The sequence below is a fragment of the Squalius cephalus genome (genome assembly GCF_949319135.1).
Source record: "Squalius cephalus genome assembly, chromosome: 10".
In the NCBI taxonomy this organism is placed as follows: domain Eukaryota; kingdom Metazoa; phylum Chordata; class Actinopteri; order Cypriniformes; family Leuciscidae; genus Squalius; species Squalius cephalus.
Window position 1 is genome coordinate 20,293,030 of NC_137131.1, and position 53,653 is coordinate 20,346,682.

Consider the following 53,653-nt stretch of genomic DNA (forward strand, 5'->3'; position numbering starts at 1 on the left):
TTCATCCAGTTAAGTGTTACACTCATATAGCTTCTGTTGTTTGCTGTCCAGATGTCAGCAGTAGTAGAAACAAAGTCTACATCTTCCAATGCAGCCTTTAAATTAGCTTCCATCTTTGCATATTCTCTCTCCAGATAGGCAGCAAACATCTTTCTATGTGGTAGCCTTACATTGTTGTGAGTGGGTATTTACTCTATGATGCAGTGAAAGGAGGGTGAGTCCACAGTGGGAATAGGTAGCATATCCTGCACAATATATCCAGCGATGAGTTTGTTCAGACCTTCTCCACTTACGGTTGGTGTTGGACTCAAGAAATCCAGCTTCTGTTGTTTAGCTGGAGAAGGACATCCACTGGCACTCGATACTTTCTCGAGAAGTATTACCGTGCTGTGCTGCCTTTTCAGGTGTTTTAACAAATTGGATGTGGAGTTCTTGCAGTTGAAAAGGTTTTCTTGATTAATGATTGTATTTCCAACTACAGAATGCATACTTTTTCTCTTCATGCAGAGTTTGTTTTCGTTAGCTCCCGCCTTGCAGGCACTTACCAGTCAGAGTAGGTCTCAGGTAGGCATCTAAAAATGCTACTTCTCTTTTTACAATCCAGATGATAAAACACTGCATTCTGTCAGCAACGATATAACAAAGCTGTAACGTATAGTGACTTGGACTTGGAACTGCTTTCCTGTGGATCAAACAGTAGAGCCAGTGCTCGAAGTGGGGCGGTACTCACCGGTACGCAGCACTTCTACATTTTACTCTTAAGCGTACCTGCACTTTTTCTTGCGTACCACTACTTCTCGCATGTAGCCGATACTCTACCACTGACAGAAAAAGCGTCAGTGTCAAGCCCGTTTCACATACTCCGTTTACAGTGCATATGCGGTGCGTATTTTTTCCGCAGCCATGTTGACAGATTAGAAATTTCACACTGCACACGGATGCAGCCCGGCAATGCGTTCCAGGTGCGGTGCGTAGCCTATACAGCAGTGCAACGATCGTTTCCACACCGAGTCTATTTTTGCTGTGCTGCACGCGCTGAATTAAAGTGACACGAACCAAATCCCATGGTTCATGGTCAAAATGAACACAGATCTGTTTAATTTGTTTTAATTTAGACTTGTTTAAATACATTTATGTTGTTAATAAATAACAATAAATTGTTGTTGTACCAGCAATATCTCCAAGTTTTGTTTTTCACTGTAGAAATCTCACATGTCATGATTTGCCAGTGCAAGAGAGGCCGGCACCTTTTTTTCCCACTTCAAGCACAGAGTAGAGCGTTGGCGCTTGCAACGTCAAGGTCATGGGTTCGATTCTCAGGGAAAGCAAGAACTGAGAACTGATAATAATGTAAAATGTGTACCTTGAAATGCAATGTAAGTCGCTTTGGATAAAAGCGTCTGCCAAATGTAAATGTAAACTATACTCTAATTACTATTTTGGAAATTATAACACATTAAATAACTCAAATTACATGAACGCGTTACTGACCTACACTGGTCTCCCTTCAGTTCATTGTTCAGTGACATTAATGTGGTGTTTGCATCTGAGAGTTTTCTGTGGATATTTGGATTAAAGACTATTTTGTTTTAATCTCCCAAATGCTCTAGTCCAAGTCAGGTCAGAGTAAAAATGCATCTGAGCCTTGTCCGTGACAACCCTTACAAAAAATACTTCAAGGACATTTTATTAAGTATACTTAAGTAAAGGCTTTATTCTCCTCTCTGTGGCTGATTGCTGAATGTGACTCAGCTGCTTCAAATCAACTCATCTGCCTGCAGCATTTAAACCCTGGTTCTACAGCTATTCATCTCCAGATAGTTCAGTCTGCTTATGTGGTCCTACACTAAGGCCTCTCAGTATCTTTAGACCAGTTCAAGTTTGTGATTTGTTGGAATTCTAATCCTGTTTTTTCTGTGCTTCAGATTTCTCTCATTCTGTATTCAGCCTCCAGCCTACCACGCTGGGCCAACAAACCTCTCACTCAGCTCTACCAAAACCTCTGGCCTGTTTAGTCTCTAACTCGCATCAGCGACCTTCACCAGTTATGTGAGGTGGACTGTGTTATCTAATTTCTGCCAATAAATTGTATTTGCATTATATTTAGTAAACTGTGTTTTGGTTACAACACTTTGAAGTATGAAAAAAGTAAAAAGTTTTAAAAGTAAAAAATTATAATTCCACTAGATGGCTATAGAACTCCACTATATGCTATTTCCTATTTGACTAACTGAAAGATAGCTTTTCACAAGTTTTTCCAGTTGGATTCATATCTAAATATTATGAGTTCACAATTATAACAATAAAAATTACATTTTGTCAAATTTTAGCTTTTTTTTGTACTGAAAAAAAAAATCTGTTTTTCAATGTTACATTATGATTAGAATCAAACCTGAACAAGATGTTTCAAATGGAAAAGTTGGAGGTTTTAGAGTTAATCATTTATTTCAATCTTATTTTTTTTCTTCATATAATTGTACAAATTTAATCTACACTTCAGTTACTAACTGTAACAGAGCAGATATGAACAGTTATATTACATATTGAGTACAAATACATGACATGAACATCAAAATGCAAAATGCATCAAAATAAAGCAGTAACTTCTGTCTCTTTCTCTCTCCCTCCCTCTTTCTCTTTCTGTGTGTGTGAGTGTGAGTGTTCATATTGTTTGTGTCAGTGTCACCAATTTTTTTTTTTGAGGTGGTTCTGCATTTTGGACTCTTTTATTTGATAAATTATAAGAGAGCAGTTTTTATAGTCTCACAAATGTATTCCTGAGTGTGTGTGCGCATGATCATTTTGCATTGTGAGTGTTTTTAGCATTGTTAGAAGTGTGCCACTTCATTTCTGTCTATGTGTGTTCTGCGTTGTTTCTGATTTTGCTGATGAATTTTGTCCATTTTCTATGCGGGGGTCTCCAGATTTTTTTTTTTTTTTCACGCTAACATAAAACCAGAAATCATTACTTTATTTTTTTGTAGATCTAGAAAGTGTTTAGAGCCGTACAAAGTTTCATGCCATTTGGACAGAGAACATTTTTTTTTAAATCATTTTAGCAAAAGTCGTTATGGGTCAAAAAGACCCCGAAGAACGCACTGCGAGTATACTTCACTTTTCTTCAAGTAAACATAACATCAAACTTCTAGTTTACTATTTATATATTATTTTTTGCACTTTAAGTATGTCAGGGTTCTGTCACTTCTGTCTAATCAATTTCTTGGTTTTGTGACAGAGCCCGGACACTCCTGTTTTGTCATGTCTGTGTGCCTTGTTTCATGTGCTTTCATGTCATGTATTGTCTTGTGCTGTGTTGCATGCAGCTTGTGTTTATCACTGGCTGCCTGCTTTCATGTTATGGTGTTTTGTAGGTGGTCATGTCTTGTTTTGTTGGGGCACATGGCTGATGATTTGTGTTTGCTGGCCATGTGCTCTTCAATCTTCCTTTAGCCAACTTGTTTCTGCTTCACGTGTTTTTTTGATCCAGAGATTCTGTACTATTTCAGAAGATGCGTAATAGCGCCCCCTACCGTTTAACAGTGAAAACATGAATAGCCGAAAAATTCTGTCAACGGCAGGGAAAGAGTAAAGTAGATTTGAAGTAGGCTAAATTACACTACCAGTGGACTAGCCCTACACAAAAATTCAAATACTCAGAATTAGGAACACATCTGGTTGTTGTTTTTTTTATATATATACTTTTAAGTATATATAAAAAACCTTTTATTTTAACCTTTTATTTCTTATAGACCGTTTGTTTCAACTCTGAAAAATGTGGAGCAGGTGAACATTGGTCAGTGTAACTGTTCATAAAGTATTAAGCATTTTTCAGCACAGGGTCTTGTGATATATATGTATGTGTATTTGATGTGTTCTTTTATATATGTTGGAAATTGTTCTATGTTTTTTATGCTGCATCTTGGCCAGGTCTCTCTTGTAAAAGAGATTTTAATCTCAATGAGTTTTTACCTGGTTAAATAAAGGATAAAAAAAAAAAAAATAAGTAGCCTATATCTCTATCAAACGATTGAGTAGGCTACAAGTAGCCTATAGGCCAAATATACTTAGACTTTTCTGTCAGTGTAGGCTACTTAAGTGCAATTTTAAGTATATTTCTGAGAAGTATATCAAAAGTAGACTGAAAGTGTACTTATTTTTAGTTTAAATGTATAGGCTATAATAGCACACTTCAATAAAAATTTTCGTAAGTGAAATCTGAGTCCGTGAAAAGCTGTAGGAGTCAGAGTTTGAGTACCCAAGCAATTTATACTTTGTTTTATGACAATTGTTTCTTCACTGTTTTTATTTTGTGGGGGGATTGGTTTCTAAAAAAGAGAAAATCTCAACAACAAAAGAAAATATAGCCTAGGGCCGACCCGGCAATCTTCTATGATGTCTTCACCGTCCATCACTGTGTGTGTGTGTATTTTGATGTGTGGAGTGGCAGTTCATTTTTGCAGTCGATAAGGTTGTGGCAGAAATAACAATACGGTTCACAGTCACTTAAGTTTTCAAGGAAAATATGTTACTTTACTTGACAGTTACACCACGTGACATTTTCAAAGTCATTAAATTTAAACCTTTCTTGAAAATGGTATGAATGTTTTCAAATGTCAAAACCATTTTAAACATGAATACATAAAGTACAATTCTAAGAACGCTGTGCATTCTGAACTTGGCAAAAAAAATCTTTTCTTTATCATGGACATTCTTGTTTGTCACACTGACCCATGTACTTTATAATATGTTTCCTGTTATGGGTAAACTCTTAGTATAGAGTGCACCTGTCAGGGTTTATGGAGTGGAGTGTAATTATATGAATGAATGCATTTGCTTTCATGATAAAAGGCCACTCAGAACAGTGATAATGACTTTTACAGGATTGATTTAAATGAGTAATTGACATTTTAAAATTGCCATAGTGCCTTCCTCATTTTAGCAAGTTAAAAGCTACAAATGATCATAATGCAAAAAATGGTTATACCTTGTCTGATTAACCTGCTGTTGTATATGCCAGCAAATGTACAAACTTGTGAAGTGTCTGTTCATCTATGGGCTTCAACAGTTAATATTAGTTTGAAGACATCGGGCATATGAAGAGGCAATGTATGGAAAATAGATGCCTCTGTTACCACGAGACTGTATGTTGCTATGACAAAACATTAAGTATTCATATTTTGCACATTAAGCCTCTTTGAGTTCCTTTATGGCTCAAGGATTTTTCGATGCACTGCTTTTACTACATGAGCAACCTCCTACAGTATATCTATTAGTGGTTGTACAAAACCTGAAGAGCGCTTTAGAAAACCTTGAGCTCATCTTAGAGCTCAAACATGAATTGGGGCCAGGAAGCAGACAGACTGGCTAAACTGACCGTCTCCCAGCTGTCTCACATCACCAAGGTCAGATAAATCCTATCACATAGAGACTCTTTCACTTTCTCTTTCTGTTCCCCGAATTAGGACATACAAAAAACTTCCAAACCCCTCTAGGGTAAATTTTTTATTGATGTTCAACAAATAAAAAACAGATATAATACAAATGAGCAAATTATAAAGCTTGGTTTGCTAAATATTCGATCCCTTACTTCAAAAGCACTTATTGATAATGATATGATTACAGATTATAACCTAGATGTGCTGTGTTGACAGAAACCTGGCTAAAACCAAACGATTACATTACTTTAAATGAGTCCACCCCACAAGATTACTGTTATAAACATGAACCTCATCTGAAAGGCAAAGGGGAAGGTGTTGCTGTAATTTATAGTAATATTTTCAGAATTACTAAGAAGTCTAGTTTCAAATATAATTCTTTTGAAGTGTTGGTGCTTAAAGCTAGGGTAGGTAATCCTGTTCAGAAACACTTTTTTTTATACTGGGTGAAATGGTCCTTCCATCCTGAGAGTAGTCAATACATTATGTGTTCAGAAAAAGGAATGAAAAAAATCAGACCTCTGTAGCAGCTGCAGGACAGTAAAAACTCTGACCAATCACTGCCATTCGGTGCGAATGTAAAGAACCAATCAGATGCCTTCATGTCTCGTGCCCGAGCGCCACTGCGCGCGCTGCCCTGCGTGCACTCATCACATGTCACCGTTCCCGGAAACATTCAGCTCACTACACCGAGTAAGCAGGAGTTTGCGGCACAATGGAAGAGAAAATGCAGCAAAATCTACCAATGCCAGCTTTGCTGGTAACTGCTCGCCCTGATAAAAAGCCTAAAAAAAGAAAATCGGAGGCAGAAAAGGCTGCAACGAAACAGGCACTGGATAAAGCCAGAGGACAAACTCGCGTCATCATTGCAGCATTTGAACGGTGGAGACAACTGAGGGAGCTGAAAAGCGATGCCGAGGTTGCGTTCTTTCTGCTGAACAGGTAATTATTTGTTTTGCTTCGGGGGGATTTGTTATTTCCATGATATATGTTACGTTAGGCAACGTAGCTACTTTTGTAGCTAGTATTAGCCCAATGCTAACATTAGCTTCTCTGTCGGTGTAAGCCAGTTGCGTTACAGGTCTGCTTATCTGACTTTTAGGACATGACATTTTGAACATATTGCACAGCCATAGTCGCAAGTGTCTGCATTATAATTGTGATAAAATTACGTTAATATATTGCTTATAAACGGGACAACTGTGGTGATGTGGCATAACTGTTATGTGTTTTGTTAGCTACGAGAAGAAATGTTTGTTACTGTGTGAAATGGAAACAAAGTTGTGTTGTCATTCATTGTGTGTCTTTGAGATGCAGTAATTATTGTCAGATGTGTAATTGTGATATTCTTCCTAAAGGTAAATCACTGCCAAAGGAGTAGATCACCACAGCAGACGACGCCTCATGCAAAGCCTGACCTGTCAGTCATCCCTGGACACTCCTTTTCTTATATGTATATATTTCTTATTTATTATATGTAAATACAGATTGTTTATGACAATCAAAAGCAGGGAAAGTACAGATACTTGTGTAAAAAAGTATTTCTCTTAGGTCTCTCTTGTTCGTTTTTTTTTTTAAATAAAACAAAAAGTGTTATACCACATTCATTGTCATTATTCATTTAGCATGTAAGGAGGTAAGAAAAGTAATAGCTTGTTTATGCTGAAATGGTAAAGGAAAGGCATTTATCATTTCAAAATATTTATTCCAACATGACAAAAATACTCGGCTTTCCTGTGACCTGCAGCTGACTCCGACTGTGGATGCGCGTTCATGTTTGTGGGGGCGTAGCTTTGGACAGAGTACTGACGGGAGGGGGTGGAGCTTAGAAGAGGTGCCGCTTTCAAATCTTGCTAGCTCTCCAACATTACCTACTATAGCTTTAATGTAACAATATATAGTGTAAATGATAAATCACGTTTGAGATTTGTGCTGGCTACTGTATACAGGCCACCAGGGCACCATACAGACTTTATCAAAGAATTTGCTGATTTTCTTTCAGAGTTAGTAATGGCTGCAGATAAAGTCCTAATTGTTGGTGATTTTAATATACATGTAGATAACGAAAAAGATGCATTGGGATTGGTATATAAAGACATTCTTAACTCTATTGGAGTTAGACAACACGTGTCAAGACCTACTCATTGTCGTAATCATAATCTAGATCTAATAATTATCACACGGAATAAAATAATGTTGATGCCATTGAAATTCTGCAGCAGAGCGATGACATCTCAGATCATTACCTAGTCTCGTGTAAGCTTCATTTAGCCAAGGCTGCAAAGCCGACTCCATGTTACAAATATGTTAGACCTATCACTTCTGCCACTAAAGATTGCTTTGTTAATAATCTTCCCGATCAGTTTCATCATAGCTTAGAAGAACTCGATATTGTGACAGAAAATTGTAACTCTCTTTTCCAGCACTTTAGGCACAGTTGCTCCGTTGCGCTTAAAGAAGATTAAAGAAAATAGTCCAACGCCGTGGTACAACGGGCACTTAAGAGAGCAGCCAGAAAAATGGAGCGCAACTGGAAGAAAACAAAACTAGAGGTATTTCGCATTTCATGGAAGGAGAGCTCGATTGCATTCAGAGAGGCCTTAAAAGCTGCTAGATCTGCTTATTTTTCAACCATAGAAGAAAATAAACAAAACCTTAAGTATTTATTTGAAACAGTGGGTAAACTAACGAAAAATAAAGCAGCACAGCAGTAATGACTTCACTTATAAGATTGATAATATCAGGGAGAAAATTATAACTATGCAACCGTCTACAGTATCGCATCAGGGAGTGCATTGTAGTCTCCCTAAGGAAAAATTCGATTCATTCATTGCTATAGAAGAGGAAGAATTTGCTAAACTCGTTAAATCATCTTAATCGACAACATGTATGTTAAACCCTATACTGACTAAGCTACTGAAAGAGATGCTTCCAGAGGTCATAGATCCTCTTCTTAATATCATTAATTCATCTTTGTCATTAGGATACGTACCAAAAACTTTTAAGCTGGCTATGATTAAACCGCTTGTTAAAAAAACACAACTTGATCCTACAATGTCTATGGAGCTATACTTCCTGCTCAGCTACTGTTCGGACGCTCTTGCTTACTGCTCCGCGCTTTGCTCTATCGCTTTTACATTTTATCTCCTATATTTTTATATTTTATTTCCTTATCACCTAATTTTAACTTCAGCAAATCAGCACAGTGCTCAGACGACAAAGTTTGGATTACTACAGAAAAGCAGAATTCTTTTACCCGACCAGCTTACATTCCAGGGAAAGGAAAACACAAGGATAAGAGAGAAAATGCCTCTTCTGGTTCAAGAATCTACTTGCTGCACTAACTGCCACAGACTTTTACAAAGGATTGCAGTTCTTGAAACAAAGTTACTTACAGGACCACCAAACCAGACGGAACACACAACAGAGCTTCGTCATGGACACCCTCAGCATACAGCCGGTGAGTCCCATGAAACTAGTGCTCCTCGACAGGTAGAGAAACAAGCCGATCGACTTACAAATCGATGGCACAAACAGGGAGCGAAACCCAAAAGCACTCGAGAGTCGAGACATCAGATTGTCACGAGCCTCACATATTACCGCAATAGCATCCTCTACCCCAAACACAGCTCTGACAAGGATTGCAAACACTGGTTTCCTACCACCGCCTATACATCTTGAGAACAGATTTGAAGTACTAATGAATGTAAATGAGGAATCCCCAAATGTGATCAAACACAGACTGAATGGGCCAGTAGCTAACACTGATGCTAACTGGCGCTCAAGGTCGAGCAGACAGCGGCACTCAGCTCAGAGCGCAGCCGAGCCCAGGACTCTGATAGTGGGGGACTCCATAATCAGAAACATTAGCAGCAGGGATACAACTACGTGCTGCCTTCCACAAGCAACAACTTCTGATATAAACAGGGAACTTCAGAACATTCTGATGAAACATAAGACTGCAAATCGACTCATCATTCATGTGGGGAAGAATGATATTCATAAAGAGCAGTCAGAACTCCTTAAAGGTAGGGTAGGTAGGAATTTTATAAAAAACTTTTTTCCAAATTTGTTTAAACTTTCTATATATATCAATACATAATTAAAATGTAAGTACTCTGAAAAAAAGAGTATAAAAATCGAGTGACTCTAGACCATTTAATCTGCATTAAACACAGCTCATTATTTCCATTCTGGACGAAACAAAGGATTGGCTTAGGCAACTGTCACTCTCTCTCGCAACCATGGCAACCACCCTTTTGCCACGGGATCTGCCCACTTGCGCGCGCACGTTTGATTTGAGGAATTCAAGAGGCACGGAACCTAGGAATAGCAAAACAATGGCAGAGAAAGAGCAATCAAAATTCACATTACCGGCATATGCAGTTAGTGAAGGCAAACAAGGCAAAAAAAGGAAGACAGTACTAGAAAAGGTAATGAACAAAAAGTCTTTGGATAAACAAAGAAATAAAACGCGTGTCAATATCGGCGTGGCTTTCCAGCGACCACCCCGTCCTCGGCCTCTACTTCCTCGGACCCTAGTTGCACGGCCTCTTGCACGACCTCCTCTGCTTAGCCCTCGACCACGGACCTGTCCTCGAGCTGACGATACGGTACTTGTCTCTGGAGTGTAGTCCTGTTTTCATCATGTAAACTCTTACATGCAGATAGAGGTGGGAGATATATCGTTTAGACGATAATATCCAAATTGTTGTCTGGATTATATGCAAAATTGGGATATCGAATATTTCATGTACAATCTGACCCCCCAAACATGAAAAGAGCTGAAAGAAGTTAAAGAGAAAACAAATAACGTACACTATAACATTCTAAACAATTTATATGTAGCGATTTTTAATACTGTAGGGCAGTACTATTCCCTGAAGCAACCTCCGATGGTCCCGTGTCATCAAAAACGCACATTCATACGTAAATTCGAAATAGTGCGCGCAGAAGCACATGCACAAAACCGTTTTTAAAATGATATATGAATTATTTTTATTTTATCATTATGTAATTTTACAAAAGGACATTTTACAAACCTACGTTTTGCGCATGTGCTCCTGCACGCAGTTTTTCTGTCACAACACAGCAATCAGAGGAGGACGCGCTGAAAACTGTAATGCTGTTCTCTTCCTTCATAACTCGTACTGAGAAGGTTTGAGTTGCAAAGGAATTTGTGACTGTTTCACCTGTTCAACCACATCAAAGTTTCGTAATTAGTAAGTCCGTGCTTTTTCTCTTTTTGTTCTTATGTGCTGAAGGGCCGCTGTGCCTTGGTGAAATGGTGTTTGTAGCCTACGTGAAGAGCTCTTTTCCAAAACGCCATAAAAAAGCTGCCTCAAAGAACCAGCAAAAGTAATGATTATGAATATGTAAAATACTGCAATAAGACATTTTAATTGTTTATTAATTTCTGTGTCGGCTGCAAAGATGAAGTTGATAGGCTATTGACTCGCGATCTTCGCAGTAGGCTAGTGAATGCACCGGAGAAATGCACATTTATTAGGCTACATAGTTTTATTTTGTTTTGGATGGTTTTGTTTAGAACCAGCTTTCTGTAAATATATTTAACATTTTTTAGGCCTGTGAGGCGAGTAGGCTACGGTTCGGTTCATGATGATATAATCTCCAGTTCAAGCACCTTATGTTGTGATTGATAGCCTATATTTACTTTTATGTATTAAATCCAGGAAATTGGTTAATGAAAAAAATATTAAAATTAAGATACAATTAATACAAAACGAAATTCGTTCTAAAGAAAGGCTTTGTACTTTCTGTTTTGAGGTCTCTGTGAAAGTTTGAAAGTCTTAGTGCCGCTTTCAGAGCGCTTGTGTCCATAATGGAGAACTGTCACGTAATATTGTTTTTTCCTCATAAATGCAAACACGAAAAATAAAAGACAAAAGACTTTTTTAAAAAGACAAACCATACATTTTTGGAAAAAAAAAGATGGATTTATAGCGTTTTGGGGAAAAAATGGATGGATTTATAGCTTTTGAATTTTTTTTTTTTTTTACTTTGAATTGATCATCAACAATATTGTTGTTTGATTTAATAATAACTGTTGCAAGAAGTGCCTAGTTAAGTTTTTTTTTTTTTTTTTTTGTAAGTGGAAAAAGTAGGGGCTACCACAGATTCTGTTTAGTTAGCTCCTTTATTGTTTTTTCTATAGCCTACAATAATAGGTCAAATGCAGCAAGTCAAAAGACCAACTGGACCTTCTTTGTCAGTTTGCACACATTTCTTTGAAGGATGGCAAAAATATCGCCTGAATATCGATATCGAGATATTGGAAAAAAATATCGAGATATTCATTTTTGTCAATATCTCCCACCCATGCAGAACACCATATATGTTATGAATCTTACACGAAATTCATCTTCATCACAATGTAACTGATGGTAATGGAAAAACGTGTATCAATGTGTGATGAATGTGGGGATTTATCTTTATGTTCGGCTTTGATCCCGCCCATTTGAACCTTTCTGCAGCACTTTGTCGTATTGACTGAAGGCAGGGATAATTGATTTCACCTGGAGTAGAGGACATTTAAGAGAGGAGAGGTGAGAGAATGGGGGCTCGACAGTGGTGAACGTGACTGGCTTTTCCGCGCTCGGCAAATAAATGGGGACGCTTGGTGTTGCTCGAGACCGTTAGGGTTTGTCCGGCAACGAAGATAGCTAGTTAGATAGATTGTATTGGTGTAGTTAGATAATAGTGGGACGGGTGTAGGAGCGCTGGCCACATGTTCCCGGAGCGTTTTTAAGAGCTGTTGTTGCACAAAGAGACATTGTGATTCCCAAAGAGTAACGTGCTGTGCAAAGAGGACTAATTAATGCCAGTTCCATTGTGATTAATCGCTGCGATTGTGGGACGGGAATAACTTGAAGAAGAGCGCGTGCTGTCTCTGTGGACAAATTCGGCACGGCTGATTCCTTTCCCTAGACCCCGGGATGGGGTCTTGTTTCCTGGAAACGGGGAAGTGTTTTATGTTTTAATTGTTTAAGTGTGGTGTGAGTGTGACTGTTGTGGTTTCAGAGTTTTAGACGTTATATGGACATTATACTTCGGGTACGCTGGACTGGGGACGTGCTGATTTTTCCACTTGATAAACTGCTTGCTGTTTGATCACGATTTCTATTGTGCCGTGCGGGGCTGAGGATAACCACTGGAGTGCAGTGTAGTGACGTTTTGGAGTTTCACTTGTGTATCGCCGTTTGCCTTAGTGGGAGCATACTAAGTAAATGTTTGTTCAACTTCTTTAAATGCTGCTTTACATAATGAGTATATTTTTCTAAATTAACTTGTCAATAAAGTGATTATTTCCATAAAGTCTGGTGTGTGATGTACCCTCTGTCCTCCATAAAATTTGGTTAAATCTCTTTAAAATAGAAAGGTTTATTACAAATGCAACCTGTTTTTAGCTTTGCCTTAGATATCTAGCTCGTTAGCGAATCAAAAAATATATATTTTAAACTTTACCAATATCAATATGCTAGCTTGATGGCGAGTACTAAAATACATCTTATTTGTTTATATTCATAGTGATAAAGTTAGATTTTTTTATTACATGTGATTCTGACATGTCACTACATGCACTGTGCTCCTTCCTCTCCACTCGTCTCAGGTAAATAATGCGTCTTCAGCTCAGAGGTCGGAGTCGCGCGTTCATGTGTTTTGGGGGCGTGGCTTTGGAAGGAGCCCAGAAGGGAGGGGGTGGAGTGAATGGGAATAATGAGCTGTCTTTAAAACAGTCGTGAGAGGTCTACAGACACTTTCTTTTTCAGAGTACTTACATTTTAAAGGGATAGTTCAGGATTTTAGACCTGAATCTCTATAGCTTCCCCATAAGCAGTGTGGTGCATTGACCATGACTTACCCCCGACAGCGTCCTGTGAGCCGAGCTCCGGTCCAGTTTTGGTCAAGATGAAATTAGTCCGGCAAGTTTGCTGGGGTCACGGCAATAAAGCTTTTTTCTTCTCAAATCAATATGTGTTCAAAAGAGTGATATATTTGCAGCACAAAACCGCTGTCTATGGAGAGGTCAGACCTCGTAATGGCTTGGCACTATTTTCTTCCCCGTCATATCACTGCGCGCTGCCGCTACCTACAGCCAGCTGGGAGCCGCGCACGTGTCACTTTGTTTACAGCTCGTAAAGAGAACGATAACATGTCTGACTACAGCAGCGACGATGACAACATTGACTTCGACACACAGCCAAAAGGATATCTTTACGAACCTGAATACACAGATGACGAGTTACGCCAGATGGAGTTAGAAAGGACAGAAAGAGAGAGGATGGACAGAGAAGTTGAACAAGTTGAAGCTGGAGCTTGTACAAACTGATCGCTCTTGGTGAGTAGCTATGTTAGCTCGTTCGTGTAGCTGTTCTGAGCACGTAAACACTGCTGTAAACACTGCCGAACAACTGAAAAAGTGGTGTGCGCCTGCGCAGCTCGCAGCTGGCTGTAGGTAGCGGCAGCGCGCAGTGATATGACAGGGGAGAAAATAGTGCCAAGCCATTACGAGGTCTGACCTCTCCATAGACAACGTTTTAGTGACGCAAATATATCACTCTTTTGAACACATATTGATTTGAGAAGAAAAAAGCTTTATTGCCGTGACCCCAGCAAACTTGCCGGACTAATTTCATCTTGACCAAAACTGGACCGGAGCTCGGCTCACAGGACGCTGTCGGGGGTAAGCCATGGTCAATGCACCACACTGCTTATGGGGAAGCTATAGAGATTCATGTCTAAAATCCTGAACTATCCCTTTAATTATGTATTTATATGTAATTATGGAAAATAAGTTTTTTAGACAATTCCTACCCTACCCTACCTTTAAGGATGATTTCAATGAACTTTCTGAAACACTTAAAAGACTGAAAGTTCAAACGTTCATCAGTGGACCACTCCCAGCAAGAGGAACAAACAGGTTTTCACGGTTGCTTGGGCTTAATACATGGCTGCAAAAAACCTGCAATGTAAAAGGAGTAAACTTCATTGACAATTTCAATCTTTTCTGGAGTCAACGACAACTGTTTCATCGAGATGGCCATCACCCAAACAAACTTGGTTCAAGAGTGTTAAAGGACAATATCTACTTCTCCCTCAATCATCCTTCTGCAGTATGTGTCAATCTGAACGACACACACACACCTGGAAACAGTAAGAATGACCACAGGACTTCACTTCAGCAGCAAAATGGACATGCGGTTGACATATCACACAATGACAATGATAACACCACTCCGCCACAACAACCTCTGCTCACGGACACAATCCCAGCTGAGCCCTGCCCACAGAGTTCACCACAGACGCACATATTAGAAATGCTCCAAGATTCAGCACCCAAGGACGACTTCCTGGAAAACAGCCAGGGAAGCCAGGACAGCATATCACAGCCTCCGATAACACCAGAGCAACAGCCTCTTTCACTAGACACGTTATCCCTCTCTCCAGCATCTCCACTTCTGTGCTTCTCACAGAAAATGGAAGAACTGGTGCATGCTGGAACCAAACTATCCCACTCTTTTGCTGCAAGCCCCCAGATACCAACCAAAAAACGGCAGGCACCGCAACCACCGAGGCCTGCGGGCCCAGCTCGCCCTATCCCTCCTGTGAGAGCTCTTCGGCCTCTGCCACAACGCCAGGGCTCACACCCTCCTCCATCAGCTCGAGGTGAACCAAAAACAACTGATACCAGCTCTCAGTGATATGTGTCGGGTCCCCGCTCTGATAACAGTAACTTTCTCAAATGGGCAGATGACGTGACGCGTGTTTTTTCTGTAACTAAGTGTAAATGTTTACTGAACTGCATTTCTCAACTGAAACAACACATGCCAGTGGGGCATAGAACATCATTTTATTTTAATATTATGATTTTGGGATGTAAAATGTATTTGGTGGTGTTCATATTTCAAGGTGAATAGCAAAATGTCCTGCGGTGTGACTGTAACATTGATGACTCATCAAATGTAAATATCAGTAAAATAAAGCAGATATGTTTGGAGCAGCTAATAAATGCCTTGGCATTATTTTGTATGTATTTACTTAATTAACTTAAGTTTTCAAAATGCTAAAAGTACTAAAATAATATTTACAGTACATTTAGTTTTGTAACACAAATGCTGTCCTGCAGTGTGACATAGGATATTAGATTTTTGTACTGGCAGTTACATTGACAGCCATAGGGGTTCTTTAGTCAAGACCCCTACCAGGAAGTCCCCCAGATGTTTGAATGTGCTAAGGAGGTTAAAAGATGAGTGTTAATCTCTTATTAATTTGATATATTTAATCATTTCTGTCAGACCATGAACGTGTCCATTTTTGATAGTCCTGTGGTGTGACTGATCTAGACTGATCTAGTTCGAGAAAAAATAAAAATATATATATAAAAAAAGAATCATATTCAGGTTTAAAACAATGAACTTATTCAGTTATTGTAATGCCAAAGGTCAGTCTTGTATAGCAATGACTCAAAATGGCTGCAAAGGTGAAGGAGTCCTGTGGTGTGACAGCCCGTCCTGTAGTGTGACATAATTAAGTCAGATGTCTAGCTAGATTCTCGTCTGTTATGTTTGCAATATTAAACATACATATAAATATATCTCTGTCTCTCTATATATATATATATTAAACAAATATTGCAAATATTAAATATAATATACCTATATTATACATATATTAAACATAAATATATATCTGTCTTCATTATACATAATATACCTATATTATACATATATTAAACTTAAATATATATCTGTCTTCATTTGTTTGTTGTATGTGTATGTTAACAGTCACTGATCATTGTTTTTAAAGTCAGTTTTAGGCATGAGCAAAGAAAGGACAAGGAGGTACAGGGAAAGGTTAGCACAGGATGAAGTCAAATTTCTCTTGTTCACTGGAATCTTTGTTCAAAGAGCTGAACTGATGATTTTAACATGCTTTTAATTATTTTAGCATGATTTTAATGACTTTCTCCTGAGAAACAAGATATTTGTTTAGTCTTTTAAGTTAAAAATAGAAATTAATGGTCTTTATGACTGGGTCTGATTTGACGCCTCCAAAATGTTAATTATTCAGTATGTCTTGTTCACTATGTTTTTAGTTCAAATTCATACACTAAGTAATAAGATTGTACTGTTATGTTGCATTTTCATTCATGTTCAAATAGAGATGCAAATTAATTTGTTTGTTACAAAAGTATTCAATAAATTTCACCATAAATGTTTCATTTCGTCCTGTCGTGTGACGGGATGTCCTGTGGTGTGACATCACTTCAAACACAATTAAACGACTTTTACTATGTTAACTAGCTTAAATGATTATATGCATTTGAAAACATTGCATAATATAACTATATAAAAAAATAATAAACATTTTCAAATATTTTTTCTCATTTTACACAATATTTCCACTGGAGAGAGTGGTAACAGATGGCACAAGCAAAGAATATAATCGAAAAACAGCTGTGAAAAAAATATATATGCAGAATTTTAATGATCATTCTTTAAGAATACTTGTTAAACTTGAAACATACCTGGTTTGTATTTGAAATAGGGATGGGGCCGATCCGATCCAGTATCGGTATCGGGACCCGATACCAGCATAATTCACGTATCGGATTTTTCCGATCCAACCTGCGAAGATATCCGATATCCATGAATCATGTCTGCGCTTTAACGTTGTCTGCTGAAATAAGTGATTCCCGCCGGCTAGTCTGCTAGCTGGCTGCAAACTACGGAATGGATTTCCTGAACGGAGGCGCGGCTCAATGAGACCGAGTTATGAGACACGCTCCCGCTCAGGAAATCCATTCCGCAGTTTGCGACTAGCCAACAACGTCCGCTGTGTGTGGAAATACTTATAGAGTGAGCCTATTTTAATCATCATTTAAAAATAGTTATATATTCTAAGATATAATGTATTTTATTTATTTATTAGGGCTGGGAATCGAAACACCGCAGAGCAAGACAGCAAAATGCAATGTTTGCGAAGCCGTAATTCAGAGCTCTTTTAAGCTCCCTCGCGTCGTACAACACAACGAACGCAATCAAACATTTAAAAAAGCACCACGTTACTGTGCGTTCACACCAAAAGCGAATAGCGCGTCAAATTCTCGTCTACCGCGTCTAGTTGGACGCTTGAATATTTTGAATCCATTCGCGCGTCCAGAGAAAAATTGACGCGCATAAAAAGCAAACGTTTGAAGCGAAATTGACGCGCGTCTGAGGCGAAATCCGTTTGTCTGTTTGCAAGATGCTGATGTTGATCGAGCATTCATCGAGAGAGTTAACGTTACCGCATCGGAGCGAGGATCACCCTTCAGATAGTGTGTGTGTAAGATGTTGACACTTGCACTTTTCTTATATTTCAACACTCAAGTATTTGACTTTTTGGGAACGTAATAAATATTGACATGACAATAAATTTGAAACCCTTACAGTTGCATATTTGTTTTCAGAATGGGATTTTTCCTGTTAACAGGATTTCCTGTTTTTCTGACTTCCTTTTTTGACCTTATTCTTACCTCAAGTTGCCTTTTGGGACATACATACGTACTTTAAGTTACATATCATACTTGCCTGTTGAGAGAAGTTTATTTCAGCATCATATAAAATAAACAATAATGATAATAATATTAAAGCAAACACAGCTCTGGTATCGGAATAGTATCGGTATCGGCCGATATCCAAATTCAGGTATCGGGATCGGATCGGAAGTGAAAAAATGTGGATCGGTGCATCCCTAATTTGAAATTAATAATATTTCAATATTTGAATTTTATAGTAATGTCCTGTCACACCGCAGGACATATTTTGCCTGGAGCTGTGAGAAAAGCTCAATAAATTACATAATGAGAAAAAAAATCTGCTAACCTCTAACAGTTTCAAAAACAACAGTATTTGAACTTTACAAATTCATACAATTCTCAAGCAATTTAGAACTTTGTTTTAAAAAATGCTGTTTCACCCTTATTTGTCATCTACCCAAATGTTTACAGAACAAGCGGGAACCCAGTGTGCCTGTATCTTTCTCTATTGCTGTTCTATCACAAGAAAGAAAGCTTAAGGCCTTCAATAGCCGTACAGCAAACCCAACTCATCTGGTGCCTATTACATGTCAAACTAAGATTGCTGTGACAAAAAGTAAGACTGTCAAGTTAGCTCTTTTAAACATTCGTTCACTTAAAAATAAATCACTTCTAGTCAACGACTTAATAACCACAAACAACCTGGACTTTATGCTTCTAAATGAAACCTGGCTAGAAGGCAACTGCAGTGCTACAATCCTCAATGAAACAGCCCCTCCTAACTTTACTTTTATGAGTGTCTGCAGAGCTGTTAAGAGAGGTGGGGGTCTAGCTGCTCTTTTTAAAGATATCTATCAATGTAAGCAAATATCATTTGGGAATTATCTGTCTTTTGAATATCTGGGTATTGGGTTAAAAGGTGCTCCACGCATTTTACTTATCATTATTTACAGGCCTCCAAAATACTCTCCAGCCTTTGCTGAGGACTTTACAGAACTGTTATCAACCATTACCTCAGAGTTTGACTGTTTTGCCATTGCTGGAAACTTTAACATTCACATAGATAATGCAGAAGACAATATGGCAAAAGAAATCAAAACTGTTTTAAAAACTTTTGATCTGACTCAGCATGTACATGGACCCACACACAATCGTGGACACACTCTAGATTTACTTATCAGTAAGGGTCTAAACATTTCATCGATTGTTATTAAGGATGTAGCACTGTCTGATCATTTCTGTATTTTTTTTTTGATATATTGATCTCTCCTGCCACTGAAGCTAGATCTGTGTGTGTCAAGAAGAGATGCTTAAATGAAAACACTAGTGTACTATTTATGAAGGCTATATCCTTAACACCAAGCATATCTGCTGACTCTGTTGATTTTCTCCTTGATTCTTTTAACTCAAAAGTTAAAGGTGTAATTGATGATATTGCTCCTGTTAAAGTCAGGAAGAAGAGTAGCAGACAAAAAGCACCTTGGAGAAACTCAACAGCAGTGCAAAATATGAAAAGACAATGCAGAAAAGCAGAGCACATGTGGCGGAAGACAAAACTTGTAGTCCATTATAACATCTACAAAGACAGCCTTCATGTTTTCAATATGGAACTAGGCAAAGCTAGACAGACTTTCTTCTCAAATATTATAAACAGCAATTTAAACAACACACGCACTCTTTTTGCTACTGTAGAGAGACTGACAAACCCCCCAAGCCAGATTCCCAGTGAAATGCTCTCAGACAACAAGTGCAGTGAGTTTGCTTCTTTCTTCCCTGAGAAAATCAATAATATCAGAAAGGTGATCAGCACATCCTTGAGTTGCGCTGGGGTCAGTCAGATCAGACCACCTGAGAAAGTAGTTACTATGTCTGATTTCAAAGAAATTGATGGCAAAATTTTGGAAGAAACCGTACAGCACCTTAAAACATCAACCTGTGCTCTTGACACACTTCCCACATCATTTTTCAAAAGTGTGTTAAACAGTTTAGAAGCAGATCTTCTAGGTAAATGCCTCACTTCTCTCTGGGAGTTTTCCAAACTCCCTGAAAACTGCAGTTGTCAAGCCCCTCCTGAAAAAGAGCAATCTGGATAAGACCATATTAGGCAACTATAGACCTATTTCAAATCTTCCTTTCATAGGCAAGATCATTGAGAAAGTTGTCTTCAATCAGCTGAACAAATTCTTATGCTCGAATGGATACTTTGACAATTTTCAATCTGGTTTCCGACCACACCACAGCACAGAGACAGCACTCATAAAGATAATAAACGATATTCGCTTAAATACTGATTCAGGCAAATTATCAGTGCTGGTACTACTTGACCTCAGTGCTGCATTTGACACTGTCGATCATAACATACTTCTTGACAGGCTGGAAAACTGGGTGGGGCTTTCTGGGATAGTCCTAAAATGGTTCAGGTCATACTTAGATGGGAGAGGTTATTATGTGAGTATAGGAGACCATAAGTCTGAGTGGACATCCATGACATGCGGAGTCCCTCAAGGCTCAATTCTTGCGCCACTCCTGTTCAACCTGTATATGCTCCCAATGAGCCAAATAATGAGAAAGAACCAAATCTCTTACCACAGCTATGCAGATGACACACAGCTCTACTTAGCCCTATCGCCCAACGATTATAGCCCCATTGACTCCCTGTGCTAATGCATTGATGAAGTAAACAGTTGGATGTGTCAAAACTTTCTTCAATTAAACAAAGACAAAACTGAAGTCATTGCGTTTGGAAACAAAGATGAAGTTCTCAAGGTGAACGCATACCTTCACTCTAGGGGTCAAACAACTAAAAATCAAGTCAGGAATCTTGGTGTGACACTAGAGTCAGACCTTAGTTTCAGTAGTCATGTCAAAGCAATAACTAAATCAGCATACTATCATCTGAAAAACATTGCAAGAATTAGATGCTTTGTTTCCAGACAAGACTTAGAGAAACTTGTGCACGCTTTCATCACCAGCAGGGTGGATTATTGTAACGGACTTCTCACAGGACTTCCCAAAAAGACCATAAGACAGTTGCAGCTCATACAGAACGCTGCCGCCAGGATTCTGAGCAAAACCAGAAAATATGAACATATCACACCAGTCCTCAGGTCTTTACACTGGCTCCCAGTTAGATTTAGGATTGATTTTAAAGTATTATTACTGGTATATAAATCATTCAATGGCCTAGGACCTCAATACATTGCAGATATGCACACTGAATATAAGCCCAACAGATCACTCAGATCATTAGGATCATATCAGCTAGAAATACCAAGGGTTCACTCTAAGCGTGGCGAATCTGCTTTTAGCTATTATGCCAGTCACAGCTGGAACCAGCTTCCAGAAGAGATCAGATGTGCTCCTAGTGTAATCACATTCAAATCCAGACTCAAAACACATCTGTTTAGCTATGCATTTATTGAATGAGCACTATGCCACTGTTCGTCCGACTGTTTTTCCTGTACTGTATTTCATTTTATTTTTTATTTTTTTAAACTGTTTTAAATTTTGTATTACTTTAATTTCTTCTATGTAAATTGTTCTAATTCTATGTTGAATTGCCTATGTGTATGAAATGTGCTATATAAATAAACTTGCCTTGCCTTGCCTTACAGAATTAGTCAATTACATGCCGATCTCGAATCTACATTTTCTGTCAAAGATACTAGAAAAGGCAGTATCTTCACAACTATGTTCCTTTTTAGAAAGAAATTATATCTGCGAGGATTTTCAATCAGGATTTAGACCGTACCATAGTACTGAGACAGCTCTCATTAGTCACAAATGATTTGCTCTTATCATCCGATCGTGGTTGTATCTCTCTATTAGTGTTACTCGATCTTAGTGCTGCATTTGACACTATCGACCACAACATTCTTTTAAATAGACTCGAAAATTATGTTGGCATTAGTGGAATTGCATTAGCATGGTTTAAATCATACTAATCTGACCGGTATCAGTTTGTAGCAGTAAATGAAGAAATGTCTTATCGATCACAAGTTCAGTATGGCGTACCACAAGGCTCAGTACTTGGACCGTTGCTGTTCACTCTGTACAATGCTACCCTTGGGAGATATCATTAGGAAGCATGGAATTAGTTTTCACTGTTATGCTGATGATACTCAGCTCTATATTTCTTCACACCCTGACGAAACTTAACAATTCACAAAATTAACGGAATGCATAGCTGATATAAAAAACTGGATGACTAGTAATTTCCTACTACTTAATTTTGAAAAAACAGAGATTTTAATTATTGGACAAAAAATTTCCTCACGTAATAATAGAATACTGTCTAACACTTGATGGCTGCTCTGTCAAGTCTTCGTCGTCGGTTAGGAACCTGGGTGTGCTCTTTGATACCAATCTTTCATTTGAAAGTCATGTGTCTAGCATCTGTAAAACCGCATTCTTTCATCTTAAAAATATATCTAAATTACGTCATATGCTCTCATTGACAAATGCGGAACAATTAGATCATGCCTTCATGACATCAAGGCTAGATTATTGTAATGCTATTATGGGTGGTTGCACTGCACGTTTAATAAAAAAACTACAGCTGGTCCAAAATGCAGCAGCTCGAGTTCTTACTAGAACCAGGAAGTATGACCATATTAGCCCGGTTCTGTCAACACTGCATTGGCTCCCTATTAAACATCGTATAAATTTTAAAATATTGCTGATCACTTACAAAGCACTAAATGGTTTAGCTCCCCAGTACTTGAGTGAGCTCTTAAAGCATTATAGTCCTTCATGTCTATTGCGATCTCAAAATTCCGTCCAGTTGATAATACCTAGAATATCAAAATCGACCGATGGCGGTAGATCCTTTTCCTATTTAGCACCAAAACTTTGGATCAATTTTCCTAACATTGTCCGGGAAGCAGACACACTCTGTCAGTTCAAATCTAGACTAAAAACACATCTCTTTGACCTAGCATTCACATAACACATTATAGACTTTTATAATTCAATGTTAGGCTACATAGATTAGGTCAGCCGGAACCGGGAACACTCCCCATAAATCCTGATGTACTCGTTACATCATAAGAAGGATGGCGTCTACGCTAATATTAGTCTCTCTGTTTATCCGAGGTTTACCGCATTACCACATGAAGGCCTCATTGACACAACCAATCTGACTTCTGACCTGTAATGCTGCCTGGATCATAATCATGCACTATTCGTTCGTTGGCCAGAGGAGAACTGGCCCCGACTGAGCCTGGTTTCTCCCAAGGTTTTTTTTCTCCATTCTGTCACCTGATGGAGTTTTGGTTCCTTGCCATTGTTTGCCTTGGCTTTTGGCTTGCTTAGTTGGGGATATTTAATATTCAACAATATTATTGATCTGCCTTACTTAGGGTGGACAATGATGCAATTTTCTTCTAGAAACAAACTTTGTTGTATTATTTTCATGTTATCACTGTGAAGCTGCTTTGATACAATCTGTATTGTAAAAAGCGTTATATAAATAAAGGTGACTGATTTTACTCAAGACGACTGATTTGAGTAATTTCTGTGCCATTAGAGACACAAAAGAAAAGGACACAACTATCCATGCACCTCTCAAGCAGCATTGTGTCCAAATACATTTACCAATTACTTTCTCAATAGGAATTTAAAAAAAGAACCACAACAACCAGCTTCAAGATGAATAACAACATCGCAAAATTTCATTTGAAGTTTGAAAAAAGACATATATTAATGGACTTTTGTAGTATCAGAAATAAAGCATTTTCTTATGAGTTTTATAATGAATTGCATGCCATTAAGCAACACAAGTCATTCAGCTTTTATTAATATGATATTCTATATCAAGCTTACTGCAGTGCACAACAGTGTCTCATACCAGCCACTGAGCGAATACACAGAGTAATGTTATAACATAATTTTCAACACTCTCAAATGTAGGCTATTTTTTGTATGTATTCACTAATATAATTTGTCAAATAAAGTAACCTTTATGAGCAGTAATTCAGCACTTGTGACTGTTTTATTACAATAAAATAAACTAATGGGAATTTAAGTGATCAAACGTAACTGTAACAAAGTTCAAGTTAGGGAAGGAGGCGAATTAAACTTTTATAATTAAACTTTAATAGTAAAATATGCATAAAGAACAAAACGAAAGCATAATAAAAACAGCAACGTAAAATGTCCCAGGCTCTCAGCCCGCCCTGCTTCATACCATTAATACAACTTTAAAATATTAGCTCACCTATGAACATGATTTCTGCCTGAGTCCCGTCGGATGGATTTATCTTCAGAGTTTATTGGTAGGGTAGTACTGGAATTTAATAATTAAACTTTTTTTAATGTTTCATAAACATAACCCTTGACTGGTGACTTTTAAGCATACTTCTATCATGGCTTCACAACACATGGTAAGTATAAGTAAAGTAACTTTTGAATATGCACCAAGGGGATCTACTAAAGCAATATAATAAAATATCAAACACAACCAATCACTTACTGCTGATCTGTTTCCTGTTCTATAGGTAAAACAATAAATAAAATAAAACGATAAAGTTTCACTTTTACACATTTGCTGTAAACATAATTTAGGCATGATGTATAAATACATAATGCAGACACGCACAGTGCACCGAGATAGCATGTTGATCTATTATTCTATCATGTTGTTTTTATTTACATCATATTTTCTTTAACTTTAATCAACATTTTATGTATGGTAATGAAACAGCATAATATTGTTTTGAAGACAAGCAGTGGCTGTGTTTTGTGTTCTGCCTGTGATGGACATTGTTATTTGTCAGCACATAGTTGCACAGCTGCTCAAAGATTCTTCACTTCACTCAGACTGTTCAACCAGACTGTCAGTCATTCTATTGTGCTCTGCATATACCCTTGCTTTTCATAAGCCTACATATATTCATGTTCCATCTAGCCAAGAAAACAATTAAATCCTCACACTCAAGCCGTTCATCTTCTGTAATTAGGAAAGACATTATTATACTACTCTGAAGTGTCAGCAGGAATATGTCTTTGGCAGTCTGCAGCCAGACGGAGGGACACAGTGGCCTCTGTGGTGCTCGGGTTGACCCGAAAGTGGTTGTGCTCAGGCTGGATAGCAACTACAACCTGCCGCTTAAAGGTCTTACTCAGAATAATATAGAGAAAAGGGTTAATGCAGCTGTTAGCGTAACCCATGCTAATGGCAACGTGATAGACATAATAAAACGAGGCACTGGGCTTCTGTATTCCCAGATGGACAAGTTGAAGGATGTAGTACGGAGCCCAACAGATGAAAAAGGCCAAACAGATGGCCACAGCCATCCGAGTCACACTTTTGGTGCGCACTCGTTGGTACCTCGGGGGAAGAGGAGCCACTGTGGTAGACATATGCTTTAAGATTTTAAAGAACACCACACATATAATCGTGAGCGGAAGGGCGAATGCCAGCACAAACTGATAGATGGTGAACCAACAGATACTGGTGGATGGATTCGGCAGCAGGAGAGCACATCCCACCTGGCCACTGTGGAGAGGCATCAAGCCAGTGTACATTAAGACAGGGGTGATGGAGATGAGAGAGAGCGCCCACACAATCCCCACCACAGTGCCGGCTACACAGGTTGTCCGGACATGGTTAAAGCGGAATGGGTGGACGGTTGCCACGTAACGGTCCAAGGTCATAACGGTAAGGATGTAGGTGCTCACTGTCTGGCTGTTAGAATCTAAAGCAGAGATGACTTTGCACATAATGGCTCCGAAACACCAAGATCCGTTGCCCAGGAGCTGATGGATGAGAAAGGGCATGCCGAGGAGGAAAAGCAAATCCACAATAGAGAGATTGAATATGAAAATGTCTGGTACTGTTTGTTCAGTCTGGCATTTGGTCTTTTTAATGATGGTGTAGATTACAATAGAATTTCCAGCGATGCCCAAAATACATATGGTTCCAAAAATACTGGGCAAGATGGCATTTCCATACTGGTCTCCCATTGTCACTAAGCACAAAACAGAAGCAATAAGAAGAGAAAGAAAAAATGTAAAAGTTGACGTCCCGTGGTGTGCAGCATTTATTAAGCAGCATTTTGCTAATCTTTTAGATTGTGCTGTTTTTACGATGCTAAACTTAAAAAAAAAATGGTGCCACAGTGCCTATAATATACACTTTCTCTTATATACGTTCACAGAAATAATAAATATTGAAGTTTATTAAAAAACAAAACTTATGAACATGTTATGCACCGCCTACATATCCATATAGACATTCCTCATATAATAAGAATAAGAATAAGCTGTTGCCGTCTTCAGTAAACAATGTTATATTAGCTAACAAGATCATAAACAGTTCGATTTCTGTATCAGCTGATAACCTTTGAAACAAACTAAATAGCCACCTTCACTTCCACAAAACTGATTCCCTATATCTGCCTACCTTGTTCCGACGAGTTAAAGAAAACCAGAGATGAGTTTTCAGAGTCTTCAGAAATATCCATGTGGAAAATTGCGAAAGAAATGCCGTTTCAACATCTACCTCTGCAGACAACAAAAGCAGCTAATAACTTTAAGGCTCACAGTGAGGGTCGCACCCGCCTCACATTTTTATAAATCTATACACAATTTTCACCGTACACACTGCTGAATAAATTAATAAAGACAAATAAAATCGAAAGAATAACCCTGGGCAAAACTTGAAGACGCGTGAGATGATGAGCAGCAGCATCCAGAGTCTCAGTGTCTGGAGAGAGAGAGAGAGAGAGAGAGAGAGAGAGAGAGAGAGAGAGAGAGAGAGAGAGAGAGAGAGAGAGAGAGAGAGAGAGAGAGAGAGACGCTCGTCTTTCTTTGGACAGCAACTGACACCTCCAGTCATGGAAACTGCACCTTTATACATCAGGGCATCACCATTTCTTCTCATGTTTGCAAAATTTCTCGTTTAAAAAAGGTTGCAGTTGTTCAAATATCGATGGGAGGCGCGTATCAGTCTATTTGTGTCCTATAACCACTGCACCGACCCAACAAGTCTTGCTTTTTCTATTGATTTCTTATCGTAACTCATAACTCATTAAATTGCATATGTTTCAATATTTATCTCTACATTTTGATATACCGTTTGGAATTATTATATATATTTTTAATTAAATTGCCTTACATGTAGCCTACAAAACTTATATAGGCCTAGCCTATTTGAAAAGTACAATATCCCTATATCAACAACCCAAACGCCTTGAGTTGTGACAATATTTAGGCCTACCTTTCCGCTGGTAGGCTATATGAGGTGTTTTTGTAGTTCATTTTTTGTAATTTAGTTTATTTGAGCATATAAGTAGGCTATTGTTAGTGCAGCTGTTTTTGAAATGTTTGTCAAACTGACTTTTGCAGCTAGACTGTTCTCTGAGGTATGGAGTGCAGCATTTCACCCTTTGTCCATTAGATGTCGCTCCGCTCATCTGTATGTCATGCTGCATTATTCTTTCTCATGGAGAACTGGAACAACCAATCTCTCTCCTGTTTCATGCCAAATATGTAGCCTACTACAATCTTCACAGCGAGATGAAAAGGTTTAGATAACGGGGCAAGCGCGTTTGAATCGAATCTCTGATAATAGTGCACCGTCGATTTATGTAGTTTCTTATTAATTCAGTGTGCGAAGTTTTTGTTTGGACCTTTCCATCTTTGCTGACCATAACACGAAGGAAGCGGAAATTAACAGCCCGCTTGCTTTTCCCAGAGCTACTCCGGAGTCGGGAAAATTGACTGAAATAGTGAGCCGTATAACATGATTTTACTGTTGTTAAAATACAGTAGTTTTATTTAGGTATCTTTTTCAATGCGTAAGGGGGATCGGATAGGGAGACTCTGCACCTCTTGGGTAAGTTCTGTTTGCATAAGAACTGATGTTCGACTCGTTTCAATCAGATTGATAGATTTCTTGATAGAAAGAAAGATTTATATGTGGTGGTGGAAAGAAAAAAACATATATGAAGGAATTTATGTTTGAGTGGTACGTGTTGGTGACTAATTCACAATTAAGGCTGAAAAGTTTAGTGTCAAAACAAAGGATCGCATCTTCAGAATCACAACATCATTAAACGAATCTGTTTATCTAACTCTAACTGTATATAACCATAACGACTATATTAACAACTATTATAATACATACTGCTGCAAACGTGCGAAGCGACAAACCAAAACGTTCCTATTATAATCAACGAAGTTATCTACGGCAGCGACGTGTCTGACGCCCAGGGCCCACGACACATAGTTCAGCGCGAGCTGTCCGGAGGTCTGGACCCTCGCGAACTCGTTACATGGTCGCAGCGTGTTGACAGCTTAATTATAACGGCAACGTTCTAGTATCTCACATCACAAGCTGAGTCGAATAGTGGAGTGAACAAATCCTTTAAGTGAATCGTTCTCGTTCATCCCTTGCACTGACTCCTATTTTGTTCATCTAAGTAAGCGCGTGACTCCATTGGCTGTCAGACGGACGATAAGCACGAGCAAATAGCATTCGAGTGTGGACTGTGAATGGGCATTTTTATTGGTTGCTGGATACGCCCCTTTACTGAACGAGACTCGCTGGAGGAGTGACAATGAACGCGAATCGCTAAACAGATAGTTCGTGAACGAGATGTCTCGTTTCGTGAGTGTTTTAAACTGGACAATTTTACGTCAACATGGATCTGCTGAACCGACTGAAGGAGTCGTCGTTCGTCCTGTTCGGTTCATGTTCTCGTTGACAACAATGAGAAAAGGGAGAATGACTACACTAGGCCTATTAAAATGATATTTTCTGAAACTCAAAACTATTTTATATATTGCTCTCGGTAAAAGTCATGGCTAGCTGCAGTTGATTAAAAGAACGAATAAAATGGTCTGCTTTGTTGGTTTGAGTAAAACGAAAATTATACTTAAATACGCAAAAATCTCTTAATAGATTTTTAGAGATAGACAATTTTAACGAGTGTTTTAACGTTTCGGTTGATGCAAACATTGATTTCGCACTTTTAAAAAGCCTCTGAATGAACCAGTAAGCGAATCTAAACAAATCTTCTTATTGAATCGATTCAAATGATTCAAATCACAGGTATGGATCAAAACACCAACCACTAAGCTTTAAACGTGATCTTGACATGAATGTATGTATTAAGAATTTGTTTGGATTTACAATTAGTTGACATTTGTTGTGATGCAAATGTGTCAGATCTTAATGACTCAAGGTCTCACCAGCATCCAGTATCACCAAGACACCCCACATCACATCTGATTCCTCTTATTGGCTCATAGTCAGTTGCAAGAAAACGTCAGCTCGACCCAGTTATTTCGTTGCCTTTATATTTGCGTACATTGCACAGCTGCTTCACACCAGATCTGATTAAAAGGCAAAAAACAATCTTTCCCTTATGCTTTGTCTGTATAGATAACTACATTTGTTTCAAATCTTTATGTCTGTCTGCAGGTTGACAGCACGCAGACAAGGAAGAACTGTCACTCCACGGACAGCAGGGACACGGACAGAAATTAAGAGATTGAATCAGATCAGTTAGGGGTGTTATTCTGCATGTAGAAACACTTCCTTCTGGAGCTGTATATCTATCTTGTGTCCACACAGTCCATGCCATGGAGGCAATAGCTAAATACGATTTCAAAGCTACTGCGGATGATGAATTAAGTTTCAAGCGTGGAGAGATTCTAAAGGTAAGTGTCATTTATTGCTGCAGCATTTTTTCATTTCTGTCTTACTGTATGATCAAGTTATGAGAAACCTGATATCTACAGATATCTATGTTTATCCTTTTGCAATAATTCATTTTTACAGACACATATTAACTTTAATCAGGGTCGAAAATATGCAGCATTGATTTCGTAAAGTCTGGATGTGCCGTGATGTTAAGTCAAGTCAACTATCTTATTTTTATAGTGCTTTTCTCAATGTACATTGTTTTGAGTCAGCTTTTCAGAAAATCATGATATTAATGCTTGTAATATCTCCATGCCTTATAGTCATATTTAGCAGATTAGAGCTGGGCGATAATATAGTTTACATTTTGGGGATATATAAACAATCAAGAAGTTTATGTGATTGTAACTAGAAATTGTAGCCTATAATTGTTTTGCTGTTTGGAACTCTGTAACATTGTAATCATCTCTTGGAAATCACGTAACTTTTTTTTTAATCTACTTTAAACTGACCACATGTTAAATCAAATCAATTTAGTCCATATGGGTAGCTTTGAGGCCATAAACTTTGACATAATACAATATTAAAACACTTTAAGGAGATTTCAACAAACAACAAAAAATTGTATATAATTTAGGATATTGCTTTTTTACAGCTTGATAAGTCATGCCTTAAAATTAAAATGATGTAAGGTTGTAAATCGCAAATATTTCATTATATATTTGTTGTTTGCCAAGGCCCAGTTCTTTTTGTTGGGCTAAATAAAAAAAACATGCACTGGACTTCTACTTTTCTCTGTCTGCTGCATTTGATATCACAGCTCAGGACTGGGCACATTCTTGTGGTGCCATCAGCCAATCTGTGTTGTCATGAAATCATTTTAGTGTGGCTCCAGAGTGATTAGTCACATGGCATTTAGGTTCAGATGATTGGCTCAAAAAAATATGGCACCCACCCATGAGAAAAATGGCAGATTCTGCACCAGGGGTTTTGAGCCAACCAAGCAACTGTCATTAAAATGAATGGGAATGCTAACGGATGGCTTTCTACAGATATTATGTAGACCTCCTTAACTGCAACTTACCAGCAAGTAGCTGGTACTGTTCAAATGTTTGGGGTCAGTAAGATTTTTTTTCTCTCAGTTTTTTAAAAGAAATGAATACTTTTATTCAGCAAGGATACATTAGGCTACATTTATTAAAAAAATTGACAGTAAAGACTTTTAAAAAAGAAAATTACATTTACTTTTCACAATGTTTTCAAATAAAATCTGTTCTTTTGATTTAGGGTTGCACAATATTGGAAAAAAAAACTGACATTGCATTATTTTGTTTTTCTGCGATATATATTGCGATATGAAAACAATTTCACCAGATGACTTGAATAGCTCTGAATATTAATCATTCTAGAATGATTGGGGTGATTTTTTAGGGGAGTGAATCTGCATAGAAATTAATAAACAAATTACAAGCATAGATATATACAATAGAACAAAGATACAAACAAAATACAGTCGAACAGTATTCAGAAATGTAATAATCAAATGAAAAATAACACTGCATAGAATTTACTGTAGAAAATGACATGTATTTAATCTTTTTTAAAGTTACAAAAATGAATTTCTCTTTGTATTTTGTTGTTTGATTAACATTAATGACACAGACACCAGTAGGAATATTAGGCTGCTGTCACTTTAAGACCGATCCATGGATCTAATAGGATCCAATAGAGTGGTGCAGGTATGATGACAGAGCCCAGAAGTCTAATTCGGTAACTTGATACTTTGACAGTTTGTTCTGCAAAGTAAATCACACAAACCCATAGCGAAAACTCGAATTTTGAAAATGTACGTTTTATATAACAATTTGGGGTGTGTGCAGTGTACGTTGTAGAACAAAACGTCAAAGTATCTTCAGGTTATGTTTACCACAGGCTTTATTTTACTCATAAATTGAAAAACTCCATTATAAAACCCTATAGGAAAATCTCGAAAGGACCAGCGATGCAGCCCTATTTTGAACTTCTATTCATCAAAGAATCCTGAAAAAGTCATGGTTTCAACAAAATATTAAGCTTCACAACCTTTTTCAACAATTTTATTGTTTATTCATTGCAGGAATAAGTTACATCTTAAAATATATTAAAATAGAAAACAGTATTTTAAATTAAAATAATTCACAATATTATGTTTTTATTTTATTTTTTTCTTCTATTTTTGATCAAATGTAGCCTTGGTGAGCAAAAGAGACTTCTTTCAAAGATCTGTTTCTGTCCTGGTTCTGAACCAAGGGCAGTCAACCTAGCAACTCAGACTCCCCCCATCCACCCACCCCTGAAGGCTTCAGCTCCATCCAAAGTATTTTGGACTGGATTCAGGAGTGCTTGCCATCCAGCTATAATTTAGTTTAGGTCACGTATCAGCTATTCTTGCCCCCTGGACCTTTCAACCAGCAAAACGCACAGCTTCAAAGCTGCACATCTTTCTCAACATTCCAGACAACTTTTAATCAGCAGCATACATACGTACTATCTGCTTTTACATTCTGCCAACTAGAATATGATCAAACATTGCACTATTCATCTGAATTTTACTTTATTTCTTCAAGAATTTTGGCACACAGATATACTGTGCCAAGTTTAACACTAGCAGAAGGTCAATGAAGCTTCATCTCTCAAGAAAACCTTTGAGCCATAGGGTCTTGAAATTCATATTTTATTATCTTCTAAATTTAAATTTGCCAGAGTAATTGACAGGTTGAAAAAAAATTAACACTTCAAGTCTCCAGGCAAAAGGGATTAATCTTAGTAATCATTAGCAACTTTTCATATCATTTTTATAATTGATCATATTAAAAATTGCAGGAGTGTAAAGCAAGAAGTGCCAGACCTGTCTCTGCTTGTTGCATTTTCTTCATTGACTTCACCTCTTCAGAATGAAGTTGGAGGTTTAGGAGAGTTGGTCTTGATATTTTTTCTCCCTTACTCTTTGGCAATGCCTGCAAAATTCAAATCCTGGCACAGACCAATTATGGACCAAAAGCAATTACGGAATTTGATGAACTTTTGAGAGCAATTTATGGAAGCTGCTAGACAATGACAAGGCAAAAGATTTCATATTTTACCTGTCCAGTTGTGAGTTTGCAGTCTCAATTGAATGTGTAAAGAATAATTGATGACATGCTATTGTATTTTTGAAAAATAAGGCACACCCAAGGTGGTAACGTTGCAATGACTGGAGGCCACCTCATGTGTACATTATTTTTTAAATAATTCAACGGTTCATTGTCAGTTATTTGGCTTACCACAGTTTTTTTTTTTTTTTTTTTTTTGTATATAGAACTACTTCCCTGCATCTTCCTTATAAACAGCCCAAGACTCTACAACATTTTAGAATGAGCAATGGAGGCTAGAGCCATTGTTATGGTGAAATAATTTGTCACAGTGATTTAGAACTGTAATGTGCTCAAGATCTGGTTGGAACTACTTTATCCGTGCAGTTATTGAAAATGAATTAACACATTCGAAAATCTGTCAGCCAATCAGAATAAAGCATTCTAGGTTCAGCCATTGTGCAATGGTATACGATGAGATAAAACACTAGGTACAACAAAATAACCCAAGATAAACAGCATGGATGAAGGAGTCAGATACGTAAATAAAGTACTCTTACGAATCAATTTTTTTTGTGTGTGAATCTGTCATCGGTTTGAATAGAGCCAGTACTTTACTTAATGTTGTTTTATATGTTTTGTAAGTGGTAATATATTCACTACCATTCAAAAGTTTGGGATAGGCACAATTTTTTTCAGTAAAAACAGTAATATTGTAAAATATTATTAACTGGTTTCTATTTTAATATATTTTAAAATGTAATTTATTCCTTTGATGCAAAGCTGAATTTTCAGCATCATTACTCCAGTCTTCAATGTCACAATTCTAGTTCTAACAAAATTCTGTTTAGTTATGTTTTGACAATCACAATACACTTACACCTAAAATGATCCACAGACTGAGTTTAGACAAAGCCCATATGTTACATTCTGCTTAAATGTCCCTGCTTGTCTGGACAGAATGTTCAAAGTATCTTATTTTCATGAGTATACAAATGTTATTATTTATTGTTCTATTTATTTTATTCTATTGTACCATTGAGACAATAACAAGTTTGCAGTAATGCAAATATGTCATTATTTAATTTTGTAAACGCTGTGCATTTAGTTGTTGTTGCTAGTTTGAGTTTAGAATTACACATTTCAGCATTATCACTAATCTGTGTGTGCATTTTCCTTGAGAACCAAGCAAGTTGACTCATGAAACCATATGTTTATTATTTCGCAATCGCAATATTGACCTCAATAATTGCAATATGACATTTTCCCCAAATCATGCAGCCCTATTCAAAGCCCTATCCCAAATCAACATTGTTCTGTTGAATAAGTAACAGAATTCTGTTGGGAACTTGGATCATATAGAGAGGGATGTTTCCAATTTTGCTGTTATCTATATGAAAATCTTTTTTTATTTAAAGGGAATAACAGCCCAAACATATCCCATGGGATAACAGCATTTGCTTCTAATATGTTGTGAACATTCCCAAGCCCCAAGAGTCTGTTAGGTTGGCCTAGAAATCCTGACTAATTACTGTATCACCCTCCTGACTGCAGGATAGGATTTGATCTTCTCACTTGGGTTCTGTTTTGAACCTCTGGCTACAGGGAACTCAGCTTTTTCCAGAGTCTCTTGTGATTTTGGTGCTTCCCCCACACCTCCCCCAAAGGCAGTGCTGAAAATTTTAGCTGTATGTCTGATATATTTATAAATTTATTGCCCTACTTTCCTAGTTTCATGGGAGTTGATTTTGCATACATGGGCGTTGCATCAAAGAACATGCCACCTGCAAAATAAGAGGAATCCTCTCACATAAATCTTCCTTTACTCACTCTCATGATGTAACAAACATTTGACTTCATTTCATTTCATGACTTTGACTTTTTTTTCTCTCCATGAATCTTAAAAGAGCACATTTTGAACAATGTACTTGTCACTCTTTTCCTTGCTACTACAATGAAAGGGGGAATTCAAAGGGAATTATATATAATTAATTAAAGGGGACATATCATGCTAAATCCACTTTTTTAGCCCTTAAATGCATTTTGTTGTATATTTGGAGTGTTTAGAAGTACAGAAAAGTTTAAATTATTCTCTTCAGGTGCTTCGTTGATATCTTTATATTCTGTTTTGGCCTTATTTTTCAACCTGTTCCGATTTTTCCGTTATCTATGACGTTTTGTGAACTATTACGTCACAGTATTTGCAGCGGAAATGCCAAATAAGGACATTGACTTCCAGCCCAACACTTCGAGCAATCCGCCATTTTTATTTCTCGCTGCAATTTTGTAGTCCAAGCTAAAGGATGCAGAAGTTACGAGAGGGTAAGTTAAAATGTTCGGTTGTTGGATGTAGTAACCCACACGCTTCATTACACCGTCTAATGTAGGTGAACTGCCGCGCTTGTGTTTAACTGAAAGAACGAGCAGAGAGAGAGGGACCCGGTCGCGCGCACGCACTCTCTCTCTCTTCGGAGCCAGGCGAAAGTGTAAACAAGACACCGTCTCCAAACTAGACGCTGTCTTGCTCTCTCTCCCCCTCGCACATATTATTCAAAATAAATCGACACGGTGGTAAAAGGTCGGAAGACCAAAGTTTCATGTGTAAATACAGTAACACACCATTGCGATACATCCATATGAAGACGTTGTTCTGCAGGTTCGTCGTCTTCATTTTCATCTCGCTCTGGCTGCGACTCTGGCTCGAACATGTAAGGCTGGCTGGACAAGTCTTCCGTTGTTGACATTTTGTTAATAACGTGTGAATAAAAAGTTTCTGTGCCGCTAGATAATCGTATCTCTGCTATCAAACTACAAAAATGGCCGAACGGGGTGGAGTTGAACCGTGTCACCTCTGCATCCTGGAGAGGGGGCGGGGTATGAAGTGTCTCAATTGTATTTAAAGAGACCGCACCAAAACGAGTTGCTCTCAGACGCACTTCAGAAAAGGGGTAGAAAAGGGGCCTGTGGAGCTATAATAATGAGGAATTCAGACCCAAGCATTGCAGTTCCGCTTTATATAGACTACAAATTTATGATTATGTAAAAAGGAACGATTTAAAAGCATGATATGTCTCCTTTAAGATGAAAGACCAAGATCTGTCTCCGATATAGGGATAAAGAAAGAATAAAGGCATAGTTACTTTTTTTTCCATTCTTTGAATTTTCGGTTTACATCATTTCCGAATAATCCATTGCATTCCGGTGTCATCGCATAATTTTGGGATAATTATTCCTTTTAATATGTTCATTCATAAACACTTTATGAACCAGGCCGAACTCTTCTGCTTAATAAAAAAAAAAATTGCTCTCTGTAGTGCCCTGACAGAAGCCCTAGTATTTTCAGTATTTTTAGCATCATTCTCACTGACTTTGAACACTCAACCAAAAGCGCCTCTGGCACAAGGCAGAATGGCACTAAAAAGGTTCTATGCTTTCAGTTTTGAGAATTTGATGTTGTGCTACAATACAATACAATATTTATTTCTAAAACACATTTAAAAACAACCAAGGCTGACCAAAGTGCTGTACAGAACAGAAAAAATAAATAAAAATAAAACAACCAATAAAGAAACGCAAAACAAAAGATAAACAATAATCGTTCCTAAATCAAGGAGTATTAAAAGCCAAAGAAAATAAATAAGTCTTTAAAGAAGATTTGAAGGTGGAAACAGAGGGAGCTAATCTAATGTAGAGAGGTAGACTGTTCCAAAGTTTTGGGCCTGCAGCCGCAAAAGCGCGATCGCCTCGTTTTTTAAGTCTAGATCTAGGCACAATGAGTAGACAGTGATCACTGGATCTCAGAGTTCTAGAAGGAGTGTACGGACAGAGTAGATCGGTCAGGTACTGAGGGACCAATTTGTTGAGGGCTTTATAAACAAATAATACAATTTTAAAATCAATTCTAAATTTGACAGGTAGCCAGTGCAGTGTAGATAAAATAGGGGTGATCGACTCATACTTGCGGGTCCCAGTGAGGAGTCTTAACAGCTGTGTTTTGCACTAGCTGTAGACGGGAGAGGGAAGACTGAGAGACACCAATATAAAGTGAATTACAATAGTCTAGACGAGTTGTTACGAAAGCATGAATCACTGTTTGGTAGTTACTCTGGGTTAAAAAAGGTTTCACTTTAGAGAGTTGGCGAAGATGAAAAAAGCATGATTTTACAATGGTACTGATCTGTTTATCAAATTTTAGGTTGTGATCAAACAGAAAGCCCAGATTTCTAGCGCATTGAGTTTCATATGGGGCAAGAGAAACACGGTCAACATCAAGCACACAGTTTTCCTTGGGCCCAAATATAATTATTTCAGTTTTATTTTCGTTTAAATGTAAAAAATTAAGTTCATTTAAACAGACCAAAAGGAGTTGTAAACCATTTTTATCGTTATGTTTTAAAGGAAAATAGATCTGAGTATCATCAGCGTATAGATAAAAGGCTACTCCGTATTTATTAAAAATGGAAGCCAGCGGTAGCATGTACAGGGTAAATAATACCGGCCCGAGGGTTGATCCCTGTGGGACTCCACAGTTTAGAGGTACACTAGAGGAGGACTGATGACAACACTAAAACATCTGTTGGTCACATAAGAACAGAACCACTGTAAGACTACGCCACGAAAGCCCACAGATATCTCCAGACGTCTCAACAGGACCTCATGATCGACTAAATCAAATGCGTGCTAGAGACGTGACTAGTAATGCTACAGTCTGTACAGAGAATAGTTGCGGTTAAAGCTTTTCTTATAGTTACAGCCAAACACCTGGTTTATATGGGAGACTATTAAGAGAATTATTATTATTATTATTTTTACTCCTATGCTACTATTTGTTTGAGATACGTTGCGACTTTGTTAGTTTAGTTTTTTTGGTCGTTTTTTATGAATTCATTGAAACTCGTGGATGGATATCAGCGATTATGCATTTAAACAAATTATTAGACTCAGTGGGTTCTTCTGGTGTAATACCAATTTGGTCACCTCTATTTACTGATTCAGTGATTGAGTGCAGGCATTTGGGTTGACATCACTGTGGTCCTTACTTCACAAAACTTTATATCGTAAACTCTATATACACACTATCTATATCTATACACACTCTATGACTTTCAAGGTTGTCGGGTTGCTGTTCTTTTAACACTACACAACTGTCGCTGATGTAATTTCCAGTCAAAACACATTTCACACTGCAGGATTTTGGATTGCAGACAGGTCTAGATATTTAACCTACTAAATATCTCTCGGGCATGTGCTTCCTTACATTGCGTCTTTGAAAATGTACACATGAGCATAGACATGGATTCAAAGCGCCTTATGCCTGCTTTAGTGACACATCTCTTCGTCTGTTACAGTCTTTTATCCGTACAGTTATGATCTTGTGTCTGAACCTCTATGGCTCACAGCCTGTCTGGAGTATGTAAGCCTGTGATTAACTGTTTGGCCTTCAGGGGATGTTTGGACTCATAACATCATGGCTGATGCCAGTCTGATATCATTGGTGGTGTCATTTATTTATTTACCAAGGAATAAGATGCAATGCACAGATTAATTAAAATACATCAAACATGAATGAAACGAATTATCCTTTTCAGTGTGGAAAAAATTGCTGCTACTACTAATGTTAAGTTTGAATTGGTGCTGTCTAGTCCCAGCTGCTAAAGGCGATTATATTCTTTCCAACCAGTATCAGCTCTCCATTGCCCTTGAACACAATAATAATTTATTTATTACAGATATATAGGCCTGCAGTAAAGGATGCCAGACATGAGGTGAAAATCTTTGGAATTAGAGGATATTATCAGCCTAATATGATTTGCCTGGATTTTTATTATGACTGAATTAAGATCCTGTAAAATCTCACCCCCTGCCTGTATGCTTAATTTTCCATTTTTGTCTCATGAGCAATTATGCTTCCTTTGTCTTTCATAAGTGCTTTAGGCACACTGGACCATATTTCCTAGAAAATTTTTAATGACCTACATTTTCTAGATTGGGTGTGCAGTGTGCAGTGTGACCAAAACCTTACAACTCAGTATATTCATCAAAGAAACCTTAGAAAAATAAGCAAACAAAAATATTAAGCAGCAATGGTTTTCAACACTGTATAATATGAAATGTTATTTGAGCAGCAAATCATCATATTATAATTATTTCTGAAGGATCTTGTGACACCGAAGACTGGAGTAATGATGCTGAATATTAAAATAGAAAACAGTTATTTTAAATAAATAATTTCACAATATTACTGTTTTACTGTGTTCCTGGTCAAATAAATGCAGTCTTGGTGAGCATAAGAGACTGTTTTCAAAATCATTAACAAATATTACCAACCCCAAGCCTGTAAATGGTAGTGTACTTTTGGTGGAAATTTGGTAAAAAATACTTATTTATAAAAAATTAAATGGCCATGTAGGCCTAGGTCTATTTTTAGATGACCAATTCAATTAAATACTTAATCTCATATTTACCTTTTTGTTTGGAACTTTAGTAACAAAAACAGAACAGTTTTATGTTTTATGTAAGTGAGATAAAAAAAAAAATACTATAAAACAAAATGCATATAAAACAAATAATTCAGAATCATTTCTGATAGAATGAGCCATGTTTGAAGCCAATAAAGTTGTCTGAGCCGACATATGGCTTAACTGCATCTCTGGCGACCCGAGTTTGATTCCCGGCTCAAGGTCCTTTGCTGTCCTGTTCCTCTCTCTCCACCCCGTGATTTCCTGTCTGATCACACAGTCCTATCCAATTAAGCTGTAAAAAGGACAAAAATATAACTCTAAAAAGAAGAATCCAATAAAGTCAATACAGTTATGCACTAGATAGACTTGGTCAGTTGTAGTTTCTGTTTCTATCACAATTATGCTTCATAGTGTTTATCTGTTTTGCACTGCATTCTCTGGTGCTTTAGTTGGTGTGATTTGTTTATTCTAGGCAGAGTGAGTAATAATGTGATATTCACATGAGCCGATGGCAGTCCAACACCACAAGACTCAACTCTAGAAATTTAAACCAAACACTGAGCAATTTCTCCTTGACATGGTAAAATCATGACCATGACACAACACAATAAACACTTTTCCAGGGCATAGTTTAGGATTGAAGCCATACAAACTGTTAGTTTGATTTCATTTTAGGTTAAATAAACAAAAAAAAAAAAAAAAAAAGAGAATGAGACCTAAATGAGGTAAAAATATTTGGTGAAAAAATATTGCTTAATTCAAATATATGGGATTGCATACCTCTCGCATTTCGGACAATTTTGAATGTGTCCATATTTGCGATGTAACTGCTATTATTTTTTATATATATATTTTACTTTACTCATTTCCCAATGCTCATGCAACTGGATTTTGGAGTACACTTTTTTCTTTTATGTTATGCCTTGAGTCACACACTTGTCCTGGGTTTGTGTGTCAGTATGAATTGTTTTGATTTCAAGGGTCAGAGCTTGTCAATGTTAAAAGAAAGCCTTGTGTTGTGACTCTGCTCTTGAATCTACTCTGCTCTTGTCAACACCATCAGGCTTACACTCTGTCTAACCAGGCGCGACATGAAAACTACAGCCAGAAGTTATTCAATTTCACAGAGAGTCGATAAACACCAGCAACTGGTGGTAATTTTATGCAAATGCAGCGAGTACCAATAGGAGTAAAGACTCCGTATCTTTTGAGGTACTGTTGTGGCATGTAGACAAGACGGAGAAGTAGGGATACACTATATATATAGGCCACTTTATCGGTATCGGATGATATATGTTAATTTTTTATTTTATCGTTATCGGCACGATAAGAAAATGTGGCCGAAATAATAAAGCCAATAAATAATGGATTATTTCCTTGACCTTCACCTGAGACACTTCACGGTTCGCCCTGATGTTCTTGAATTGCTTGAATTATGATTGGAATGACTTCAAAAAAGGAAAATACTGTTTAGCAACATGCTTGTCTGACATATAGGCTGCATAAAATTATAATGAGAAGAACATCATTATAGTTGTGTGCTTGGGACATTTAATGCTTTTAATGGTGACTTTTGTTTTTGTAATCAGGATCTCAAAAATTATATAAAAATTTGTATTTAGATTTATCTGCCAATATATCGGTTATAGGCTTCCAAATATGAAGAATTATCGGTATCGGAGCATCTCTACAGAGAAGTTAATGTTACTGTGAGCAATTTACCTGTTCTGTATGTTTTTTCTCTGTCGACATCTTCGGAGTACTCATACTTTTGCCCATCCCCGCTAGTGGCCAACAATACTGCAAAAGTGTGAATGGGGCCTAAATAAAAAAATGACAATTCTGACGGCATTTACTCATGTGCTATCATTCCAAACCTTTTTTCTGACTTTCTTTCCTCTGTGGAACACAAAAAAAGCTGTTTTGAGAAATATCTTAAGTAACTGAAACTGGAAAACTTTGGTTATAGACATACTTCAAAATATCTTCTTTTGTGTTCCGCAGAAGAAAGTCGTTCTGTTTCGGTATGACATGAGGGTGTGTAAGTGATGACATTTTTATGGGTGAACTATTATATATTAACATGGAAGAAATATTATTTCTTATTTTATTGTCATGCCTAAGGTCACGTGCTACACACCGTCTCTCTGTACTCTATATGGGTGCAATTGCACCATCTATATCTAAAATGTTCCTGTATTCTATTACCAGTTGAACCTCTTTCCCACTCTCTTTCTGTTGCTATGCTCTTTCTGCCTAGCAACAGTGCTTAGCTGCGGGCAAGCATGCTGCTGGTAGTATGATTTCCTCTGTATAGGGATTTAGTGGTTGTGAATTGTGGCCGGTTGACATCTCTGAACCACAAACCTGTGTTTCAGCATTTGGACTTGGTTTGGGCATCACATTCAGTTATCTGTCTGCTGTTTTACTTTTTGGCTTTAACAAAGCTTGCTCTGATTCTATGTTGTATGTCTAATACCAGTTTTCATCCAACCACTGCGAGGGGTTTTACTGGAAAGAGACAAAATTGGGGCAAATTTTGCATATGCAAATTCTCTTCCGCACCCACACAGAGATTTCCTAAAATTTTGATTACTTTTCACCAAGATTACAAGAGTAAAAAAATGACAAATAAAACATTATTTTCCGCTCTATTTGTTAGTGCTTAGAGTGAGAGTAGATTTTAAAAATACAAAATAAAGGTTTGTCTTCTTTATAACTGAGACTGTTCATTTTTCCCACAAAGACCCACTTTCATTTTTATTCTTTGTTCATTTTTCCCACCAAGACCTACTTTCGTTTTTTTTCTTCTTCTTTTTTTATATTTGGAATTTGACATCTTGGCTTGTTTATAATGTGACTATTTTTCTTGAAGGCAGAGAAAAGAGGCGCCATAGCGCGGCGGGTGTGAGAGCAGATTAATGGTTGTTTACAGAGAGAGACGGGATGGGGAGAGTTCAGAGTTATGAGAGCGTTCAGGCTATAGGATAAGATTCCCATTTATCTTAGACGGATGTGTCATAACATACTTGACTTAAGCATGACTGAGAGAGGGTCTTTTAGCCTAAAATAATCACATTAGGTGATGCTTTTTCATATTTGTCGACTTCATCTGTTTCAACCGAAAGCCCTCCACCTCTGAGATTGTCCACAGGTCAGAAATTAACTCTTTATTTCATATTGGAAGGTGATGGTCATTACCACAGATGGTCCTTTTTCACAGTTATGAAAAGAGACATTAAATCCCAGCCATCAGAACTGATGGTAATGGTCCACATCTTTTTGCGCAATCCATCTGGTTCAGTTTTGCAATTCCACAAAACAGGGTAGTGTGCAATGTAGCCCCTTTCACACAGCGCTTTGAACCCGGGAAATTGCCGGCAAATTGCCAGAGCGCCTTCTGTGTGAACGCAAACACGACCCGGGATTAATGCCGGGATCGATGCCGGGATCGATGCCGGGTTGGGGACCTATCATTGCCGTGTTCAGTCCCGGAACGCGCGCTGTGTGAACAAAAGCCGTAATAATGCCGTGTCAGTGATGACGCTGAAGTCAGGATCGTTCTCCAGCTGTGAAATGGTACGTAATGCGCAAGTTTATGATCGAATCAGAGAAAAAAACTGCACAAGCGTGGTTTCTCTCTCGAGAGAGATCCCAGCTCATAAGCAAACTGAAGACGCTGCTGAGATTACGAGTCACATCGATGTCACGTGTCTTTACGGCATTTTTACGGGTTGTGTGTGAACGCACTCTCTGATTCCGGAAAATCACTGGCAATGTGAAAGAACCAAAATCAAACGAACCCGGGTCAAATCCCGGGTCACTTTATCCGTGTATTTTCTGGAATCTCTGTGTGAAAGGGGCTTATTTCTCATTAGTGCCAGAGAAGTCTTATGTATACAGGATGTTATGTGTGGCTTAAAGCTGAAATGATGGATATTTCCTGTATGCTATTTATAGAGGGTTTTAAACACCAAAGCCAGTGATACGATTGGTTCTTTAGCTCCTCTGTGTTCTGAGGGAAGTGTCTTCTGTGGGCTGATTGGAGGTTTACTGTGTGGACACTGTGTAATGACAACATGCTGGTCAAGTTTTGAAGTGTCTATTGTTTTGCCATCAGGTTTTAAATGAGGAATGTGACCAAAACTGGTACAAGGCAGAACTCAATGGAAAAGAAGGATTCATCCCTAAAAATTACATTGAAATGAAGCCACACCCGTAAGTATTTGCTCTTTTTAGTCACCAAAAAGACCATCTTTACAAGGGTTAGTTCACCTGAAAATTTAAATTTTGTTATCAGTTACTCTCACTCCTGTCATTCCAAACCCATAAGACTTTTTTGCTCATTTTTGAAACACAAATAACCTGATTTCTGGCCGTCCATCGAATGTCCAAGCAAGTAAAACGTTGACGCTTCAACAACTTTATAAAGACATTGTAAAAGTAATCTATACATGTATGAATCCAGTGGTTTAATTAAAGTCTCCTGAAAAGACTTCAGCGAGTACCAATGAGGTTGACACATTAGTATAAGTAGAAAAATAACACAATATATATAAAAATTACAATGTTGAATTTGATCTGTTGAAGGTCTTTAGTTGTTTCTTTTTTGTTCCATCTGTTGAACTCAGCAGTTGAAAGTCTGCTCATATTACATATTGTCAATGTGATGTCTATATATTGTTTGAATCCATGCCCTTCTTATAACAGTATACCTCTCATCAAAATATACACACTCTATGGGCCCTTTCATACAAATGGCGCAATGCAGCGCCAGGCGCGACGCAAGTGTTTTTGCTAGTTTCAGCCCGACGTAGTTATCATTTTCATGTCCTGCACCACGTTGTTTAAATAGCAAATGCATTTGTGCCCGTCTGTTCACCCATGGGCGTTCTGGTCTGAAAACGAGGTGTGTTCAGGCACATTGTTGGCACGTTGCTATTTTGAGGAAACTGAAATAGACTTTAGACCAGGTTTTTGTTGGTCAATGGCGCACTCTATTTCAGTTTCAGTTATTTTGTTATTTAAAGGGTGCATTAGTAATGTGCGCCTATAGGCAGGTGCACAACGCGCATACACTCTGCTTATTACACACACAGGGGCGCGGAGCAGCACACAAACATGCCAAATATTAAAAATAAAAGGATTACAATGTAAAAGATTATTATTGTTTACCTAAAAATATGGTGGAATCTGGCTTGTCCCATAAATGGTCTGCTCACGCGCTTTAACCCTTGTGCACGAGCTGATCCATTTCCTCTCCCGTTCAGTCTTTCCGCTTGCAAATTCCACCATGTAAATAGCAATCCGCCACGGCACGAGCGCAACTGGCTTTTAAAGGGAATGGGAGATGAGACTCTGATTGGTTTATTGCACGTTACATCCAAAACACACCCATGACTCATTAAGAGAATAGGGACAACCCTTTTAGACCATGCGCCGGTGGATTCGGACACGCCCTAAGTGCACTTGTGCCGTGTGCTTTAGACTATGAGCTTGGATCGTTAAAATAGGGCCCAAGATCTCTAATAAATACTCAAGTTAAACTTCTTTTTTCCTGTCCGTCCAGTGAACCTGGACACTGCAGATGTTTTTTTTTATTGTTATTCATTAAAGATGTACTTCTCAGTGAAATAGCTGCTTTGCAGAATCTCTCACTTCAAAACTCTTGTATTGTGGAATGTCACCAGTACATTCTACAACATCTTAACCATTGCTTTTTGATTTGTTCTGAACACACAGCTGGTTTTATGGGAAGATTCCCCGAGCAAAAGCAGAAGAAATGTTAAATAAACAGAGACACGATGGAGCTTTTCTCATTAGGGAGAGTGAGAGTGCACCTGGAGACTTCTCACTGTCTGTCAAGTATGTGTATGTCATTCTATTCTATTCTGTCCTACTCTATTTTATTTCTCTGTGCCAAATAACATTGCCAATTTGTATATGACTGTTCTGAAGTCCTAGTAATAAACACTTAGAAACAAAGGCTGCTGATTTTTAAATTTTGATGCAGTAATTGAATATGTTCTTGTAAATAGGGGCATGTCAATGAATAATTGATGCAGTGCAGCGAAAAATATAGCCGTTTCAACACTTTTTTTTTGTGTTCTTCTGAATTCTTTTGTGTGGTATCTAAACTAGGCCAACACTGAATCATTCAAACAGTTCTCCACAGACAGCTGCAGACATCAGGGTTCATGATACACGGAACAGTGCAGCAGTCTTTTTTTTTATAACTATAGTTGCAATATCTAAGTGCTATAAATGCAGCTGGTTATGATGTAATTCTCTAAACACTACCCCCCCCCCCCCTTCTTTTGTTTTCCCATAGATTTGGGAATGATGTCCAGCATTTCAAAGTCTTACGGGACGGAGCAGGAAAATACTTCTTGTGGGTGGTCAAATTTAACTCGTTAAACTCTTTAGTAGATTATCATCGATCCACTTCTGTGTCCAGGAATCAGCCCATTTTCCTCAGGGACATTGAACAGGTACCACAGGTAGGACTGAATCAGTGCTGGAACATTCCACAAGTACTTTATAGTAGACATTGGTGTCTCATTTTTAAAGCATTAAATGCACAAATCCCATAGTTTTGTCTCACCTTCTCGACTAAAACCAACAAACAAATCATGCAACATTCTAATTTTTATATAATCAATTGAATTTAAGTAAATTGTAAAAAATATTATATTTAGTTCTGTCATCCTGTTACTAGAGGATTTTCCCTTTGATAACAAACCATGAAATGGCCAGCAGCCATATCACCCTGTAGCCCAAGACTGGTTGCCCACTGAAGGTAAGCAGGGTTGAGCCTGGTCAGTACCTGGATGGGAGACCTCCTGGGAAAACTAGGTTGAGGTGTTAAACCGAGGTCCTGACTCTCTGTGGTCATTAAAAATCCAAGGATGTCCTTTGAAAAATAAGTAGTGGTTTAACCCTGGCATCCAGTCCATATTTGCCCATTGGCCTCTGTCTATCATGGTCTCCTAATCATCCCCATATACTGACTGGCTTCATCACTCTGTCTCCTCTCCACCAGTAAGCTGGTGTGTAGTGGGCGTTCTGGCGCAATATGGCTGCCGTCGCATAATCCAGATGGATTGGTGCTGGTTGAGGAGAGAACTCTTTGTAAAGGGCTTTTGAGTGCCAAGAAAAGTGCTATATAAATGTAACAAATTATTATTACTTAATTAAAACCAACACTTTCCCTCAAAATTGTAGTGTTGACACATTGTGCAATCATTCCACCCTGTTACCCAAGTTATTTAAAGGGTCATGAATCCCTAAAACACAATTTTGAAGTGTTAACATTTTTACAGGTTGCACATCAATGAAAACAAAAATAGCACTCATTATGTTTATTATTTGGTCTTACATGTATCGCATTACAGTGGAGAATTCAGATGTCATGAAAGACCGTTTAAGCGCTGTCCGTTCACCTCTGCCTCTTCAGCTTTGCGTTTGAACACACGTGTCATAGGTGTATCAGTACAGTAGCACAAAAGTGTTGTTTGCATTTTCCCAACAATGTGGTCAGAGCTGGAGTTTGACTGCAAACACATGAGAAATATGAATGTGACAATATTTAATACATAACAAAAACATGCGGAGCGGGCATGAGAGCGGTTTCTGCACAGAAAACTAACACTCGCAATGCGGATCACAGTTTATATCCAGACAGGAGCAAGCGCATTTGTGCACATATTTCATGTCTTGTGAAATATATATGTGCAAATAAAGACACTGATACAGCGGTACATCTGATCATAAACGCAATGACACAATGAATTAATCTGATGCACAGAAGACAATGATGTAGACTCTGATAATTCAAAGAATGGACAAAAAGTAAATGTGCCTTTATTTTTCTGTGTTAAACTGACATGTGTCATTTGTTCAGAGATTGTAGTGCTCTTAAACGTAATGAAAATATTATTATTATTCCTCATTTTTCATATAGACCAGTTGCTCTGCAAAGTTATAGCCTAATGATGATTTGTTGGTATTTCTAAGAATAATTTATCAGAATGTATTTGATTTGTTCATGATAGTTGTTAGTAGTGTCTAATGATAAGATTTTTGTGAGATTGTTGTCATAGGATTGTATTTTTAAAATACATCAAGGTGCCCCCAACTCTGTTGTTTGTTTTTGTCAAAATTCATGTGTCTGTAATGAGTCTATTGTGTGTATTGTGTTTTATTCGGATGGGCACCCTCTTCACTCCCACTTTTCCACAGCTTTACACGCCCATTTCTTGAGTCTATTTCAAATCTGAGGTGTGAACGACCAGTGTTAAAACGGGGATTTCATGACACTTCATGGCAAAAAAATCTTAATTTTCATAAATATTTATATGAATGGTAAATAGTATATATATACACTCACCTAAAGGATTATTAGGAACACCATACTAATACTGTGTTTGACCCCCTTTCGCCTTCAGAACTGCCTTAATTCTACGTGGCATTGATTCAACAAGGTGCTGAAAGCATTCTTTAGAAATGTTGGCCCATATTGATAGGATAGCATCTTGCAGTTGATGGAGATTTGTGGGATGCACATCCAGGGCACGAAGCACCCGTTCCACGACATCCCAAAGATGCTCTATTGGATTGAGATCTGGGGCCTCATTTATAAAGCTTGCGTACGCACAAAACGGGGCTGAAAACATGCGTACGCCAGTTCCTGCGCAAAAGGTGGGATTTATAAAGAAAAACTTGACAGGAAAATTTGCGCACCTGCACGCAAACTCTGACCCATGCGTACGAACGTTTTGGAGATGGAGCACTTTGGCGACACCGATGGTGAGCTGGAGTTAAATGTATTTTTGGTCACTTTTATACAGAAAATCTAAAGAAAATTAAACATATACAGAAAGATTATACAAATACAATTTCAATCACCAAGCCTGTCACTTGAAGCCAGGGGCGTAGTTTGTGGGGGGGTTGGGGGGGAGATAACCCCTCCAATATTTATATCTATGCATTACAACCCCCCCAATATTTATACCATGATCACATGAAAAATATGCAGACCCAAACTTCAACCCCCCCAATGTTTAAACCAAATCTACAACCTTGCTTGAAGCAAATATCCATTCCTTCTTAAATGTCTGCAGCAGCGAGTGTGTTGAGCCGTTTAGTGAAACTGACGCAAATAACAGTTTAAATAAATAAAATACTTCTGATATAAACATTTATATTAAATATGCCATTCAAATTAATGGAGTTAAACACTTAAACATGAAATCATTACTGAAGTTACAATTTTTTTTTAAATTCAATCATTAGAAAAATTTGTTGTGGATGCGATTGTTTTTGAACACTTTTCCTGTGGCGTGCTTTAATGTTTTAACCACAGAGATAATTGCTTATCATGATAATACCAGATTGTCTGAGAAAATAGTTTCGTGCAAATAATGCCCAAGGCCTATCTGTTTCCATTAAAAATATAAATCAATTAAAAATACAATTCGGCAAGTGGAAAAGATTGAGAAAAACTTTCTCTGAAATGTATTTTACACTATTTGATTTATGTAGGCTATTCAAAAACAAGGCAAGGATAGACAACTACTTGATTTGTATTAATGTAATGTTTCTTGTACCGTTTATATCATTTGTATATGATTATTCATCCACGTGATAACGTTTAAGTTATCACGTGGATGAATAATCATATGCAAATGATATGTAGATGAGGATCTGCATAGTAAAACTAGGCGTTGTAAGCTCCATATATGGTTATTTCGGGTGGAGACGCATGTACGCACAATCTTCCGCTGACTGGGATTTATAAAGTGAATTCTGCGCAGGTTCTGGCGTACGCACGGTTTTATAAGTCTGAATATTTTTTTGCGTACGCCATTTTTGGCTTTCGGGCGCACGTACACTTTTAGTAAGGTTCCTACGCACAGTTTTATAAATGAGGCCCCTGGTGACTTTGGGGGCCATTTTAGTACAGTGAACTCATTGTCATGTTCAAGAAACCAATTTGAAATGATTCGAGCTTTGTGACATGGTGCATTATCCTGCTGGAAGTAGCCATCAGAGGATGGGTACATGGTGGTCATAAAGGGATGGACATGGTCAGAAACAATGCTCATGCAGGCCGTGGCATTTAAATGATGCCCAATTGGCACTAAGGGGCCTAAAGTGTGCCAAGAAAACATCCCCCACACCATTACACCACCACCACCAGCCTGCACAGTGGTAACAAGGCATGATGGATCCATGTTCTCATTCTGTTTACGCCAAATTCTGACTCTACCATCTGAATGTCTCAACAGAAATCGAGACTCATCAGACCAGGCAACATTTTTCCAGTCTTCAACTGTCCAATTTTGGTGAGCTCGTGCAAATCCTCTTTTTCCTATTTGTAGTGGAGATGAGTGGTACCCGGTGGGGTCTTCTGTTGCTGTAGCCCATCCGCCTCAAGGTTGTGCGTGTTGTGGCTTCACAAATGCTTTGCTGCATACCTCGGTTGTAACGAGTGGTTATTTCAGTCAAAGTTGCTCTTCTATCAGCTTGAATCAGTCGGCCCATTCTCCTCTGACCTCTAGCATCAACAAGGCATTTTCGCCCACAGGACTGCCGCATACTGGATGTTTTTCCCTTTTCACACCATTCTTTGTAAACCCTAGAAATGGTTGTGCGTGAAAATCCCAGTAACTGAGCAGATTGTGAAATACTCAGAACAGCCCGTCTGGCACCAACAACCATGCCATGCTCAAAATTGCTTAAATCACATTTCTTTCCCATTCTGACATTCAGTTTGGAGTTCAGGAGATTGTCTTGACCAGGACCACACCCCTAAATGCATTGAAGCAGCTGCCATGTGATTGGTTGATTAGATAATTGCATTAATGAGAAATTGAACAGGTGTTCCTAATAATCCTTTAGGTGAGTGTGTGTATATATATATATATATATATATATATATATATATATATATATATATATATATATATATATTTATATTTATATTTATATTATCCTTCATTTCTTAACTGTGTCTTTGGGGTTTTAGCATGACGTAATGGTGCAGTGTTACTCCAATCTACTAATTTAAGTACAGTTATGATTGCAGTTATAACCAGGCATTAGGCCAGATTGAGTTTAAAGCAATGTCATAATTGAATTAATTCTCAACATTTCTACTTCTGTTCCACAGCATTCCACATATGTTCAAGCTTTGTTTGACTTTGACCCTCAAGAGGATGGAGAGCTGGGTTTCAGGCGTGGAGATTTCATCCAGGTCCTGGACAACTCGGATCCTAATTGGTGGAAGGGGGCTTGTCACGGACAGACAGGAATGTTTCCTCGCAATTATGTCACACCTGTCAATCAAAACATGTAACTTTCAGAGAAAATGTTTGCCTGCTTAAAGCACTTGTGGAGTTCCAGCTGGGTTGCCACGGAAACGGAAACCACAGAGGGGAGAGAAAAGGCTCCATTTGTGACATGGATGTTGATTGGCCGAAAAAAAAAAGACTGTGCTGTTTGGAGTGGTCGACATTTTATGAAGCAATATTGGCTGTGTGAGAAGAATGTTCCGGACTGATATTTCGTTCATGTACTTTGCATCACATCAGCTTAGCTTTATATGCAACTTTATTTCATGTTATATGACATCTGCTGTACTAAAAAAAAAAAAATTATGTGAAGGAAAGTCTTATGCCACAAATAAGAGGTTGATATCACTCAGCACACCACTGTGTTACAGTTTTGCACCAGGATTAATTAAAGCACCATGTTATGTTTTGTTAAAATGCATTGTGAGTTTTTCATTTTTGCTTTGTCTTTTGTCATGTTTTCATATGTAGTGTTGCCATGTTATTTGGTGTTGGGATGATCAAGCAGAATCTCATGCCATAGTAAAATTACATGTAGTCGTCTTTTTCTCTTAAAGGGACAGTTCACCCAAAAATGACCCTCTTTACAGACCCTTGTTTCGTTCCAAATGTATACAACTTTCTTCTGTAGAAAGCTCCACAGTAGAAAGTAAGTCATACAGGTTTGGAGCGTCATAAAATGTCAGAATTTTTCTTTTTGGTTGAACTATCCCTTGAAAATAATGTAATGGTGCCAAAGCGTCTGTAGCAGATCAATTATCAAATGTAACAAATTTGGAGCATTTCATGAATCTCTTTAAAATGGCTCTTGATGTGATTCCATTTGGGAACTTTATAGAGTATGTTGGATACTCTGGATGATTCCTGTATAAATTACACAGAATAAAGATATTTCCATTGAAACCCAATGCAATGCAATTTTTTTTTTTGTGATTTTTTATTTTATTTTATATATATGTTTAGTAGTGCCGTAGAATGATGCCATTATGACTGTGGTGTCAAAGGGCTGAACTTGCTCAGATTGATTACTAATAAGCAATATATATATATATATATTTTTTTTTTATGAAAGTTTATTACCCCAATTTTACAGGGGGCATTGAGGCATCCTCCTTTTGAAGCTGCAGGCTGTACTCAGTGTCTGATGTCATTTGAGATGTCTCTTTTTGAGTATTTTTATTTTTTTTAGTTTGTCATTATGTGGCCCAAGTTTAACTAAAAGAAATCCAACGTATACACTAACATATGTGTCATTTTTGATGCTGAATTTTTTACCTTTCAAGTTTGATAGACTTTTAGCCCTTCAGTTCATCTCTATTTGTCAAGGTAATTTGTTCTCTTGGTAGTAACTTCAATTATTTTAGTAATGTTCATTTGTCTCGCCCACTTAATTGAGACGTAAACCCAGCAAAAAATAAATAAAAATAAAAGAAGAAAAAATAACATCCTCTAACTTTCAACTGCTTTTATTTCCAGCACTGCAGTGCACCTCATCCTCATGGACTGAGCCAGATTTGCCAGTTCTTGCTGTGAGATGTTACTCCACTCTTCCACCAAGGCACTTGCAAGTTCTTGAACATGTCTGGGGGGACACATGGTTACATGTGGTTTGACACTGTGAGGACTATCAGCTTGTCCTTCCTGTCTCCCTGTAGCACTGTCTTAGCCGTCTTACATTATGGACATTGCGGTTTATTGCTCTGGCCACATCTGCAGTCCTTATGCCTCCCTCTTCACACAAGTGATCGAGGACCCTGGACATCTTTCTTCTGGTGTGTTTCACATGTCTCTTAAACGTCCTAACTTATTGGAACTGTGACCTTAATTGTCTACCGACTGTAAACTGTTAATGTCTTGAGGACTGTTCCACAGGTGCATGTGCAATAGTTGTTTATGGCTCACTGAACAAGCATGAACATTGTTTTACAATATATATTATACAGTATCCTGAAAAGGGACTTTTTTGGTCAGTTTAATGTTTTAGGTTTATACTCAAATTCCTTCAGCTGCAGTAAACCTCAACAATATAAATGCACATAAGGCATCAGTTTGCTGTCTGAAAAGTGCAGTTCCACAATGCTGGTGTTTATGTACACCTGCACAATGTAGATTATGAATGAAATTTCATAACACCCTGTAAGTGTTGCCTTTTATTTTGTGCGTTTTATTCTCAGTGATTATGTCCTGGGTATGGGTAATTTACATTACAGATAAATCTACTATTAAGTTGTGTATTATTAATAGTGTTTGCAATGCGTAATTTGGAGCTGAAGAGTGAAATGGTAGTGTGGTTGGAACATGAACTGCAATAAAAGAATAACCAATCATTCACATTTACCTTATTAAGAATACACAACATATCTGTCCTGTATACCAAGAAGAATAAAAAAATCAGGTGAAGGGAACTCTAAAGTCTCTCCACTGCGTATCTACATTATTTAAAAAGCATGATGGTTGCACAACTTAACTTTAATCCATTCATTTCTAAAATGCCTTGTCCCATGCAGGGTCACAGGGATACTGGGTCCAATAGCATCTTGGGCCATTTACAGGGAAACACCCTGGGTGCATGGCCAGCGACTTTAAAATGTATTTGAAAATAATTAGGAATATTTTGAGACTTTAAATGTGTATTTCACTCTATACATTACCTGCATGCTGCCATCTTTGCTCTTGGGAGCTCAGTTCAGGCCACATAAATGGCATGTGACTAATGTAGACTACTCTGGATGTGCTTTAAAATGACGCCAAGACAACGTTGATTGGGTGATTTTGTCAGAATACTGCTACTGGAGTTCTTTTTTGGTAGACAATGGAAAAGAACCGCTAACTAGCCAGCTAAATCTTGGGACAGACTATACATTTTCAGGTTAATCTTTAATCTGACAACTGCACATAAAATAAGTATTTATGAGCAACATTGTAACATAATAAAAATTCCGACAGACTTGTTTCACTTTTACCTGGGGTGATGAAATTGTCCATGGCGAAATTGTTTTCAGCTGTTTATCACTTTGACGGAGGGTTTTTTTTTTCTTCTTCTTCTTCTTCTTCTTCTTCTTCTTCTTCTTCTTCTTCTTCTTTGTTTTAAGGATTCGTTTT

The 53,653-nt window shown here is 37.8% G+C and overlaps 2 protein-coding genes across 7 annotated transcripts; one reads left to right on the plus strand and one right to left on the minus strand.

The window, feature by feature from the left end:
- Positions 1-24,906: 24,906 nt before the first annotated feature.
- Positions 24,907-27,383, minus strand: mchr1a (melanin-concentrating hormone receptor 1a). Its single transcript, XM_079883914.1, has 3 exons — positions 27,363-27,383; positions 26,381-26,481; positions 24,907-25,946 (listed from the first exon to the last, which is right to left on the minus strand). The coding sequence occupies exons 2-3, from the start codon at positions 26,439-26,441 to the stop codon at positions 24,952-24,954; spliced, it is 1,056 nt and encodes a 351-aa protein (XP_079740040.1). The 5' UTR covers positions 26,442-26,481; positions 27,363-27,383; the 3' UTR covers positions 24,907-24,951.
- Positions 27,384-27,396: 13 nt separating this feature from the next.
- On the plus strand, positions 27,397-51,467 carry grb2a (growth factor receptor-bound protein 2a). 6 transcript variants are annotated; one of them, XM_079883917.1, is made up of 7 exons: positions 28,431-29,032; positions 29,150-29,327; positions 29,405-29,643; positions 43,318-43,415; positions 44,940-45,062; positions 45,529-45,697; positions 50,371-51,467. In XM_079883917.1, exons 3-7 carry the CDS (start codon positions 29,566-29,568, stop codon positions 50,554-50,556), a joined length of 654 nt encoding a protein of 217 aa, XP_079740043.1. In that variant the 5' UTR covers positions 28,431-29,032; positions 29,150-29,327; positions 29,405-29,565; the 3' UTR covers positions 50,557-51,467. The 6 variants fall into 6 exon arrangements, with proteins under 6 accessions (XP_079740041.1, XP_079740042.1, XP_079740046.1 ...); XM_079883915.1 differs by lacking the exons at positions 28,431-29,032; positions 29,150-29,327 and adding an exon at positions 27,397-27,814 and having other exon boundaries at positions 44,940-45,068; positions 50,371-51,457; XM_079883916.1 differs by lacking the exons at positions 28,431-29,032; positions 29,150-29,327 and adding an exon at positions 27,402-27,814.
- Positions 51,468-53,653: the final 2,186 nt, after the last annotated feature.

Bases quoted from the DNA above. Each gene is read 5' to 3' on its own strand.
- mchr1a (XM_079883914.1), bottom strand. From the start codon at position 26,441: ATGGATATTTCTGAAGACTCTGAAAACTCATCTCTGGTTTTCTTTAAC. The intron at 25,947-26,380 runs GTAGGCAGATAT...TTTTGTGCTTAG, and splicing joins CTTTAACTCGTCGGAACAAG to TGACAATGGGAGACCAGTAT.
- grb2a (XM_079883915.1), top strand. From the start codon at position 29,566: ATGGAGGCAATAGCTAAATACGATTTCAAAGCTACTGCGGATGATGAA. The intron at 29,644-43,317 runs GTAAGTGTCATT...TTTTGCCATCAG, and splicing joins AGCGTGGAGAGATTCTAAAG to GTTTTAAATGAGGAATGTGA. The intron at 45,698-50,370 runs GTAGGACTGAAT...TCTGTTCCACAG, and splicing joins ACATTGAACAGGTACCACAG to CATTCCACATATGTTCAAGC.